This window comes from Nomascus leucogenys, chromosome 11 (genome assembly GCF_006542625.1).
Source record: "Nomascus leucogenys isolate Asia chromosome 11, Asia_NLE_v1, whole genome shotgun sequence".
Classification (NCBI taxonomy): Eukaryota; Metazoa; Chordata; class Mammalia; order Primates; family Hylobatidae; genus Nomascus; species Nomascus leucogenys.
The window spans coordinates 87,783,033-87,855,121 of record NC_044391.1 but is presented as its reverse complement, the minus strand read 5'-3'; the positions used below and the strand labels follow the sequence as shown (position 1 = coordinate 87,855,121).

General features: G+C 34.5%; 1 pseudogene; it reads right to left on the bottom strand.

The window, feature by feature from the left end:
• Positions 1-23,917: 23,917 nt before the first annotated feature.
• On the bottom strand, positions 23,918-46,114 carry LOC100607402 (annotated as a pseudogene).
• Between the last annotated feature and the right edge of the window lie 25,975 nt (positions 46,115-72,089).

Below are 72,089 nucleotides of genomic sequence, written 5' to 3'. Positions count from 1 at the left end.
TTATAACTTTGTGTGTGTTGCTAAACATCACCTCTCCACCTTTCCCCGTCACTCATCACTCACAAATTAAAAGACTTTATCAACTGTTTCTAGGAGCCTAAGGCCACATTTTTAGGACAACCCAGCCTCCTTTTTGAGTTATTGTCTGGGAAAGCTCAGGAATGTCAACATAATTTATTGCTTGTTCTTATGAACACCTGATAATAGGCCGCTGACCCCCTTTTCCAGAGCATTTACTAAAAAAGTTTTAGTAAATTGTGAATCCTTCTTCTGTCCCTCCGAAATGTATATACAACTCTTAAAACTCAAGAATGTCTTTCTCAAGGACCTGAAAAACCATTCATTTGATGTTTAATCATTAGGAAGGATAAGGCTGCCAGTTCCTGGTCTCTGTGGGAGAACAGAATCCTAACTTTGATAATTACCTGCTGGCAGACACAACTGGTCAAATTGCATTTAGATATGAACCAATACTTGTAATTTTTCACTTGACTACTGAGTTCCTGCTCACACTCCTCCCTACTCCCCTCATTTTCTCTTGGCAATGCCTAGTCACCACTGTAAACATTGAAGTTGAGTTCAGTTCATATTGGACCATCTTCTCTCGTGCAATAATGTATTCCTGAATGAAATCTCTTCTTACCACTTTAACTAGTGTTTGTTTTCATTTGTCTTTGACAATTGTCTTCTCTTTTCTATTTTATAAATGAGTAAATTAATTCAGATAATTTAAGCAAAGTCTTTTAAAAAGGTACTATTATTCCTTTTTTACAGATGAGAAAACTGAAGCAGAGTATAATTAGTAACTTGCCAAAGGTGATACAGTTAGTAGGTGATAAAATTATAGAAACTCATGTGTATCTAATTGCATAATGTGGGACTGGATGATGAGGTTATTGAAAAAGTATAACCTAACAAATTACATCCACAGGCACTGCAGCCAGACTGCCAGGGTCAGCTCTTCTAATTTTGCTTGTTAGCTGACTAATCTTGGGCAAGTTACTTAACTGTTTTGATTTGATTTCATCATCTTTAAAAGGTAATATTAACAATTCCTATCTCATAAGATTGTGTAAAACTCCAGGACTTATTTATATAAATCACTTAGAAAAATATTTACCATATGATATGATTTGGCTGTGTGTCCCCACTCAAATCTTATCTCAAATTGTAATCCCCACATGTCAAGGGAGGGGTCTGGTGGGAGGTGATTGGAACATGGGGGAGCTTTCCCCCATGCTGTTCTCATAATACTGAAGGAGTTCTCAAGAGGTCTGGTTGTTTGATAAGTGTCTGGTATTTCCCCTGTACATTTCCCTCTTCTGCTGCCATGTAAGACATGCCTTGATTCCCCTTTGCCTTCTGCCATGACTTTAAGTTTCCTGATGCCTCCCCAGCCATGCAGAACTATGAGTCAATTAAACCTCTTAGGTTATATATAGTTTCAATGAGTACATGCCATTTTGCCTAGTAAGAGGAAACTCTCATTTAGTGACCCACTATCTTAGGTAGTATCTTTACAGTAGTGTGAGAACGGACAAATAAACCATACAGCTGTACTCAATGTATTAACATTTTTGCACCATTGCCACTATTGTTATCCTACCATATTGTTATTTTATCATTATTTTTTCTCTCTTTCTAGTTTGTGGTTAAACAAATGAATCAGTTTAAAAATTACTTACAAAACAGTTTCATTATTATGTAGAGTAAGAGGGCAATTAATCTGGACATTTTCGAGATCCTGAACTTTGACCTAGGCAAAGGTAACTGGAACTTGTGTTATTGGAAGTTTTGACCGATGTAGGGATGCCACTAGATGAGAAGATGATTAATATTTCAGGAATAAGAGTAACAAAGTTTCCAAATAAACTCTAGAAGTTCAAGACCAAGGGAATAGAGAAAGCGATCTTATAGAAAAGGCTTTTTAGCATTCTTAAGGCAAAGTCCTAACATAATCAATAGGCATAGCAGAATACAGGTAAGCATAAAATGTTTATTTACTTGAGATTTTTCCTATATTGACCCTCATGGGGTATTCTTCATAGTAAATGAATGCTTACTCTCTGACTGTGTAGAGATAGTGAAAAGGAGAGACAAATAAGTAGAAATAAACAATAGACAAATAAATAGAAATCAGTAGTGTCTCAAAGACCTGGTGAAGATCCTCTTCCTAAATCACAGGGAAGGTCCTTAAGGTGGTGTCTAAAGGAGGCCCAGACAGTCCTTGTTGCTTTCTGTAAGTCTACGCACATTCCCCTGAACTGGAAGAGAAGCAATCACTATAGCTAAGCTCAGGGTCACCATGGTTCCTTGGCCTCCCAGTTTAGATATTGGCTGACAAGGAGATGTCACATGCTTTTAGACAGCCTTGTAGTTATGCTAGAGGGAAAATGGAGACAAGTTTGTCTAAGTGCACATGATAATAGGAACTTGAAGCTACCTCCAGTGATATCAGTAGTACTAGGAGATTAGATGATCAAAGGTTAACCCAAAGGACTGTCCACCTCAATGAGAGGTCTACAGTGAGAATAGTGAAGGGTCGTGCCCGTCGTTTTAGTTCACAATGCCATACAACTGAATCTATTCCAGGGAAAAGAAAAGAATGGGCAAAACGTATACATGACAGAGTTTAACTTTGAATTTATAGATAAATCATAAATTTTGGATAATTTACTTTTGTCATGATAGAATTCTGTCTTCATTAATTAAGCTCAAGATAAATAAAATTTAGTCATAGAAAATTTAAATAAATTGAATTGTTGTGAACCTTGGTCTGTGGTTAAAAATGCCTCCTTTGCTTACTTATAATCACAAATAAATCATGTCTTCACCGTTTTCATCCCAACTCCTCAACTGATGTGACTGGCCGTCTCTGCAGGGAAATATACTCTACTTGATCACAGAATGCCATAAGCTGCTCAGTTAAATCACTTTGAACTAACAGTATTTTCTCACAACATAATATATTCTTCCTGTGTTGTGACTTCCTGGTGCTGGTTTTCTACTTAATATCATGAAAGCATGGTCATGTTAGCCGACTTGGTGTTTAATCTTTAGAGATATTGTGGGTTATTATAACTAACAGTAGTCTAAACACATATTATTACATTAGGAACAGAAAATATGAATAACATTTATTATTTCTTACAAGTTCTTATTATAAACTTTTTACCTACTATGAAAGGTGAGTACTTTTATCTTATTCTACCAATGAAGAAGCTAAATTCAGCAACATTAGTCTTGCTAGCCTATGAAGTACAGTTAATTTCAAACCTATGTTTCCATAATCATGAGAGGCATTATTTACACTACAGAGTAACTTCATAAGTAGCTGGGGACTGACCTTGATCCACATTCTTCTCAGGGAGAATCTGTCCTTGTTTCCCTTATACGATATTGAAATCAAACATGGAGTAGATTCCTGGGCCCCAAATCAGACCTATTGAATCACATTAAGTGGCCACAAGGCCTGTGGATCTGCATTTTGTTCACATCTCAGGGAATTGTGGGTAAGTTTTTAACATTGCATATTGTTCTTTAACAGAGAATTTGAGATGAAAAATGGATGAGAGAAATTAAAATTTATGAAGTTTTTATATTTTCCAAAATAAGACCCTACTTATTCTTAAAATAATTACTAAAATGTTATTTCTGCCACTACAGAATTCACTATCAAGAACTAATATTTTAAGGTTGAAACAAACAAAAAAGAAAACTACCAGAAGTTCTTGAAGGAGGCCACAAACTGTAAAATTTTTGCCACTACTCCAGCTCTTTTGGTGTTATGGTACTTTGAGATGTATTACACCATTACTATTTAATCAGCCTTTAGAACTTTTGCAAGCCTAGTGTGGAATGATTAAAGGTGGTTTTTATCAGAGAAAAAAATGCAGCTTTAGCAAATGTGAAATATTCACATAAGAATTCATTAAACTTTTTTCATTATCTCAGCTATAGAAACTTGTACTTGATCAATAAATCTGTTACTTAAAATTTAATGATTATATTTTGACTTTTCTCTACAAAATATCATTCTGATTAATAATTAGTAACTCTTATCTCCCTCTCCAGCATCACTTGTTATTTGACTCTACCATTAGCAAATCCGGTATATAATTATTTTTAAAGCTACTTACTCTCAATGGATTCTCCTAAGCTATTTCTTTATATTAAGAATATTTCTTATATAGAAATAGAAGTGGATAATTAACATGTATTTACAGATTAAGTTAATTCTCTGAAATTTGATTATTATGTGAAAATAATTCTGCCTTTATTATAAGTTGATGACTATAACTGTTTATATATAATCAGAAAGCTTAGATATAATAAGTAAGTCATATATATACGTTGCTATTTATTTATTAATATCTTCTCTCTTTATCAAAGTTATATGAGATAGTTATAAATAATTTCACTAGCAGTCAGGAGAAGAAAAGCGCTGTTAGTTTGATTTAGGGAAAAAAGGGAGCCTCATGAAAAGTATAGTTTCGACTTGACAAGTACAGAGGGGGATAAATGTTGTTTTACAAAAAAAAAATAAACTGTATGATGAAAGCAAACAGATGAACAGTTACAAATGAGCAATCATTGGTTATTTATTTATCTGAAACACAGTGGCAGAAGAAAACAGTGAGAAATTATACAGGAAATATAGATTGAAGTCAGAGAATAACTTTCTAAGGAATTTGTATTTGACTCTTCAGATCAACATTACCACTAATTGAGCACCTATGGAGTCTGCCTTTGTGATAAGCACATTCTGTGTATGAAATAATGTCCTCAAATATCAGAGGTCATCTGCCTATTAATCCAGGAATTTGCCATTAATCCTTTTCTTTCAGAGTAAATGGAGAGTAAGAATATTTTTGAAAATAATTACACATCTATTTCTCATTGTTAATCGTTGCAACATTCTAATTTTATTGTATAATCAAAATCATTCAATAAGTATTTTTGTTATATATAAATGATATGAGATATGGGTATACATATTTTTATATATATAAAATACATATATATTTTATATATCTATTTAATATGGTTTGGCTCTGTGTCCCCACCCAAATCTCACCTCGAATGGTAATAATCCTCATATATCAAGAGCAGGGCCAGATGGAGATAATTCATTCATGAGACAGTTTCCCCCATACTGTTCTCATGATAGTGAATACATCTCATGAGATTTATTCTTGTGAGTAAAAGGGGTTCCCTGCACAAGCTCTCTTGCCCGCTGCCACCGTGTAAGATGTGACTTTGCTCCTCATTCACCTTCCATCATGACTGTGAGGCCTCCTCAGCCATGTGGAACTGTGAGTCAATTAAACTGCTGTTCTTTATAAATTACCCAGTCTTGGGTATGTCTTTATTAGCAGCCTGAGAACAGACTAATACACTACTATATATGTTTACATAATTACATATATATATTATATATGTGTGTGTGTGTGTGTGTGTGTGTATGTGTGTGTGTTATGAGATCAACTTTGTGTAGTCAAAATTAGTCACAGTACTGTTCAAATCTTGAGGGTCCAGAAAGATCAACTGGCTTATGAAAAATTAAGCAACTAGTTAGTATTAGTGCTGAGATTAGTTCTGAGATCTTCTGACACCTAATTCCAGGTTGTTATTTTTTTCTGTATTACTCTTTAGAGCATGCTCATTAATACTGCTAATTTAGAATAGCTGGATGAAGATCTATTTGCATTTTTAAAAGGCTGCACTATATTTTTGATGCAATTTATTATCATGAAGAATAACGCTAACCAGGTTAATGAAGTCTGCAATGTAGATTTAATTGCCAAAAGTAAATACTATAAGTGTTAAATTAATGGCTTACTTGAAAATACATCCTTGAAAGGTCTTTGATGTCAACTAAATCAGTGTTACTTAATCTTGTTTTTTTGCTCATTTAAATAAAAAAAGTATTAATACATAGAATAGGTTTTCATGGCTTTAGCTCATATTATCAATATTTTCAAATGTAATGAGCCATACTAAAAAAGAGAGTTTTTATTCTTTAGATACAGTGGAAAAACAACATTTTTCTACTAGAAAGCTGAACAAATATTTCAATCTAGGGAAATTTTACTCTTCCAACCATCACATTCCATGACATGAATTTATACTATTTGGAGCAGCTTAGAAATCTTCTTAATAGAGTTATACAGTGTTCTTGAGAATAATAAAGCAATGTAATAAGCACTCACTCATGACACAGGTTAAAGATACAATTGTATTCTCAAAAGTCAACCTGAAGCAGATAAATACAAGTTTTGATTTAAATAAAATCTGTCAAACCAGTTGGCCCCCTTCTCAGAAGAGTATATATTTTACATTTCAAAACATGTGGGTAATAGTATATCGATCTCATGGGCACCTAAATTAGTAATACTAGTAAATATGAATATGTATCTTCATATTCCTGGGAATATATTCATCGTATTCCTAGGAAAAGATGAATTATTCTGTATCATGACAACCCTCATTGCAGTTTTAACATGCCTAATCAGTAAGTATTTTTATGATAAGTAACCACTGGAACGATTTTTAATGCAGTTTAATCAATAAGTAACAATAACTCACCTCAATGAACACGCTTTTGCATTCCAGCCAATCAATGAGGTCTCCTCACCTCTAAAAGTCAAGCAATTAAAAACGGACTATCATGAATGCTAACCACTCAACAGCAGTCTCACTCTATACAAATGATGTCAAGTCACTCGCCTGTAAAATTCTACCAATCATTGGATTCCAGGCTTTTAAAAAATTCTACAAAAAAATTAACACTGCTCTATTTGGAGATACTGTGCTTGACCAGCAAAACTCTTTCTAATTGCTTTAAATAGCACATTTAGGTTAAGTTGTTATCTTAGATATCAAACAGGATTTCACTCTGACAGTTTTGAAGGTTACACTGAGATCATTTTGAAGACCTTTGCTTGGCAGCTTTTTAGGGAATCATTGAATCAACAGGCATGCACACTGGGTTCTTTTTGCCCAATTTCCATTTTGCTTCAAGATTTATTTTTTGAAGAGTAAGTCTGAACAACAATTTGAGCTCTGTCTTGTTGTTTTGGAATTTTTAGACCAATATGTCTTAGTATAATGTCCTTAGGCCCAGAATTTTACATAAAGTAATTATATCTTTTTATCTAAGATTTCACATGTCCCTGTTTTCTGCTGTATACCACTGCCTGTAAAATTCTCTGGTTAAAATTCAAATCTGTTAAATTTTTAGTTTTTGAAGCTCTCTGTGGCTTAGCCCCTCTATTTGTGACATGAGGATAATATTCTCTACTTCACAAGAGTGTTGGAAAACTTAAATGAGATACAAAAGAAACCACTTAAATTGTTACTTAGTAACTTTTTATGTAATTTGGGTAATAGTCTGATTTCATATAGCAATAAATTTTAGCCACATGTCCCTCTAAAATGCTGTTGTATTGGTGTCCTATCCTTCATCTGTAACTCTAGGCAAGGTTAAGGAAGACTACACTTCTTTCATTTTTAGATAACATGTTTACACATAAAAATTGAACATTTTAAAGTTTCTCATTCTTATTTTTTTGGATTTATTATCTTTTTTCCATATTCATTGCTCAGGCAATACACAATATATTGAGAATTAGAAGTTATATATATAATATAAATAGTTTTATATATTTATTTATACATTTATATATTTATTATATATATATTTATATAGCTTTATATATATATGTAGCCAAAAAAGGTGAACCTGTTAGTTAAAAATGTAGAATGCAGAAGAGGTGGTGGAAATTACATATCTAAGTTCTCAATAGATTTTTCTCAAAATGGAATGATGTTTATTTACTTAAAGAGAATAATCAAAATAAAGAACATATAGTCTTTTTTACATTTTTTTTTTTGAGATAGGGTCTCCCTCTGTTGCCCAGGCCATGGTGCAGTGGCATGATCACAGCTCACAGCAGCCTTGACCTCCTGGGCTCAAGAGATCCTTCCACCTCAGCCTCCCAAGTAGCTGGGATTGGAGGAATGAACCTCCATACCTGGCTGTTGTTTCTACTTTTGAAGAGTATTTTTGCTTTTGAATTCTATGATGGCTAAACAGGAGAATAAAAATAAATTAGTGTAATATAAGTCAAATCCATTTGTATTTACCTTGAACTATATCTCAGTTTGTAACAATTTCTTAACAATATTTATATGAGTATTTTTGCCAATAAAGCACAAAGGAATGAGCCTATAAAACTTTGGGGCATATTACTATATCTGAAGACTGAAGTCTGGCAATGTCCTTAAGCAAAACACTCAAATATCATAAAGAAAATTATAAATTCCAAACAATTTTCATTGTCAGAAGATTAGAATTGATATTAGATTTTCAACTGTTTATATCAGCACTAGAAATGCTGGATTCATGCAAATTTCAAGGGGAAAGAATCACTATAAAATACATATTTTATTATGTTACCATACTATTATATAATAGTTATGCTAATTGCACATAATTTTATGTAGTATGACTTTCAAGGTAAAGTTTTACCAAGTCACTTTCCAAAGTAGCAAGTAGATGGCATTATATTACTATTCTTAATACATACACCTAATAATAAAAGTCAAGAAAAAGTAGTTCTACTAAACCTTTTACTTTCAAACTCATAAGAAGAGTAAATATATCTGTTCTTATTCAATAATCTATTCACCTGAGTCCACCTGAATCTAAAGGTATTGCACTTTTAGTGATTTTTGTGAAATAATTGCTTTGTTAAGTAAAACTAATTACTTTGAGAAAACTACTTAGCATGTCAAGTAAACTCCTCAACATGAAATCAAGTTCTCTTTATTTTATGACATTTAAGACTCTTTAATGTTTTCCAGTTTATAATGAAATGTTAATCTATACTACAATGTTCTCCTCTCACCCAAAACCAAGATAAATGAACAAAGTAATTAAAACAAGAAAGGCAAATAATGGCAGTCCTTACTTCAAAGAAAGAATGTTCTTCAAACCATAACCACATTATTTCAAAAGCATTCACAAGGGAAAAAGACAATCAAGGATTCTAGGAATCCATGTGTAGCTCTTACCCAGATATAGACAGAAAAAGAAGCAACAACTACGTAAACCTAATTAATATTTACATGTTTTAAAAGCTCCATGTATTATGCATGCCCTCCCAAGAAAAGCTGCAGGATTTTCTGGAGTATATTTACCAAAGAAGGGGCAACATGCCAGGGTTTTGTATTTTGCTATTCATATTAGAAGAAATCTTAAGATGCCAAAAATATCCTGTCATGATTACCAAGAGGCATTTTCAACAATAACAAAATCTTAATAAAAAGGCAAAACAGGCAATTAAAAAATAAAAAAAAACAGACGTGTGTTTCACTGAGCCTGCTGATTACTGATGACCTAATGAGGAGAGCCACTCATTGGAAATTCAAATTTAAGTCCTCATTTTTTGTACCATTCAACATTTGAAAGTTATGCCTATTTTCTACTTTCTATTTCTAGAAGAAAAGTTAGTGGCAAAAGTTGTAAAGATTTGGGTAAATTGTGGAGAATAAATGTTTTTTATTTTTTCTTTCAAGCACAATGGATCCAAAGTATCATCTGAGTTAGGAAAATAATCCAAATTCTAATGGTATAGGCTATCAAAATGCTAACAAAATTTATATATGTGTGTATACGTGTATCTGTATCAATGTATCTATATATATAGAGAGAGAGATGTTATTCTATGTACATATCTCCATATGTTTAGACATATTATCTATATAAATGGATGTTATGGAATTCAGAGGAAAAATCCAAATGCATTAAAGCAAATAGACATAAAAAGGAAAAGAACACTAAAAAATGATTATGAAAATGTTTAAAGTTAGGGTGGAATACATTTCCTTGGATGAAGAAAAAAATTAATTTGTAAGGTTGAAGGTTAATTTTTATTCCTTGAAAATTTTATACCTAGTTATCAAGTTGTTAAATATTCTGGTAAGGTTTTATAAATTCAAAAAAGATAATTTTTCAGTCATTCAAGCATGAAAACTTAATTGCCCATGATAAGTGTGTGTTGTATGTGTGGGAAGGCATCACTCATAACTAGCTTGTGCTACCTTTGAATGTCTAGATGGTATAGCATCTGACCAGAGGATGGAAGTGTGGCAATGGCCTCGTGATTATGGAATTCACTGACTGTAACATCCAGATGCAGCTGGCCTCACAAACGCCTGGAAAACCTTTCAAAAGACACATCTAAAGCAGAAGCTTGGAAGAAACACTCCAGTAGGATGGGGGGCGGGGAGAGTTATCTTTCAGGATGTAGTACATATGTGGAGTAAGAAGCCCTGATGTGGTGTTGTGTACACAAAAGAAGAAATGGTTTTTCCCCCAGAAAAGAAATGTGTGGGTCCAGGATTCAAATGACAGAAGTAGCAGTAGGCCAAATTTCTATAATTCCCATGACCATTGGAAGCACTTTGTGCCTTCTATTCTCACGGTTTTGGATTCTGCAGGGTTGGAGGTTCTGTGAGTCTAAGGAGATGCTTTCTTGTCAGGGTCCTATTTAACTGCATGCTGCTGGTAGGTACCTTCTTTGAAATCCTTGTAACCAGGGACCAGGGACCTGCTAGGGAAAAAAGAGTCACCACACATACAGAGGTAATGGATGCTGATAAAAAGCAGGAGGAAAAGTTACTTTTACTAAAGTAGCTCAGGGAGAGATAAATTTGGAACAAAAGCGATCTGCTTGTGTGTTTCCTAGTATCACCTTAAATAAGTGTGAATGTACACGTGTAGCAATCTGAGCCTGAGGGATAAGTATCAAAAATTCAGACCCCTCAGGAATGAAGGTTTGATTCACACTGCCAGACGAACCACCAAGATCTGCCCCGACTGTAGTTGAGGGTGTGGAAATTTAAAAATCACGCTTTGGGAGGAAGATGATTAGTGCTAGTGTAGCACCAAAATCAAATGCAGTAGTTAAGACTATAGTTCACCCCACAGACTTCTCTTGTCTTAGGTACCCTCAAAAAGAAAAGTCCAATATAGAAGCTTCTCCTTAACATGGGTTGGAGAAGGGTAGGCTGGGGTGATCATGAAAATGTGTGTCTCTGATCTTATGCTTCAGGAACCATATGGACAGATGGCCTCAGTTTCTGCACTCAGAATCTACCATCATAATCAGAACCCTTGCCTTTCATGGAGTGCTTCCAAAGAATGATTAGGTGTGGCAGGGATAGGAAAACAGCCTCATTCCTGTGAGGTTGTGGAATTCTAGGGGTGAAATTGGCTTGAGAATGTCCCATACATAGGTCTGACCACAACTTTCTTTGAACTCCCTTTCAGTGTGAGATTCTTCCTACTTAACTTTCTTCCTTCCCTTTCTCCTTCACAAAATTCACATATTTACCCTGCATTCTCTGACTCCCTTCACCCTGCCTACTTGCATATATAATAGTATATATTATACTACACACTTTTTCCCTACCCCCCAACTACCCTTCTTAGTCTTTGGGTACAAAAAAAAAATAGCAAGAATGTATAAGATCTAGTACGTGACAGCACAACAATGTGCCTATAGTGAATCATAATTTAATTGCACATTTAAAAATAACTGAAAAACTGAAACAATAGAATTGGATTGTTTGTAACACAAACTATAAATGCTTGAGGTAATGGATACCCCATTTACCCTGATGTGATTATTATACATTGTGTGCTGGCATCAAGATAATCTGGTTTTTTGTTTGTTTGTTTGTTTTCTTTTGAGACGGAGTCTCTGTTGCCTGGGCTGGAGTTCAGTGGCACAATTTCGGTTCACTGCAAACTTCACTTCCCGGGTTCAAGCGATCCTGCTGCCTCAGCCTCTGGAATAGCTGGGACTACAGGCTAATTTTTGTATTTTTAGTAGAGATGAAATTTCACCATGTTGACCAGGCTGGTCTCAAACTCCTGATCTCAAGTAATCTGCCCGCCCCTGCCTCCCAAGGTGCTGGGATTACAGGCGTGAACCACTGTGCCTGTCCAGGTATCAAAATATCTTATGTACTCCAAGAATATAAACACCTACTATGTATCCACAGAAATTAAAAATTACAAAAAAAAACTAAATCTTTTTTTAAAAAAACGGGAGTAATTATGGTTATGATGCTATACAGCATACATCTATTTCAACATATATTACAAACGTACTGTAAAAATAATATACATAAAAAATATGCCTAGAAAAGTCACATTTTCATAGTGTCACTAAATGTTTAAAATTGCTACAGAAATTTTCAAAGAAGTGTTTTAATAACATTAGAGAATGACCCTAAAAATATAAGTTAGAGATTGAAAATCATTTATGTGTTCAGTAATATAATGATGATGACAATTTTGATATGATTATCATGATCACAGTTCTTGGAATGTGTGCTTAATGATTAATATTTTATATGCCTTTATAAATAAAGTATTGGCATAGTTCTGAAATTAATACTTATAAAAAAACTCAGAAAATAATTTCTAGTATTTCTCGAAGCCAGTCAATGACAAAGGTCCATTTTAGAATTTTTACAATGATTACCAGGACTAGCGAGACCTTGTCCATTGTCTTAACTTTTTCAACCTCATGAAAAACTCAGCAGATGTACAGTTTTCAGTATTTGTGATTATAACTGTGTATATAATAAAGGACACTGATTGTATTGGGTAATGATGAAAAGTTAAAATCTACCTTTCTGAAAACCCAGAATAAATTTTTGAGCATGCCCATAAAAAAGACTTAATTTCTAACATTTATTTATGATAGTGAAGAAATAGGAATTATTTAGTCTCAGGGAAACATATGGAGACACAGGGCTTGTTTTTGAAACAACAGACAGAACTGTGATTGTATTAAATTTAATTCTATTTATCCTTTCAATTAATAGATACATATATGAAAATGCCTAAACAAAGTTTTTCCCTCCAAAATACGTTGTTTTAGTATAAAGAATACTGGACAAATTGTACATTCTTTCTATCCAAACAGCAGTAATGATTATCCAGCCTAGTAAGGAAAGGGCCCACTTCATCTGAGATGAACAGTTACAAATCAGCTCTTTAAATGTATTCTAATGACACCAATACATGAGCCTGATATTCTAATTTATATTCTAGTTCTGTTGTTGTTGTATTCAAATAGTAAACTTATTCGGGCTTTTCATCATTTAAAAATTTATTTTTATTTTTAATTATTATGGGTACAAAGAATTGTACGTATTTTGGGGATACATGTGATGTTTTGATACAGGTATACAATCTATAATAATCGAATCAGGGTAATTGGAGTTATCCATCACATCAAGCATTTATTATTTCTTTGTATTAAGTTTATTGCAGCATTATTCATAAGAGCAAAGACATGGAATCAACCCAAATGCCTTTAATGATAAACTGAATAAAGAAAATGTGATACATATATACCATGGAATACTATGCAGCCATATAAAGGCATGAGATCATGTTCTTTGAAGGGATATGGATGAAGCTGGAAGCCATTGCCCTTAGCAAACTAATGCAGGAACAGAAAACCAAACACTTATGTTCTCACTTATAGGTGGGAGCTGAACAATGAGAACACATGGACATGGGGAGAGGAACAACACTCACTGGGGCGTGTCTGGGGAGGGCAGGTGCAGGGATAGCATCAGGAAAAATAGCTAATGCATGCTGGGCTTATTACCTAGGTGATGGGTTGATAGATGCAGCCTACCACCACGGCACATGTTTACCTATGTAACAAACCTGCACATTCTGCACATGTACCCCAAAACTTAAAATAAAAAAATAAAATTTAAATAGAATAAAAAAGAACATTCCAATTCATTTTTAATTATTTGAAAAAATACAGCAAATTATTTTAACTATAGTCACCCTATTGTGCTAGTGAATACTAGATATTATTCGTTCTACCTGTATTTTTGCAGTCATTAACCATCCTCACTTTATTCTCACTGCCCACTTCTCTGTTGCCCTTCCCAGCCTCATTCTACTCTACTCTTTATCTCCATGAGTTCAATTTTCTCTCTCACTGTCTTTTTAACTTTCAAATATGGGTAAAAATACGCAATATTTGTCTTTGTTTGCTTCCCTTATTTCACTTAAAATAAAGACCTCCAATTCTATTCACATTGTAGCAAATGCCAAGGTTTCATCTTTTTTGGCTGCATATTTCTTTGTGTATATATGCCACATTTTCTTTACACAATTTTCCTTTGATAGACACTTATGTTGATTCCATATCTAGGCTACTGTGAATAGTGCTGCAATAAACATGAGAGTGCAGATGTTTCTTTGATATACATATTTCTTTTCTTTTGGATATATATCCAACCAGCAAGAGATTAATGGCCAGAATGTATGAGGAGCTCACAGAACTCCATAGAGAAAAAAATAAATATGATTAAAAAATAGGGAAAAGATCTAAATAGAAGTTTCTTAAAAGATGTACAGATGACCAACAGATATATGAAAATAATGTTCAGCATCACTAATCATTAGAGAAATGCTAATCAAAACTACAATAAGATACCATCTCACCCCAGTTAAAATGGCTTCCGTCCCCAAAACAGATAGTAAGAAATGTTGCTGAGGATATAAAAAAAGACAACCCTTATGCTCAGTTCGTGGGAATGTAAATTCCCACATTCTTATTTACTCTTCACTATGAAGTACAGTATGGACATTCCTCAAAAAACTAAAAGAACTACCATATGATCTAGCAATCCCACTGCTAGGTATATATCCAGAATTTTTTTAAATCATTCTAATGAACAATAATATGCTTATGATATTTGTCATCTCATTTTAATTTTTACGGTCGATTATTGAAAATGGTAGATCCTTATAATATTGACCCTCTATAGTCTAAAGGTTGATTTAAAATATCAAAATAGAATTTGCTAGTAAATTCACTTGAGCTTAGTAAGATAATTTTGTTTTATTCTTCAATTCCTGCTCAACAGACTGAATACTCTGCAACATCAGGGAACTGTTAAAACTGGTCATTGTGGGTAAAAGCCATCTCACAGGAAACAATGAAGGGGGAAATCCAGAGGTGATTCTTCGGCAAGAATGCAGACAAGGAGCTTATCTGATGTTCATTTCATTGATTAAGGTTTTGTTTCACAAAGTTATAACGAATTACCACTTTTCCTATATAAAGGATCTAATAATTTATCACATAGAGGAAGACAAATGTAGATGAATGTGTTGATGATGTGGGAAGTGCAAGATGTACACTTTTGTATTATACAGATATGTGATCTCTTTTGAAATTCACTTATCTAATGGGATCTTCTGTGTCTGGAATCTGGGCAAGAAGCAAACAGAAAGTGAAGAAAGGAATTCTATGATTGAAAATAGCTATCATATTTTATTATTGTAAATTCTACCCACCCCCCCAAATATGTGGATAGCTATATTACAGGACAACTTTTTTTTATTGTTTTTTAAATAAATATTGAGTAGTAAATCATGGCATAAAAACTGTGCTAATACTTCTTAGAACTTCCCAGTTTATAAAGCTGCCATGCATAACAAAAATGTTTAAAGTGTCATGCTTTTAAAGATATTTTATTCGTTTATCTAAAACATAGTTTCCATAGACCAGAAAGAAAACTATGTTTTTAATAAATTAATAAAATATTGTCCACTGAGTACCGGAAATTGAGAAAGCACATTGACAACAAACAAGAAGCCAGCATGACATATACATTCTTACAAACAAATAAATAAGATAATTTCAGATAACCATTATGTTCCAAGGACAAAAATGATACTGTGAGACAGACTAACTTTATTAGGATGTTCTTTAATATAAAGGGATCAAGGAAAACCTCTTAGATTTTACGTGTTTTGACCTCTGAACTAAAACCTAAACAAGTGGTAGTAATCCATGAAAAAACTTGTGTATACTGAATTCTGAGATAGTGCTCTTTCCATTAGATCTGTTTGTTTAAAAATATAAATATGCATATATGTACTTATTTATTATAATCATGTACTTAATGACTACACATATTTTTAAAGTATTAGATTAAAATGAATCATTTTTTCAATAGCTTGTGGATGAGAGCTTAAAATATCATTTCTACAATTTAAGGCATCACAATACACATGTGATGTGAAATTCATTGTTAACAACAGTGGTGATAAATACATATTTAAAATTGTTTCCATGGAGATTTCTAAATTAATGACTGATATCAAATCTAAATATATTATTATTATGTATTTAGACATAAATGCATAAAAATACCTCGCTCTGTGCCTGAAGCACTTGTACAAGTGTTGTAGCTGGTGTCAGATCACCTTATTCTTCTTTCTCACCTCTGCTTGTTTTTTTCAGATGCATTCAATTTGCAGTTTCTTTGAGGAAATTTTTTCCTACCCGTATGCCTATTTTGTGAGAGCTAGTTTAGTGAAAACTTGATAGTATATTTTCCAAATCTACTTAGCCAGGCATAGGAAACCCTCAATACATTGTAATACAAGTCAAGGCCGAGAAACGGAGAGGCTGCTGCTGTCAAGCCACCAGTTCCCCAGAACTTCACCCCTACTTCTTGATACGTCACACAACCCACATGACATGTGAGATACCAGGCACAGACCAACTGAACGCCTCAAGGGCAACCTGTATATTAAGTATAGTAAAGGTTATTTTTATTTTTAAATTCTGGATTTAAAAATAGAAATACAAATTCTTTTTTCTTTTTTTTTGAGAAGGAGTCTCGCTCTTTCGCCCAGGCCAGAGTGCAGTGGCGCTATCGTGGCTCACTGCAAGCTCCGCCTCCCAGGTTCACGCCATTCTCCTGCCTCAGCCTCCCGAGTAGCTGGGACTACAGCAGCCTGCTACCACGCTCGGCTACTTTTTTGTATTTTTAGTAAAGACGGGGTTTCACCGTGTTAGCCAGGATGGTCTCAATCTCCTGACCTCGTGATCCACCCGCCTCGGCCTCCCAAAGTGCTGGGATTACAGGCGTGAGCCACCGCGCCCGGCCGAAATACAAATTATATTATCTATTTATCTCAATGGATCATTTTGAACACTCCCTGAGCTGCATGTGTGTACCTCGGAAAGCTCTGTTCACTTCATATTTGGACTGGAGCAGGGAGCTAAGGCAGCTCTCAGACTAATGGATATTTTCACTGAAGAAAATGCCTTGTCTCAAAGTAGCTACATTTTTTTTTTATTGCATCCTTTATGACAATACAGCTGAAAAACCCAGGTTAAAGATGCTGCGACATTCTTGGTCAGCCAGAATATATTTAATAATGATGGATTAAGGGACTGCTAAAAGAAAGAAGAGATAATTGAAGTGTCTGTTAGGTAGATAAAAGCATTAATTCTGATAAATATCAGTTACATTTTAGCTCCTATCCACATAACTTAATTGTAATTAGTATGATACATAAAGTAACTTTTTTCTAAAAGTAAACTTTTACCATCCAAGATTTAAATGCAGAGTATTTTACATTATTCTTGCAGTAAACAAGGGCTAACTAAAAAAAAAAAAAGTCCTTTAAAGGTTTAAATGATCAAAATGATCATAGCTGTTCACATTTCTATCGTATATTTCCCTAAGAGAAACTTCTTTCTTTAGGTAATATTACTATTATGATGGTGACATATCATTAAGTTCACATAGATGCTATGCCTTTCATCTGTGGAATCTCTCCTTATAATTAACATAGAGGAAAGAAAAGAGAAGAGGCCCCTTTAATCACAGCGTTAGTTCTGTAGTAACTACATTATTGTAACATCATGGAATTATTCAGAACACTGAGAGCCAAATAGCAAAGAATCATATTTTAATCCTCAGCTACTAATTCCCAAGTATTAGTAAATGCTGTCTGCCCTGTAGTTGTCTTTCCTTCTTTCTATCCCCAAAATGCTGAGTGGACATTTTTTCCTAATGCATTGACAGGTCTTATCACATCCTTTTATTTTGGTTGTTTTTTTTTTTTCATGGGAGTAGGGTGCCAAAATCTAGTTATATAAGAGTTTTGCATCACAAAATATACAATCTATCTATAAATCATGACATGGACTATAATCCCTTATTAATAGAATAGGATTAATTAATGTGAAATACAGAGAAATATAAAATATAAATATTAAAAATGCAGTCATGAGCAAAATATATGACTAAGACATTCAAGTGTATTCAACACAGTTTTTCATAATATATGACTGTGTAAGATATTCAAGTGTATTCAACACAGTTTTTCAAAAATTTCATCTAATACATGTAAAATGTAAATGGTGTGCTGAATTAGGTAATTACTAAGTTTAATACTATTGTTTTACTGGTTTTAGTGTAAATTATTAATTTGAACCCCTTCTTTCTCACCTGCATTTATTTAGAGCACAATGTAAGTCAAAGCTGTAATTCACTCTGATTAATACATAGCTCTATATTTTTATGCTGGGACTCTGTTATATTAATATTCTTCTTGCATTGCATAGAGACTTTCAGGCATTTCATCAATAACATATAGTTTTGACTTCCTATATAAAAAATAAGGTAAACTCAGGAGGACTATTTTCTTATTCCTATTCAGTTTGGATTGATATGGGCAAATTATCATTTTTAAAGTACTATTTGCTTGCCCTAGCAATGCTTTTCTTGATGTGAAATGTTAGCAATATTAGAATTTCATAAAAATTAGAATTTTATTAAAATGAAGTAGCCTATTAAATTAAATATATAATTGTGCATTTAAGTGCCATAGCAATACTCTTCCCACATGTACACAAAGAAACAGAAGGTTGATGAACTTTTAAAAAATTTTCATTCATGGTTAATTTAAATATAGTCTACGTTGCCTTGCATGATAATAGACACACTTGTTATGACACAGTACCAGGGTTCAATAATTTTAAATTGATTAATATTTCATACAGTCACATTTCTATTAAGACAGTTTTTAAAGGTAATTATACAGGACCTAATAATAATTTTTATATATATATATATATATATATATATATATATACACACACATACACACACACACACACTTATCTGTATTCAGTAAGAAATAAAGAATTTGGGGTTGATTTATTTCTTAGATTACTGAAACTTGTCTTCATTGAAGGCCAAATTTTAGTATTTATTAAAAAAGTGAGATTAATCACTTTAATTGCAACTAGGGTTTAAAAAAACAGCCTACCAGAAGTCCAAACACTGGGGCAGAATAAACTTTATAGTCAGAATAGATGTTATGTTTTTATAAAAGGAAATTTCTACCTCATGAAAAATCTCTTCCTAGCTCTACATATGAGAGCTTTACAGTTTTTTTAACTGAGTCAGCATTCTTACTAGGTAACATTGCTAGAGCCTTAAAGTGCAAACATTCTTGAGAAAAATATTGACCTATATTTATGAAAAGTATGAATAATCAACATTTGTGATCACAAGGTATTGATGCAAGTTTTTAAAGGCATAAATGCAGGAACTGGAAAGGCCCTTAAAAAAAAAAAAGACTGGATAAAACAAGACTGTGTAATGAATGTATTTGCGCTATCCCTAACCCTGACACAGTGGTGCTGAAGGGGTGAATGGAGCTAAGGGAAATGAACGGTACAGAAAACCAGAACAAGTTTAAGATAACAATACATATTACATCAAGAATTTAAGTAACTTGTAAGATAAAAAGAAATCATATGCCTCTGTTAGAGGTTGGAAAAAAGAAAATTATCAACTTAAATATTCTGCTTATTCTTTCAGTATCACACAGTTTCCTCGTGGATTTTATTTTCTCTTTGTTTCACAGATTTTATTAGTCGTTACTTGGGAAGTAACTCTTTATCTTATAATGATTATTAGCAAGATCAATGTAGTATTTATTTCTGTTTTACGCATTTGAGTTTTAGGAAATTGACAGATTTTGTGAATAACACTAGCTTATATTCTCCAGGGCTCTCTGTATGTTTCTGTATATTTATGTGTAATACATCTGTTGCAGTATGCAGCTCCTCTCAGAATCATTTTCTAGTTTCTGCTCAGCAAAATGGTGAAAGGAAAACAACTTAGAAGACAAAAATGAAATTGTTGCCAGGCTGCAGCTCTGAATGAGACTTGGAGGCTCCTTCAGTTTTTTGAAGCAGCATGTGTCAAACTCGCGATGAATCAGATTTTTATATTCAGAATCAGAATCCTCTCGGCTGACACAGCTGATGTCAAAGCTTTGAGGGTACAGTGCAAGATTCCTGTATGCACTGAAACACTGAGCATTTCCATTGGAAATTTATTTACCTAAAACTATTGCCTCACCTGCAATTGAATGCTAGGGTGCAGACATCCAGGAAACCTGCATTCTTTCTTAGAACAAAGGCAATGAAAAATATGATGTGACCTTTTTTCTTTCTACAAATTGCCTCTGAGAGCATATGTACCTATTAGTTTGCTGCCACCTTTCTATGTCATCAAGTCTAGTTGCTTAATTATTGAAAAAGGTGTAAAGCAAAGCCCCATGTACATCCATTTTATTAGATAAAATAATTCTTGAAATAGAGCACCATGTTAAACTATAACATTTTTCCTGAGGGGATTAGGTGAGGGATTTAAAAAAAATTTATTTGAAAGGGCTTACATTGAGGAGTGTGTATATCCTCTTCTATTTTGAAAGAAAATCGATCATATTCAAGGGTTTCTGTGGTAAAATTTATACAAGGCTGGGCACCGTGGCTCAGGCCTGTAATCCCAGCACTTAGGGAGGCCAAGGCAGACGGATTGCCTCAGCTCAGGATTTCGAGACAAGCCTAAGCAACAAGCCAAAGCCCCATCTCTACCAAAAATGCAAAAACTTGGATGGGCGTGGTGGTGCGTGCCTGTAGTTCCAGAACTACTTGGGGGGTTGAGGTGGGAGGATCACCTGAGCCTGGGAGGAGGAGGTTGTAGTGAGCCAAAATCTCACTAGTGCATTCCAACTTGGGTGACAAAGACCCCATCTCAAAAAAAAAAAGAAAAAAAAAAACATTATACAGCAATGTGTTAAGCAGGGCTATGCTATGGTCTAACCATCTTATTCTGAAGGTTTTTCTATGGAATTGTTCAAGTATATAATGAAATTGGAGTTTCTCATGTGTATTATAAACAGACATACCTATATGAATCATTTAAAAAAAACTTTATTATCGTGCTTCCATAGCACCCTAAATTGCCAAGGAAATTCTCATTTGTAGTTTGTGTTCGGCAGTTAAAAATCTCTGATTTAAAGAAATTCTGACTCTTGCCCACAGATTTAAAGAAATAACTTGAACTTAAAGTGATTTTTTATTTTAGATTGAAGTTATACTTAACTATAATACAGGTATACATGGTAAATACTATTGTTCAATAATAAATTATAATGTGTAAGTAAATAATAAAAAGCTGGCTGAATACATACACATGTGAATCTATATGCAAGGATCTTCATCTTCTAAGCCATTAGTTTTAAATAAATTAAGTGATAATAGTTTAAACTTACAGTTTTACAGTACTATACTTTTAAAAATAATTTAACCTTTTTAAACACACAAAGCACACAATAACTTTATATATTTAAAAATTGTTCATCTTTATTTCCTTTAGTTAGCAATTACCACTGTTTGTAATTCTTTAAGTAATAATATGTCAGTAATTTCCATTAACATTGAAAATGGAGTCAAAATGAACTTTAGAAATATGGCAATAACATAGTACCTATACTGGATATTTATTTCCTAAGAAAAGAGAAATAGAGCTGTTAATTTAGATTAGAATATTCTAAAATATTAACAGTTAATGTAAATCATATGCTATATTATTACTGTTTTAGTAACTATGATAAGAAGCTATGGTGTGGGGTTGTCCCCCAAGGAATTCTAAATCAAATGAAGAAAATGTTAAGAAATAAAGATCAAACTGGACAGTGGATCTCAAGGAACTTTTAATTTATTAAAAATTGAACAATAATTATTGATAACCTGACTAATATTAAATAATTCTTAGTTAAAATATGTTCCCAAGTTATTCTTTATCACATCGCCTGGTTCATTTACTACTTATTATAATAAAAATATTTCATATAATCTGAAATAATGGTATTTTGTTTTTTAGAGTTTTTATTTTATATCTTACTGTTTGGTTCCACATGGGAAATAAGTTGCATCATGCAGATTTCTGTTTTATTTATACATTTTTGAATCAATGGCACTTAATTCATGGTCAGACACAGAATAGGTAGTCAAATATTGTAATGAAATAATTAATGATTGCATTAATTATGCAAAGTTCCCTGAACATGATCTTGGAAAATAATGCAACTTTGTTTCTAGTGTAAGAAAATTTCAGTTGCCTGCCTTTAATATAATCTGGATTTGTAAAATATATGGCAGATATGTATACCTTAAATTTGGTATTCTACCTGTATTTATTTTATTTTCTTCTCATGTTCAAGCCAGGTTATTGTTTTCATTCGTTTTTCTTGTTCAGGCATTTTGTCATGCCTCTATTTTCTTACTTTGTGGTGATTTGTGTTTTTAGTATTTTTATTTCTAAATGCAAAATGCAATTGGGGTGGGGAAGAGCAGTTTTTAAGAGAAAGAGTTAGCAAGAGAAAGATCTACTATAAATTCATGGATGCTGTGATACTCACAGATACTCTTCAGAAATAAGATTTATTATTCAGTCCTCTACTCTCAGCACACTTTAGGAATTGTTTCAGTTGAAGAGAGTCATCTGGCCCAGGGCCATAGCCTCTCCATACTATTTGTGGAACTCTTCACATGGTTTTATGAGGTTTCCTTTCCCTCATTTGATTTGTCTCTTTGCCCATTCATTTTTTCTTCCTCTCCATTCTAGAGGAATTAATTCAAGCACACTCCAAAATATAACTACTGTATGCAAAACTTCGTTTTACACTCTGCTTGCAGGGGAAACCAACTTGGAAATGTTAACGCAGCATTTTTGTCAGAAAGAAAACACTTAGGTGAGATTTTGAACTGGATTAAATACCTCCCATCTGGAAATGAGGATTCCACAACCATGGTGTGGAGCAGAGAGAGCTCCTGACCCAAAGTGGCAGTGCTCACCTGTGATAAACTGGGATGATACAATTGGTGGGGATATGCAAGCTAGGTATTCCATCAGTCCTTGGAGAACTATAGGGGAGATAATAACATTGAGTACAGTAGAATTGATCAGTTTAATTACTTTGGGAAAAATAACAAAAAAACAGAGCAATTAATTGGCAACTAATGCTAACTGTAAAGGTAAAACCAAGTCTCATTATTGTGCAACGTAGATCTCATCTTCTACATTGGGTAGGAAGAGAAAGCTGAGGACCAGGCCCATGCTTAATTGTGAGAATACATGACCTCTAAAGAGAGTCCCATGGTTAAATATTCACACAGAAACTCTGGGAGATGGGGCAGAAACACTGGTAGAATGGCTTCTAGAAATATGAAAATGTAAAAACATATACAGACTGTAGTAAGCAGAATAATGTCCACTAAAGATATTCTAAGCTCCTAAACCTTTAGTATGTTTGGCTATATAGAAAAGGGGAATTAATGTTTCAGACAAGATTAAGATTGTTAATAAGTTGACCTCTAAATGAGAAGTTATCCTAAATTGCCTTGGTAGGCATAATGTAATCACAAGAGACCTTAAAAGTGAAAGAAGAAAAGCAACAGGAAGATTTCTTAAAATGCCTCCAGTTCAAGTCAGAATTAAGGTGAATATTAGGTCCCACCAGCTTTACAGAGCTGTAGATGTTTTGCTGTTGTTCCTTCAAAAAAGAAGAATCTACAATAAACATGTTCATTTGAGAAAAATACTGTGTTTGTTAACTTTTTCTAGCCATCCCCAAGTTACTTTAAACTTTGTATGTTGTTCAAGAACAGAGTATATGCTGGTTAGGATGTGCTCATAGCTGATGCATCTCCAAAAAATTTTTCATGAAGGCGGCTAGCTTCTGAACATCTTCAATCATGACAGCATTATACAGAGAGGCCCAGATGCCTCCCACAGACCTATGCCCTTTCAAGGACAACATATTGAATTCAAGAGCTTTATCAAGAAGTCTTTTTTCTAAATCATCATCTCCTTTGGCATTGCCAGTGCGGAATGGAATATTCATTTTGCTTCTATTTTGGGGCTCCACTGGACATACGTAGAATCCTTGAGAATTATCAATAATCTCATAAATCATTTGAGATTTGATGGAGCTAAGCTTCTCCATGGCCGCAACACCTCCATTGTTTTTAATCCACTCCAGGACCAAGCCCATGACGTAGATGCTGAAACACGGAGGCATGTTGTACAAGGAGCTGTTTCCAGCCTGCACCTTGTATTCCAGGACCGAGGGGCACTCTAGGAGAGCAAATCCCAGCCAGGTCATCATGGACAATCTCCACGGTGACCCCAGCAGAGTCAACATTCTTCTGGGCACCAGCAAAATGCCTTTGCTGCTACTTTATCTAGTTAGATTTCAAACTTCCCTGTGGACTTAATAATGTAATTTGCAATTAATTGTTTCTGGAGTCATGGGAACACACAGCATGGAGGGTACGGGGGACCTCTAGGTGCTGAATCTAGACATCTTTGGGGTCTCCTGGGTTCAGTGGCTGTTGATTCAAGGTCAACATTGCCCATTGGAGGAGTGGTTTAAGAGTACCAGGCAAAGGGCAAACTGTAGATCGATCTTTATACTGTTATTACAAGAGAAGTGACATACTTTATGTATGTTTATAGTAGCAAGGTTGGTTTTTAGTACCATATACTTTATATTTCTATACATTTATGTTTCTAATAATACGGTTAACACTGATACATGTAGACACTTTTAGAATTTATTAAATCCTTGACCTTGTGCGTTATTCCATTAGCAACAGTTGCACCCCCTCCCCGGTCTTCCCCTTCCTCTTTTTAAGCTGTTTTATGAAAAAGATCTAGAAGTTCTTGATTCATTTTTACCATTCTTTCCATAGGTAGAAGAGAAAGTTGATTGGTTGGTTGTTTTTCAATTATGACATTAAATTAAACATTTCTGTTAAATTGCCTTATCCTTTGTTCTCTTGACTGCTTTCTTTGTAACGTTTGACGACGAGAGTGAAACTTTGCTGAAAAGTTGTTCCCCTATTGTTTATCTATTGTCAGTATTTTATGTTGAATATGTAAAGAACATTAAAGTCCTAAAACATCTAAAAAAAAAAAAAGTGAAAGAAGAAAGAACCAGACAGAGGGCAACATGGGAATTTGGGCAATGATGCTGCTGAGTTATGAGCCAAGAAATGCAAGCTTGCTCTTGAAGTTGGAAAATGCAAGAAAACGTATTTTACTAGAGCTTGCAGAAGAACGCAATCTTGCCAACACCCTGATTGTAGCCCAGTGAGACCCTTTTCAGACTTCTGACCTCTAGAACTGTAAGATAAATTTGCGTTGTTTTAAGACTCCAAAATATGGGTAACTTGTTAAAGTAGCAGTAGGAAACTAATACACTTACTGAGATGCCAAGGTTGCTGCGGTAGATGTGGCAGAAGGAATTAAAAGGCCACAATTTGCTTGCAATGATATTCTGTGTAAGATATCAGGAGTTTGGTTTGAGACTATTGCAATAAAGTGAATATCAAAATAAGGCCAGTCACAAAGAGCATTTTGATTTTTATGTGCATATGAAAGTTATGTTGAGTAGATACACATGGACACAAAGATAGAAACAGCAGATACTTGGACTCCTATAGTTGGGAGGTTAGGGGAAAGAGAATGTTGAAAAACTATCTTTTGGGTACAATGATAACTATCTGGGTGATGGGTATACTGGAAGCATGAACTTCACCGCTATACCAGTATATTCATGTAACGAACTTGCACATGTATTCTCTGACCCTAAAATTAAAAAAAAAAAAGAAAAAAAAGGTTAGGTTTACACTACACTGTAGTCTAAGTGTGCAATGACATGTGTAAATTATGTATGTATCTTAAGTAAATTTCATTCCTAAAAGATGCTAACAACAATATTTTTGATGCTGACTGATCAGGGTGATGGTGCTGAAAGTTGAAGTGGTTGTGGCAATTTCTTAAAATAAAATAATGATGTTTGCAAAATTGATTTACTCTTTCGTTCTTGAAAGTTTTCTCTGTAACATATAATACTATTTGACAGCATTTTACCCATAGTAGAATTTTTCAAAAGTAAAGTCAATCCTCTCAAATCTGCTTTATCAACTAATTTGATGTAATAATGTTTTTAATTCTTTGTTGTTGTTTCAATAACGTTCACAGCATTTTTACCAGGAGTATATTCCATCTCAATAAACCACATTCTTTGCTCATCTATGAGAAGTAAATTCTCATGGGTTCAACTTTTCTCATGAAATAGAAAAAAATTTAGTCATATATTCAGGCTCTGCTTTTAGTCCTAATTCTCTTGCTATTTTCACCACATCTGCAGATATTTCCTCCACTTGAACTACTCAAAGCGATCCATGAGGATTGGAATCGGCTTCTTCCAAACTCATGTTAATGTGGATATTTTGATCTCCTCCTACGAATAAATCACCGAAGTGATTAATGGCACCTACAAAGGTGAATCCTTCCAGAAGGTTTTCAGTTTCCTTAGTCCATATTCATTGAAGGGATCATTTCTTAAATAATAAGATTTAAAAGTTGAAATTACTCCTCAATTCAAGTGCTGCACAATGGACATTGTGTTGGCAGGCATGAAACAACATTAATCTCCTTGTGCATCTCCATTACAGCTCTTGGGTGACAAGTCACATTGTCAATAAATAAGTACACTTTTAAAAAGAATCTAATCTAAAGGAGCAATAGGACTCAACAGTAGGCTTAAAATATTCAGTAAACTAAGCTGTAAATAAATTAAACATCATCCAGGCTTTGTTGTTCCATTTATAGAGCAGAGGCAGAGTAGATTTATCAGAATTCTCAAGCGCCCTAGACTTTTCAGAAAGGTAAATGAACATTGGTTTTAACTTCAGGTCACCAGCTGCATTACCCTGAAGCAAGAGTTAGCCCCGCTCTTTGATGCTTTGAAGATAGGTATTGACTTCTTAGCTATGAAAGCCCAAGATATCATCTTCTTCCAATAAAAGACTAATTCATTTACATTAAAAACCTGTTGCCTTTTGTAGCCACCTTTATTAATTATCTTAGCTAGATCTTCTGGATAACTTGCTGCAGCTTCCATATCAGGACTTGCTGCTTAACCTTGAATTTTATGTGATGGAGATTGCTTCTTCCTTTCTACCTTATGAGCCAACCTCTGTTTGCTTCAAAGGTTTCTTTTGGCAGCTTCCTTACATTTCTCTGCCTTCACAGAATTTAAGAGAGTTAAAGCCTTGCTCTGGATTAAGTTTTGGCTTAAGTGAATGTTGTAGCTGATTTGATCTTCCATTCATACCACTACATTTTCTTTCCATATCAGTAATAAGGTTGTTTTTCTTTCTTATCATTAATGTGTTCACTGGAGTAGCATATTTAATTTCCTTCAAGAATGTTTCCTTTGTATTCACAACTTAGCTAGCTGGCAAAAGAGGCCTATGGCCTATCTCAGTTTTCAACATACCTTCCTCACTAAGCTTAATCATTTGTGGTCTTTGATTTATTGGGAGAGAAATGCAACTCTTTCTTTCACTTGAACGCTTAGAGGTTATTGTGGAATCGCTAATTGGCCTAATTTCAATATTATTGTGTCTTAGAGAGTAGGGAGGCCCAAGGAAAGGAAAGAGACTGGGCTATGGCTCGTCTATGGAGCAGTCAGAACACATTCAATATTTATTGACTAAGTTTTCTATCTTACATAGGTGCGGTTCATGACATACCAAAACAATTACAATAATAGCATCAAATATCACTGACCACAGATCATCTTAACAGGTAATAATAATACAAACTTTGATATATTGCAAAATTACAAAAATGTGACACAGAGACACAAGTGAGCCTAGGCTGTTGAAAAAAATGGTGCTGATAGATGTGCTTGATGCAAGATTGTCATACACCTTCAATTTATAAAAAATGCAGTGTTTGTGAAGCACAGACAAGGTCTACCTATATGTTAATGAGAAAGTAGCATCCTTACTAACAAGTTCACTGATTGCTTTTTTTAGGATTTTCCTAATGTTAAAAAAAAAGTTGATTTTTTTTTAACATCAGGAAATAACTTGGCTCTCTGAGAGCAAAGATTAAGTGCCATCACTTGACCACAAAAATAAATAAATAAATAAATAAATAAATAAATAAGATATCTGGTGGCATTCAAACATCAGAAGTCAGGCTGACTCAATTATTGTTATTGGAAGCAACATCATATTGGCAGCCATAGGAGCCTAAGTTGCATAGAGTTATAATTTTTTTAATAAAAGACAATTTTCCTAATGGCAAGATAGATGAGCAGCCAGTGAGATTATGACTATTCACACTACAATCAAGAAAGAAAGAAGAACTTATGAATGAAAAAGGCAGACATTTCAAAAGATAGCCACAATTTCATCATACAGACTCCAGAACTCGGACAGTTTTGGGATCCAGAACACATTAACTGAAGGGTCAGGCAGAACCCCAGGAGGAAAGACTGACAATACCACAGCCATTGTGCACAGTGATGGTTCCTCAGTCCTTCCTGGAAGAGACCAGTGGTCATTTTACTTGCCTGGTTATCCACTGGGAAAACGGACAACATAAAATCTTTTCAAAACCATTAGACAAGGGCTTGCGTTAATATTGATAGCCAGCATTCAATCTGTCATTGTGACTTCTCGGTCAGAGTGGAGACAAATGTGAGTGAGGTGATGAGTAGAGTCTGGCCTAGGTCCTCACAGTGGCTCCAGAGCTTCTAAGGCCACAATCCAATGGTCATTTCCCTGGTTGCTAGATGTATAGTTGGAACTAACATACTTGATACTTCCACAATTCCTACATTTGCTATTTGGCCTATGTGGGGTGAGAGCTGTCTTAGCGTGAAAGGACAACTGAAAGTTTTTAAACTGTTCTTCTATTATATAAGATAGTAAATATAAAAATATCTCATCCTAAAATGGGTGGCAGAAATAAGTGCTGTTTCTAAAGAGTCTAAACTAAAGAATACAAGTGAAGTGTCCTCATTTTATCACGTTAATTCACCAGCCTGGCCTGTGCAAAGACCAGCTAAATTCAAGGATGACAGCAGACTCCTTTAATCTCAAGCAAGAAATAAACTCAACTCAGCTGTAGCTGTTCTGCCAGATGATAGATAATCTGTAGAACAGATTAACATAGGCTAATATACAGGATATGAGCCATTGACCTGGTAAATATGTTTGTATCACCTTTGTCCAAAAACAGTTTGCTTTGACTTAGATTAAAAGCAGTTTGCATTCACGTGAAAAGGTCAATGGTATACATTTATAGCCTTCACTCAGGGCCATGATAACTCTTCTTTCCTTTGTTATAATCTAAAGAGACCTAGAACTACTGGATGTTTTGCAGAATATTGTCCTGTGTCACTATATCAATTGCATTAAGCTAATAATCCCAGATGAGAAAGAAATGCTAGTACATTAGTGGCCTTTGTGGAAACATGCCCTTCAAGGCATGTGCATGCCTTATATCAGAGAGCATAAGAAAGCTGCACAATGCCTAGTAGGCCTATCTGGGTTCTGAAGGCAGCATACTCCACACTAGGAATAGTGTTCGGATCAATAGACAGGATGAATACCAGCTTTAAATGGAGTCTAGAGGTTGTATAGCATGAGCAGGTTATGGTACAAAATACCCAGCTACTTTGAGCAATATGATGCAATATGACCCTATGGTATTAGAGCATCAATAAAGGAATTCCAATGAATCCCACTAGAGTTCTGGAATGGAACTGTGTTATGTGTATCAGAGAATTACTAAACTTTCAGAAAACTACTGGCATTCTCCTGGACCTTGGTAAATACAGAGAGTCTAACCATGGTATAATAAATGACCATGTGGCCAGAGCTGCCCATAATGAGCTGGTTAATGTCAGCTCCACCAAGTCACAGGTCATGCAGACCAGCAACAGTTGAACAATCCATTGTAAGATAGCAGTAGTATACCCTGGATATCACCTGAGCAGTACCAGAGGGCATAAGAAAGCTATGTGTGCAGGTGGTGCAGGACAATCACATCAATCACCTCTGTAGTTAATCTCTGAGGGTGCTCACATTTATGCCACAGGGAGGCTCCCTATGACCAGTTAATAGAAGAGGAAGACTTCACTGCTTGGTTCATACATGTGTTGGTTTAGTGCATGGGGTGGCTTTGAAATACTATGGCAAGAAGAAATTTTCCCAAAGGGGAAAACCTTACATATTAACTAGTCATTCACTTTGAATAGAAAGAAAACTTGAATTTAGAATAGTCATTGAATCACAATGCTATTCCTATTAAACGACCATAGACATTCTTCACATAACTAGAAAAAAACTCTGTTTTGAAATTTGTTTATTTACTTTTTTTGAGATGGGGTCTCACTCTGTCACCCAGACTGGAGTGCAGTGGTGCAAATCTTGGTTCACTGCAACCTCCACCCCCCAGGTTCAAGCGATTCTCCTGTCTCAGCCTCCCGAGTAGCTGGTATTACAGGCCAAAAGAGAGCCCAAATACCTAAGGCAATCCTAAGCAAAAAGTACAAAGCTGGAGGCATCATGCTACCTGACTTCAAACTATACTACAGGGTTATAGTAACCAAAACAGAATGGAACTGGTACAAAAACAGACACATGGACCAACAGAACAGAATAGAGAACCCAGAAATAAGACCACACACCTACAACTATCTGATCTTTGACAAACTTGATGAAAACAAGCAGTGGGGAAAGGATTTCCTATTCAATAAATGGTGCTGGAATAACTGGCTTGCCATATGTATAAGATTAAAACTGGACCCCTTATTTTTAGTATATGCAAAAATTAACTTAAGATGAATTGAAGAGTTAAACATAAAACCAAAAACTATAAAAACTCTGGTAGGCAATCTGGGCAATATCATTCAGGGTATAGGCATGGGCCAAGATACCATGAAAAAGATGCCAAAAGCAATTGCAACAAAAGCAAAAGTTGACAAATGGGATCCAATTAAACTAAAGAGCTTCTATACAACAAAAGAATCAACAAAGTAAAGAGACAAGCTACAGAATGAGATAAATTTTTATTGTAATCTATTCCTCTGGCAAAGGTCTAATATCCAGCATCTGTAAGGAACTTAAACAAATTTAAAGAATAAACAAATAGCCCGATTAAAAAGTGGGCAAATGACATGAAAAGACACTTTTCAAAAGAAGACATATATGCGGCCAACAAACATATGAAAAAAGCTCAACATCACTGATTATTAGAGAAATGCACATCAAAACCACAATGAAGCTGGGTGCTGTGGCTCATGCTATAATCCCAGCAATCTGAGAGGCCGAGGTGGGCGGATTACCTGAGGTCAGGAGTTTGAGACCAGCCTGGCCAACGTAGTGAAAGCCCATCTCCACTAAAAATACAAAAATTATCCGGGCATGGTGGTGCATGCCTGTAGTTCCAGCTACTCAGGAGGCTGAGGCAGGAGAATCACTTGAACCCAGGAGGCAGAGGTTGCCGTGAGCCAAGATCATGCCACTGCACTCCAACCTGGGCAACAGAGCAAGACTCTGTTTCAAAAAAAAAAAAAAAAATCATCTCACACCAGTCAGAATGGCTATTATTGAAAAGTCAAAAGACAACAGATCAGATGCTGGTGAGGTTTTGGAGAAAAAGGAACCATTTTACACTGTTGGTTGCACTGTAAACCAGTTTAGCCATTGTGGAAGACAGTGTGTCAATTTCTCAAAGACCTAAAAATAGAAATACCATTTGATTCAGCAATCCCATTACTGGGTATACAACCAAAGGAGTATAACTCATTCTATTATAAAGACACATGCACATATATGTTCATTGCTGAACTATTCACAATAACAAAGACAAGGAATCAACCTAAATGCCCATCAATGATAGGCTGGATAAAAAATAATGTGGTACATATACACCATGAAATACTATGCAGCCATAAAAAAGGATGAGATCATGTCCTTTGCAGAGACATGGATGGACCTGGAAGCCATTATCCATAGCAAACTAATGTAGAAATAAAAACCAAATACCACATGTCATCACTTATAAGTGGGAGCTAAATGATGAGAACACCTGGACACATGGAGGGGAATAACACACACTGGAGCCTTTAAGAAGAGGGAGGGGCCGGGCGTGGTGGCTCACGCTTGTAATTCCAGCACTTTGGGAGGCCGAGGCGGGCGGATCACGAGGTCAGGAGATAGAGACCACGGTGAAACCCCATCTCTACTAAAAATACAAAAAATTAGCCGTGTGGTGGCGGGCGCCTGTAGTCCCAGCTACTCCGAGAGGCTGAGGCAGGAGAATGGCGTGAACCCGGGAGGCGGAGCTTGCAGTGAGCCGAGATTGCGCCACTGCACTCCAGCCTGGGCGACAGAGCGAGACTCCGTCTCAAAAAAAAAAAAGAAGATGGAGGGTCAGGGAGAGGATAAGGAAAAATAACTACAGGGTACTCGTCTTAATACCTGAGTGATGAAATAATCAGTACAGCAAACCCCCATGATGCAAGTTTACCTGTGTAACAAACCTGCACTTGTATCCCTGAACTTAAAATAAAAGTAAAAAAAAAAAAAAAAAAAAAAAAAAAAGAACATGCATTGAATCATGAGCAGTGGCGAATGTTTTGTCTGGTTGGTCAAGGCCTAGAAGGAGAGCTTGTAAGACTGAAGGAAGGTGATCTCTAGTAGTGACATATGGATGGACTTGTATTTCTTGTTTACAATAACTCAGAATTTAAGAGGGATGTGTAGTAGAAGATAATACCATAATGGGAAAAATATGTAGGGTTTAATGGAGGTAATTTATCAATAGGAGGGAGTATTTAGAAGAAGAATAGTTTTTTGGAGGAAAAGACTGAAGGTGGTGAAATCAGCATCCTTTTTTGTAGCTGTATCAGCTGCATCTAGAATATGCCTGGCATACAACAGGTACTTAGTAAATACTTGTTAAAATACTTGTTGAATAATATAAACATACAAAATATATCACCAAGAGGGAAGTATATGGAATAAAATTATGTACAATTTCAAAAAAATAGGTAACAATGTTCAATTGATGATTAAAATGATGGGTTACTGGCAGTTTGTAGTTGAGTCAACTTAAAGAAGTTAAGTTACTTAATGTCACCAAGATTCTATTTCTTCAGTTTATTTTATAAAATGTAATTATTGATCATATTCACCTCATATATTTTTTGATATAAATGTGCGATTGCATCTAAATGCATCTAAGCCTACTAGTGTTGATTTAGTAAATGTTTAAGAAAATTTAACCATTTAATAAAGTTATTCATGAAATTGTTGCAAATAAATTGTAATTTATACATAAGAAAAATATCAGTGTCTCAGTGTTTATTCTCTGTATTTGCCAGTACATAACAGTATGCTTTCACTCAGCAGGAAAAAGATACATCAAATGACTGTCTCTATTTAAAGATTAAGTGAAAACTGGGAGGGTGAAGAGCTAATTTCATAGTCAGTTGATTGTATTTTTTCACCTTAAAATATGCTTATTGCTTATTGCCTCTAGTACACTTGAGCATGTAAATCTGTTCATTATATTTACACACTGATTCAAGAGCTAAAAGACAGATGACAGAGATTTAAACAAAGTGAGTGAAAAACCAAATTCTCCTTGTGCTGATGTATGCTTTTTCTCACAGAAATGCCTAAATGCATTAGCTGAAGTGAGGCTGGGAGGATCTTTATTAATACTTACATCTGTTGTTGCAGATGTAGATAAAATGCCTTTCTTTTTTTAATTTTAGAAAAAGACTGGTAAATGATGTACTTAAAAAAATCTTCACTTTGAAATACTTTTCTGCATTTCTCTACATTTTTATATTCACTGTTAAATATATACATATTTAAATATACAAATTACTATATGCCACAGTTTTTAAAAGCATTTCAACAGTTAATATAAGAAAGAAAACAGCAAAGTTTTTGTTTAAAATATAAAAGAATCAATTCATATCAATCTGAGTAATTTCAAGTTTTTGAAGAATAATTTATCTACTTCTTTCCTTGACTAAGACAAATATTTATTCTCTTCATTCAGTTCTCCAACCTTTTCTTCATTAAAAAGTTTCAAAAAATTAAAAAAAGGAATGTCTATATGTCCATTTTATGATGAGTTGTCTTAAGCCAATGTGTGAAGATGTTACAACCATTATTATTTTTAAAAGGACTCTGATTGTGTACACTTGAATTTCCTGATTTCAAATCATTCCTACATTTTAGAATAATATGTAGGTCATTTAAGATTTCTTATTACATTATTAAGGCACATACAAGCTGAAAAATATTATGAATGTTAGTAATCAGATTCCTAAAATACACATTAATACAGCAATTTCTAGTTAGTAAATCATTTCTTTTTATAGAAAATATTTTTGCTGTGCATTTCAAATGCAGCCTATGAGGGGTAGAGAAGGAAAAATAATTTTCATTCCAGGTGATTCGGCAACTCTTAAAAGAGTCAGCATGTCTGAGAATTTCTTTCTACTGCAGCCAACCTCTACTGACAATCTTTTACTTGACAGCATTTCTAACAAGCCAATTCTTTCCAAATGCGTGTTCTGCTTAAATGTTAGTCATACTCTGCAGCCAGGATATTATGAAAGATGACTTTTTAGCATGTCTTTACTTACAATGAGAATTAGTTTTAATTCAGTTTTAAATTTGTGAAAGTTGAGTATGCGAATTGGGTCATTCTTGCCATACTCAATTAAATCAGAGTTGAGAGGCCAGGGAAAAAGCACTCAGGACATAAAGCACAGCTTCAGGAATTGAATCCTCTGCAAGCCCAGCATCTGAAACTACCTGCTGTAACCCTAAGGCCAGTTTGACCTAGTGACTGCTAACATGACCTGCCATGACTCTAAGATTAGTTTTACCTACCACTGTCACCAGACAATCAGAGCTTGCCAGCACCCAAATGCTTCTCTAGTGACAATAAGCTTTGTTTTAAAACAATACGTAACATTTCTCTGACTCCAAATTTTTATTTGTTCTTCAGACATACAAAAGACCACCAAGTCTGTGTGTGTGCCCTGAATTGTAATTCTTGAAGTCCTGAATAAAATGTTAAGTTTAGAGATGTATACTCTCATTTTATTTTGATATCAACAAATTATTCATTTGAGGAAAAGTTATTTACAATGCGTGAGAATTAGGTGGGGTTGAAAATCAGATGTTAAAGGATATCGATCATCACGTAGGTAAATGACTTTGTTCTGGAAGGCAGAACACAAAAAGAAGTTTTACTCTTTTTTTGACCTTAAAGAAATTGGGGGTAAAAGTTATTAGGTTGGTAACTGCGGTAATTGCATTAAAAGAATGGCAAAACCGCAATTGCTTTTGCACCGACCTAATAAATACCTAGAAATTCTCAGTAAGAGGCCTGAAACTGAAAGAGGTGAAGCTGTGCACAAGGATTTAGCTGAACTGCTTAGAGAGGAATCCTGGCTCTAAGTGGTAGATGCTCCTTCTCCTGAATTGGCCCAGAAGTGGCAAGGCCTTCAGAAATCAAGTTAGAATAGTAGTGAAGCAAAGTTTGACACCATAGGATACAGTCTGGTGTCTACTTCTAGGAAACAAAATGAAAAAAAGGTCTCCAAGAAATTGAAACTCTTACCAGTAGAATCCACATTTTCAGCCTGAAACCATCCTATATTAGCTACATAAGTAAGTTAATCTCCCTTAGAAAACAGAAGCATTTGTAGAGGAAAAAAATATAAAACTATATTTAGTAAGACAAGGCAAATAGTAAACAGCTCAAACTAAAATATCTTAGCATCATTAATACATAATTTCACTAAAAGAATATTTATATTATCTTTACTAGGTAAGGATATCCTTACTGATACCCTTATCAGATATTATGAAGAATGCTGAAGACCTGGCAGTAAACAAGAATATTCTGCCCTTTCCTTGGGTAGCTTATATTATAGTGACGGACAAAATTGAACAAGTGCATAAATAAGATGGTTCCAAAATGTGCTATATTTTGTAAACAGAGTAAAGAGGATGAGTTAATAGGGACCCTGGGAATAAAGCAACCAAGGGCAAAACTGAGAAAGAGCATCCAAAGAAGACGAAAACTAGTGCAAAATCACAAGATGTAAAAGCTACTGCAGGATTCTGGAGAAGGACGGTGTAGTTGGAATATAGTGAGTGAGTGGATACTTCTGTAACTTTAGCTGAAGGCATCAGCAGGAACCAAATGTAAGAGAATCTTATAGGTCCTGGTAATCAGTTTAGATTTAATTTGACAAGCAATGAAGAAACCTCTAAATACTTTTTAAAGGAAACTCATCTAATATTATATTTTAAAAATAAGTTCTCTAACTTCTGTGTGAATGAATTTTAGGGAATGGTGATAAGAAGATTATTCCACAGAAACCAATTGTGAGGATAATACAGTTATCCAGATGATATCTGGTTAAGGGTAGGGCCATGGAGGTAGAGAGAAGTGGAAGGAATTTGAGATTTAGGAGAAAGAGCTTGTGAACTTGTTAATGAATTATACACGGGCTCCAGAAATGGGAGAATCAAAGATCAAATATATAGATTCCTATATTTGTGACTTAAGAAATGGTAGATTGGCTTTGGAAATTAAGACTTCTGGTTTGGAAATTTTTGGTTTAAAGTTATGATTAGACAACCTAGGGGAATGGTTAAGTAGTTACATATACGATATGAAGTAACACTGGAGTCATTTACTTACATGTGTATGTGTATTTTTTTGTTTTATTCTTCCTTAGTTTCTAAGTAAATTTTATTTTGAAAATTACTGTTCATCATTTCATAACAGAATGGAATGAAAAAAAGACAATTAAAAGAAAGGTGGTTTTTTCCACACACCCATACCTGCAGAGCTAAGAATGTTAGAACACCTCTGGAGAGCGGTAATTACAATTTAAGCAACATTATCTTGAAATATGGTGGTGAAAACCTGATATCGTTTACAATGAGTTCCCTGAAGTCATATAGTTTTTGCATGATGATTATAGAGTGTATCTTATTATGGAGCTAGAATTTCCTCATTTACTTCTTTTCTAAGCCATTATTAAACTGTCATTGCTATTAATATTTACTCACATTTACCCCGTCTTCCACAAATAGAAATAGTTAATCTCCCTTGTACCCTCACTGTATGATAGTTTGGCTGTGTTCCCACCCAAATTTCATCTTGAATTGTAGCTCCCATAATCCCCATGTGTCATGGGAGAGACCCAGTGGGAGATAATGTAATTATGGGGGGAGCTGATTTTCCCATGCTGTTCTCGTGGTAGTGAGTAAGTCTCATGACATCTGGTATTTTTTTAGGGGCAGTGCCCCTGCACACACTCTTGTCAGCCACCATGTAAGATGTGCCTTTGCTCTTCCTTCACTTCCTCCATGATTGTGAGGCCTCCCCAGCCATATGTAACTGTGAGTTCATTCAATCTCCTTTCCTTTATAAATACCCAGTCTCAGGTGTGTCTTTATTAGCAGTGTGAGAACAGACTAATACAGTAAATTGGTTCTGAAAGGGTGGAGTGCTGCTGTAAAGATACCTGGAAATGTGGAAGTGACTTTGAAACTAGGTAACAGGCAGAGGTTGGAACAATCTGGAGGGTTCATAAAAATAAAACTGTGGAAAAGTTTGGAACTTCCTGGAGACTTGGAGGGCTCAGAAGAGAGGAATATGTGGGAAAGTTGGAACTTCTTAGAGATTTGTTGAATGGCTTTGACCAAAATGCTGATAGTGATATGGATGATAAAGTCTGGGATGAGGTGATCTCAGATGGATATGAGGAACTTGTTGGGAACTGGAGCAAAGGTGACTTTTGTTACATTTTAGCAAAGAGACTGCTGGTATTTTGCCCCTGCCCTAGAGATCTGTGGAACTTTGAACTTGAGAGAGATGATTTGGGGTATCTGGCAGAAAAATTTTCTAAATGACAAAGTGTTCAAGAGGAAGCAGAGCATAAAATTTGGAAAATTTGTGGCCTGCTAATGCAATAGAAAAAAAACAAAAACTTTTTGGGGAGAAATTCAAGCCTGTGGCAGAAATTTACATAAGTAATAAGGAGCTGAATGTTAATCAACAAGACAATAGGGGAAAATGTCTCCAGGGCATGTCAGACTTTCACAGCAGCCCTTCCCATCACAGGCTCAGAGGCCTAGGAGGGACAAATGGTCTCTTGGGCTGGGCCCAGGGCACTCCTATTTGTGCAGCCTTAGGACATGGTGCCCTGCACCCCAGCTGCTTCAGCCCCAGTGTGGCTAAAAGGGGTCAATGAACACCTCAGTCTCTTGCTTCAGAAAGTTCAAACCCCAAGCTTTTGTGGCTTACTTGTGGTATTAGGCTTACAGGTGCACAAAAGTAAAGTACTGAGGTTTGGAAATCTCCACTTAGATTTCAGAGGATGTATGGAAATGCCTGGAATTCCAGGCAGAAATTTGCTGCAGGGGTGGAGCCCTCATGGAGAACCTCTGCTAGGGCAGTGCAGCAGGGAAATGTGAGGTTGAAGCTCCCACACAGAGTACCCACTGGAGTATTGCCTAGTGGAGCTATAAGAAGAGGGCCACCATCCTCCAGATCCCACAATAGTAGATTCACTGACAGCTTGCATTGTGTGCCTGGAAAAGCTGGACCCTCAATGTCAGCCTGTGAAAGCAGTCAGGAGGAGGGCTGTACCCTGCAAAGCCACAGAGGTGGAGCTGCCCAAGGCTGTGGAAGCCCACCTCTTGCATCAGCATGACCTGGATGTGAGATATGAAGTCAAAGGAGATCATTTTTTAACTTTAAGGTTTAAAGACTGCGATATTGAATTTTGGACTTGCATGAAGCCTGTAGCCCCTTCATTTTGGCCAATTTCTATCATTTGGAATGGGCATATTTCCCCAATGCCTGTGTCCCTCACTGTTTCTAGGAAGTAACTAACTTGCTTTTGATTTTACAGGCTCATAGGTGGAAGGGACTTGCCTTGTCTCAGATAAGACTTTGGACTGTGGACTTTTGGGTTAATGCTTAAATGAGTTAAGACTTTGGTGGACTGTTAGGAAGGAAAGATTGGTTTTGAAATGTGAGAACATGAGATTTGGGAGGGTCCAGGGGTGGAATGATATGTTTTGGCTGTGTCCTCACCCAAATCTCATCTTGAATTGTATTGCCCATAATGCCCACGTGTCATGGGAGGGACCCAGGGGGAGGTAATTGAATCATGAAGATGGATTTTTCCCATGCTGTTCTCATGATACTGAATAAATCTCATGAGATCTGATGGTTTTATAAAGAGAAATTTCCCTGCACATGCTGTCTTGCGTGCAGCCATGTAAGATTTGCCTTTGCTCCTCCTTTATCTTTTGCCCTGATTTTGAGGCCTCCCCAGCCATGTGGAAAGATATACAGTTGTCATTTTAAAATGTGAAATATAAAACAGATTTTATTTTAGACATTTATAGGGAAAAAGCATTTTTTCATTACTAGTTTTATAAGTTGTTTGCTCTTAGACTCCTAATGAGTCCTCCTTCATTATCTGTAGCTGTTCTGAAACATAAGCTCTCTACTGAATGCCATCCATGTCCACTAACACATGTTATGCTGGGTCTAAATTCTGAAGAATATTTGAAGTGAGTCGGAAGATTGTAAATAATATGGAATTTTCTTCAAGTCTTATGTCTACGGTGACCTCTTCTTCATAACGATTCCTGAGGGCAAGTAGTATTGGGTTTTCCAATTCTGTGAACCCATATTAAATTTATGTATCTGTTTTAGAACCCATTGTATAAAATTGCAATTATTTATTTACACATCAATCTATTTTTTATAACCTGGAAAGCCTTAGAGGCCGCAGGATATTTAAGTACTTTTGATATCCCTGCACCTAAAGAAATACATGATAGTAGTCAGGGTAAATTTATTTAGTGTCTGATGGATTAAATTGAATTAAAATGGGTGGAAAGAAAGGACGTTATCTCAGATTGCAAAGTTCGTGGTGATGCATTGAGGAATAACTTGCAAAATATATTTTAGGAGCCTTTTAAATGTTATATAACAGTACATATTTTAATACTTAACTCAAAGGTTACTCTTTCACTAAGCAGTCAGCATAAACACCTTAAATCACATGTTAGCTACAGCATTGCTCCCTAGACTACAAAAAGATGTGACGTAATTCTGAAGAGGCAGGAATGAAAAATAAAAATTAATTGGAAAAGAATCACTCCACTCTCCCCCTGAAAGATTGCCATTGTTCAAAATTTCAGTTACTTTGAACAAGTAACTATTTTAAAAAATGAAAATATTAATGAGAATTAAAATTAAAATGCAAATAGCTTAATCTTTCTTTGCTACTTTAAATTAAGCTTAGAATTTGACCAGGGAAAAAAAAAACAGAAGGAAATGAAGGTGTTAGCTTCAAAGCAGAGTTCATAAAGCAGACAGTCCTTGGGGGTTGAAGGTGAAATGATAGCATGAGTTCATTATAATGGATTGTTCCGCAAAGAGATGGAACTAATAGGCATCACCAAAAAGGATGACCCTGTAATGTGCATGTTTAAGATGACATAATAGGATAAAATTTGAAGGCCACAGATCAATTGCTCAGAAGCTCAATAAGAGTAACTTTGCAATTTGAAATAAGAAAGTTTAGAAAGCATTTAAATTATTCTATTAAAATAATAAATTACATGTCCTTTTGTCTCAGAAATTTTTATTTCTATTTCATGCATTTTTTTATTTCCCAAAGTAGTTTGATTAATAAAACATCATGCTTTTATTTATGAGCAACTATGACAGTGTAGTATGGGATGAACAGATACAATCAAGTAAATTTTTTCTTGCTTTAAGTTGCTGTTAAGAATGAAAATAATCCATGAATTAATAGAGGTTTTCAGAGTTTTTATAGTGTATGGTTGGCATATGAATAGCTAGGAATCTTAAATAAACTGATGCTTTGTATTGAAAAGCAAAAAAACACAAAAAGTATTTTAAACTTCTATTTTGATTATATTGTCCCTGATCTAGTCTTAGGGAGGCAAGAGCTTGCCATTAAGAAATCTCTGTATACCAATGTGGTTTTCCTGCTCATTTTGACATCTGCTGGGCAGCAGCAGGGTGAGACTTGCAAAGAAATGAAAAGGATGGAAGAGTTGAATGTGTGAGGTTTTTTTAGCTGATCACACTACTCTTCTATAGTCTTCATTATTCCATTGTCTGTTCCAAATTTTTCTTTCCCCTAAATTAAGCCTCTCAATTTACTAGTGAATGCAGTATTTCTTAGAATTTGTTCTATAGAATCATAGTTTTATGAGCTATTATTTAGAAAACAAAAAAATGCTAGGGTAAAATAACTTTGAGAAAGAGAGAGAGTGCAAAACAAAGTTAAGCAGATTTCTTTACCACAGGTTTGTTTAGAGGATTTCTGATTCTAATGTATGTTATAAAACTCCATAAAAGGAATATTATATGTGGGATGTTTTCCATATTTATTTGATGACTAGTAGGTTTGTATGAATACCTAAGCACATTAGACTAGGGATTTGGCAAAGGAAGATCACCAGCGATGTGAGAGTCAGCATTTTTTTTTTTTGAGATGGAGTCTCGCTCTGTTGCCCAGGCTGGAGTGCAGTGGCACAATCTCAGCTCACTGCAACCTCTGCCTCCTGGGTTCAAATGATTCTCCTGCCTCCACCTCCATGGTGGCTCACAACTGTAATCCCAGCACTTTGGGAGGCCGAAGTGGGCAGACCACCTGAGATCAGGAGTTTGAGACCAGCCTGGCCAACATGGTTAAACCCTGTCTCCATTAAAAATACACAAATTGGCCGGGTATGGTGGCTCCTGCCTGTAATTCCAGCTACTCAGGAGAATCAGCATTCTGAACAGTCGCCCGAGAGCAACTGAAAGTGTATTAAAGTATATTTAAGATATAAAGAATGACTATGAGGATACAAAAGGGGCATCCCTAATTTCAGTTGGTGTATCATTCAGATTAGAGATGGGCAGTGACTGATTTAAGGGCAATATTGACTCCAATCTTGCCCTAGAAGAACTAAATACTCTCCTTACCCCATTGCCATAGTCTTCCAGTTATTAAATTGGGAAAAAATAGAACAAGATGAAATAGCTACTCACTTCCAAAAATAAGGAAAACATAATGTTGAAGAGCTAATATCCTTGCAATATAGGGCAAAAGGAGACATATAAAGGTATTTAATTCACTGTTTTCTATTTACAGACTTCCAGGATGTTTGATAGCATACTCATCCTCAGGATACCTACAAGGGAACTGCCGAGGCAAGAGTAATCCAATATCCCATCTTATTCTGCCATTGGAAAGATAAGGCATCTACTGAAAATGTGTGAAGATGGGGAGGGAGTTGAGACTCATAATAAAAATTGGATGCACATTGCTCTGCTGGGGAGGATGGAACAATTCATAAGACATAACAGAGACAAAAACCAAGTTACCATCCCCTCCCATTAGATGGAATAATTTTTAAAATAAGTATTTCTAGCAGATATTTTTAAGAAAAATCCCTAAAGTATTTTTCAAAATCTTAGGCTTGCAAATTGAATTTTGGAAAGAGTTCATACATCAGAGAAACTAATGCTGCGAATGATTGTACTTACCCATACCTATTTGCCCTGGCAATACGTAAGTGGGACAGAGGAAGATGGAGAAAAGGAGTCTAAAAAAAGTAACAAAATAATGATTACCGGAAATAAGTAGGAACATTTAGGTCCATAATAAAACACCACTATAATCTGCCACCTAACATGGGAGCATTGCCAAACTCTAAGACCATGGATTCCTTTGAAGAGATGCAGAGAAAGTAAGTAAATAGATCCTTGATAGGTGAAAACATAAGCAAAGAGCCACATGCCAGTCTGTGAGCCCACTTGTGAGCTTGATAGGCCAGAAGCTTGAGGTGACCAGAAGACCTAGGGAAGACTCCAGAGTGTCAGTGAGCATTAGAAGAAGCAAAAGCAATGATGGTAATACCCAGGGATCAAAGGCTAGCACACTATTATTTTTTCCTGTACTAGTTAAGTCTCAATATTCTTGTCAATCTCAAATAGGGAAGGTCTATATCTTAAGAGGATAAAGAATAAGATATTTGTAATACAATGGAGGCAGAACTTCTATTATTTTGAAAATGAAAGAAAAATAAAGAAGATATGATTGTTAATGAGAATATAAAGGCATACAATTTTTAAAAAGTACTCATTTTAACCCATTTTACTTAAAAGATGTTTATATATTGAAGGCTTGTCTGCTAAAATGAAATATAATATCTTATCAATAATATTCGATAGTAATTTGTAGTAAAATAAAGGTGAATGATTTTTAAGTCTATAACATTCTAAAGGGGATTTTGTGAACCTTGTGTTCCGTAAAATGCATACTTTGAAACTAAGTCACTTTAGTCTAATACATTGATCTTTCTTGTTTTAAATCACGGTAAAATTTTAAGCTATCCTAAGAATCTATAGCCATATCTTTCAAAAAGTATCTACTATTTGCATATATTAACCATTGATATTTAAACACTGCTATTGGATTCCTTCGCAATTATAACATACGAAATTAATTAGCTTCTGTGTTTATATTTCAACAACATTTACATAGCCTTAATAGAGAGTACCATTAACTTACATTTTTAATATTAAAAAAGTATTATGACTATATCTTGTTCCAAAATAAGAGAGCAATTAGGTTACAACATCTGTCACTTCATTGATTATTATTTAAGTTGTCTGACTTTCTAGGCAGATGTTCTTGTCCTCCCTCACAATTCCATGTGACTGTTTCCTGAATTGTCCAAGATTATATTTACTCTAACCAAATCATATAATTAGATCTAAGGCTTTTCTAATTTTATATCGCTTCATTAAACATTTTCTGAATGTTTATATTCAAGCATTGCATAGTTTATTGATGAAAGGGGTGGAATAAAACTACCTGATTTTGTGGTCTGGTAGAAGACAGTCACAAATAATTAAATAACTTATCATGTAAGTTGAAAACATATACAAAAAAAGAGTTAAAGCAACAATATGCCTGTTGACTATTTTAAAAAATAGCAACTAATCTTAACAGAGTATTTTATAAAAGCATAACAATTTCCTGAGTGACTTCTAAGGCCAATTTGTATTGTAATGGCTGGAAAAAGAAAGGGAAGGACAATCAGGTTGTGGTAAAAATATGAGAAAGGTAATGGAAGTTAAAACAAAAAGAGTAAATGGATTAGTTGAGGAATGGAAACAATTTCTATGTTACTGGGACGTAGGATGCCTGGGTAAAATTTTGACATGAGACTAATAAAATCAGACCGTAGAAGCCACTTGATGTCTCACTGAAGAATTTTACTTGGAAAACTCTAAAGGGTTTTGAGGAGAGTAGCTGGAATCAGAGAGACCAGTTCAAAGCTGAGAAATTTCAAGAATTCATGAAATTTGGCCTGGCATGGTGGCTCATGCCTGTAATTCCAGTACTTTGGGAGGCCGAGAAGGGTGAGTCACTTGAGGCCAGGAGTTTGAGACCAGCCTGGCCAATAAGGTGAAGTCCAATCACCACTAAAAACACAAAAATTAGCCAGTCGTGGTGGCATATGCCTGTGGTCCTAACTACTTGGGAAAACTTATGAAGTCTCTATTGAGGAAAAAAAATCATTAAAATTATTGAAGATCTCTACTTAAAGTAATTCAAAGGATGATGAAGCCATTAAATACAAAGAAGGACCCAAGGGAAGGATCAATTTTTGAGAGCCAATAAAATTTGATTTTGAATACACTGTATATATAAAGTTGTCTAAAGACCCATGGCTCATGTTCAGCCAAACCTGATATATAGGTCTGAAACCTATTGAGTCAGAGGTAGCATTTACAACTAACGCATACTAACGTTTTCCAAAACTGTGGGAAAAGATTAATCCAAGAAAAATGCTCAGAGAGAAACTCGGAAAAGATCTAGTGCATATTGTTAAGCAATGAGTTCCTTAGGGTTAGAAGAATGTGAGCCTAGTATGGGGACTGAAAATGTGCAGTTAGACCCGTAGAGAATCAAAAGAAAATAGACTTAGGGAAGCCAAAGACAGAGAGACTTTGAGGAGGAAGGGAGTAGTATAAGAACAAAAAGTGGATAAATAGGCATGACAATAGACCTCCAGCAGATTTTGCAAGATGAGAGCAAGCTACAGATTTCAAAGGATAAGGAGAAGATGGTAAGGAGGAAGACTAATCTTATGAGGATCTTAGTAATGAAAGTTATAAAAGAAATAAGATAACTCATAGGGAGATCACAGACTAGGGAAAACGTCTTCAGCATGAAAAAAAGCACAAACATGCTTAAAAATCAAACTGAAGAAGCTAGTTGGGAGGAAAAGATAATTCAAATAGTTATAATTGTTTCAGCCCTCTACTCCCTCTTTGCCAGGTAATCTTACATGTTTTACACATGTAAGTCAATCCTCACAATAATCTGTAATGTGGGTAAGATCATTCCTATGGTAAAGCACAGGGAACAGAGTCTTAGAAAGTTTAAGAAGGTTTCATAGTATGAGTAACAGAACCAGAAATCACATCAGTGCTATCAGAATCCAGAACCCATGTTCTTTTTATTACTCCATGTTGATTCATCAAGATTGATTCTGTAAAGCAATAGGCAAAGAATATTTGAAGACAGGTACAAGGTCCCCAGCTAAGTGAAATGTTGTTCTTTCCTTCAGTAACTAGTTGAAATCTATTTTTTACCATAATTATTTCATATTTTTTCAGCCTCCTTCTTTAGCAAATATTCTATATCCTCATTCTGCAAGTTTAAATGTAATTATCAGCCAGTTTAGCCTGAATTGTATTAGGTAGCGAAGGTCTTTCTAAGAAAGTTCCTTAGTGCCTAACTCTGCATCTGAGGCAGCTCTTGCAGAAAAAACCTATCCTCTCTAAGTGCTACAGCCATAGAACTCACTTCCTGTTTTTCTTTACCTGATCCCTTTGACATCGTCTTCCAGCACACCATCAGATAAAGTAAGATTTACAGTTCATAATATACTACAATATTTATAATATAATATTTCACATACAAAAACATATGATATAGTAATCCTACTTTATTAGTTATTGTTCTGTCTGATGTGTGTTCATCACATTGTATTTTACTCATTACGCAGTTGTGTCAATCATACCAAGTGATTCATGACAAAAAGGTAGCAACGAGATAATCTACTTTTTAATATAAAATGAATTAAAATATAAGCTGGCTGTTAAATGGTCAACTGTGTTTTAAAGTGAGTCCTGCAAGGAAATGATAAGTAGTAAGTACCTATCCATTACCAAAGCGATTCCTTCAAAGTAGAACAGGAGGATGATTAAAATTCTGTTGATAGAATATTTATTCATAGTCATTATTCAACAACAGACACTTTGTGACCTCATAAAAATGCTATCACCCATTTTCTCATTCATATGTAACACCAGAAAAAATTAAACTGGCCCCAATCATAATTTATATGGGCAATACAATCCCTTACTTACACTTTAATGCCATTTCATCAAAGAACTCTCATATTTGTCACTAAAGGACATACTAAAATTCACAACAAGCTCATATCTAAGTTTTACTCTTCATTTAAGGGTGCAATTATTTGATATAACTGACCCACGAAATACAAATAGCATAGACAAATAGAAATCTCTAAATAATATATTATGTTAGTTTTCACCAAGGATAATGTGTTACCTAGAATTTATTCGTAAAGTATTCTAAGTTAAATTTGAAGCCAAGTTGTATTTTTTTCTTTTTCTTTCTTTTCGTTAAAGCAAATAATGCACACACCACATTCGGATAACTTTGCTTTGCAGTAATTTTCAGGGTCCCACATTGTCTAATGAATAATTACATAATTCGGTTTGGTTTGATAGGAAGAATAATGCCCTCACTCCTCCCAAATATGTGCATAATTTAATTTCCAGAACCTGTGAATAGCTGCTTTATAAGACAAAGGTGACTTTAAAAATGTGATTAAAGATCTTAAGATAGGTAGATTATCCTGGATTATGTAATCACAGGGGTCCTTAAATACAGAATCAAAGTTAGATTCTGACCTCCAGGGTTAGAAGATAATAAATTAATGTTGTCTTAAGCCCTCATTGTTATAATAATTTGTCACACTTCCATACAGAAGCCCCACTTCTCAAACCACTTAAATATCTTTTAAATGAATGCCTTAAAAAGTGCCCTACCTAAAGCCAGGAAACCTGCAGACAAATGGAGCTTACATTGCTCCCAAAGGCTTTCTTTGTATGTGGAGGTACAAGGCATATTGGGAGTGAATATATTGAGTGTGTGCTATTTTGTGACACATTTAATAGACCATATTAGTCCAAGGTTACCCATATCATTATTATATGTGCATATATGGCAAAAACACATTATCACTGACAAAAATATGTACCCTTCTTGTAAATAAATAAATAACTCATCTGTAGCTTTTATATTTGTAAATCAGAAAACTTTGTTGTTAAAACTGTTGTATTTAGGAAACAATTGCATAAATATTTATTATGTCCTTTTATAGTCTCAAGAAGTGTAGGGATAAAAAAGTTTGTACTTTATATATGAGGGTAAATTTTTCCTGAGCATTCGGTGGACCAAAATCAGGGACTCCCACAGGCAGTTCTAAAAGTGCATATTTCTGATCCCCACCTAAAAATACTAAATCAGAAAGTATTGTTGCTGTGATTCCTTTTGTCTGGTATTTTGCCTCAGGGATTTTTGTACATAATACAATTTGAGAGCATTTTGAGAGCATTGGTAGAGGATGGGGGAGGGGTATGCTATAAAGACATCATATTTTATATTCATTTTGTATTATTACTAACAGAAAGAAACAAAGCACTCAGAAGAAATTCAGCATTGAAGAGGCCCTGTTTGCCTAGGGCTCAGGAAGGCAAATGACTTTATTGAACAAATGACCCTGTGTTAAGTTTTTGAGGGTTAAGTAGATTATAGGTAGAGGGAATAAATACAGAGACATATTCTTATGAAAGTTTGGAAATGCTGACATAATGATGAATTTAGATTTTATCAAGATTCCACAGGCTATATTTTCTATATGTATGTATATGTACATATGTATTTTCTATATGTATGTAATAGTAAAAAAAAAAAAAAAAAAAATGTACATATGTATTTTTTTTTTATTTTTTATGTATGTATATGTACATATGTATTTTCTATATGTATGTATATATAGGTAGAGGAAATAAATACAGAGACATATTCTTATGAAAGTTTGGAAATGCTGACATAATGATGAATTTAGATTTTATCAAGATTCCACAGGCTATATTTTCTATATGTATGTATATGTACATATGTATTTTCTATATGTATGTATATATAAAAAAAAAAAAAATCTATAAAAATGTGACATAATGATATTTTTTTTTCATATATTTTCTGTATGTATGTATATGTACATATGTATTTTCTATATGTATGTATATATGTACATACATATTTTCTATATATGTATATCTATATGTATATATGTACATACATATTTTCTATATATATACATATATACATATATAGAAAATATGTATGTATATATGATCTATATATATACATATATAGAAAATTTGTATGTATATACATATAGATACATATAGAAAATATATGCATGTATACACACATGCACATATACATACATGTAAATACAAATATATGAATCAACATACGTAAATTTTTGACAGCATGAGTCTTCACCTATACCTCCAAATCTAATCTAGCTCACAATGTTTCCTTTTTTTATCTTTACCCTTCTTTCTGCTATGCTTTTGTAGTGAGAACCCTGGTTCATAACATCATCAACATATTCATTCGTTTAATTCTATAATGCATATAAAATAGTTTAAAAATTGCTTCACCTATAACACCAAGGTAAGCAAACCACTTAAGAGAATATACATTGCTTGCAATTATTTGCCCCTGCTGCCCCTACCCAAGCTCAATGTTATAGAGTCATAGATTGAATGCATGTGTTATTTCCCATTAACTGTCTCATTCTCTTCAGTATAAATATAATATCCATTGGTGATACGGGTTGGCTCTGTGTCCCCACCCAAATCTCATCTTTTAGATCCCATAATTACTACATGCTGTGGGAGGGACCCGGTGAGAGAAGATTGAATCATGGGGGCAGGTCTTTGCCCATGCTCTTCTCATAATAGTAAATAAGTTTCTCAAGATCTAATGGTTTTAAAAAAAGGAAATTTCCCTGCACAAGCCCTCTCTTTGCCTGCTGCCATTCAGATAACATGTGACTTGTTCCTTCTTGCCTTCCACCATGATCGTGAGGCTTCTTCAGCCACGTCGAGCTGTAAGTCCAATTAAACCTCTTTCTTTTGTAAATTGCCCAGTCTCCAGTATGTCTTTATCAACAGCATAAAAATGGAATAATAGAATTGGAAATACTATTAGATTCACTGTTTTTAGTTTCTTTTCTGTACTACTAGTTTTCTCCACTTTTTATTCTTATTGCTTTAATTTTATTTTTAAATATATGGCACAAAAACATGCCTTGAAAAGTCAAATGTATGCACAAAGATACTTGAATCTGCCTCCCGACACTTTTTTTCCATATAAACTTTAAGATCAATTTATCTAGCTCAATGTGAAAACTCACTGGAATTGGATTAAAATCACAAGTTAATTTTAGAGATCATACACATAAGTGCATATTTATGTGGATATATGCCATCCATTCCTATTTTCCCAGGAGTTATTAGAGTGAATATGTGTTGAATCTGATAAAAAGTCTTTGTCAGCATCTAAAAATCTATGAAGATCATTTTATAAATTTTCCTATTTAGAGCTGTTATTTCGGTGAATCCTATCAGTAGATTTTCTAATTCTGAAACATCCATACATTTCTTGTATAAACACGTTGCATAATGAGGAAGATAACTGGTAAATATTTCAGGTTCTTAGTAAGGAAACCCTAAATCTTTAGAATTTCCTGAGTGATAGAAGTTCTTTGTTATAAGTGGTCGGTCCTGATAATTTATGCTAATGAGGTGATCCAGGGTGGTCCTCAGGTAGTTTATGCTAACAAAATGTCTCAGGATAATGGCAGGACACCCCAGCAAGACCAAGCACATGTTTAGAGAGATGGCTATTTTACTTGCCACCCTCTAAGGAAAGGGAAAGGGGATTAGAGATTAAGTTTAATTATATGACCAATGATTTAATTAAACATGCTTATGTAATAATATCCTAGTAAATGAGGGTGTAGCAAGGTGGAGGAATGAAAGGCTACTATATTCATACTTTACTTAGGAATACCAAATTTTAACAACTGTTATAAATAAATTTTCAGTGCCGCAAAAGAAATAGCACTCGAGTATAAATTTAATTTTCTCAGCAAGGTAATTTTTACTTCTATAGAAGGGTGCAACTCACAGATGGAGCAATGGTGAGAGCACACCTGAACAAGAGAGAGAAAGGTGTTTTTATTCCTGACACAGGTAGCCTCTACTGCTGTGTTGTTCCCCTATTGGCTAGGGTTGGACCACACAGTCTAAGCTAATTCTGACTGGCTATTTTAAATAGATCAGGGGTACAAGTCAGAGTGGTGGGGTGTGTAGTCCGGCAGGAAGGGCACTTGCAGAACAGGTGACTCAGGATGATTCAGGTCAGAGCAAGTGACCAGGGTTGACTCAGGATGGAGCAGGTGACCAGGGGTAACTCAGGACAGAGCAAGTGATAGAGGATAGGAGGATTTTTTTTCTGAAACTGGGGGCAAGGAGATGAAGAGAATGAGGAAGTTAAACCTTAAAATGAAGAACAAAGAACAGGGAAGGTGAACATACTGATACATTGGTTCCTTGGAGAGGATCTCCGAACTGATTGTATTTAAGAATTTACAGGCTAAAACCTTTGAAGAGGAATTTATTATATCCTACAGAACTATCTGCACATGGAAAGCACCATCATGAGAATAAAAAATCAGGTGAGTAATCACAGTACCTGATTTTAATTTCATATTGTTGAAACAGGCATTGAGGAGGGTCAGAAAGATAGTTTTGAATTTTTAATGCCACCATTCCCTCGTCTCCCACCAGGGGCCATGCAGCATGAAGAGTCTGCACTGGGAGGAAGGAGAGTACAGCAACTGGAAAGCATTACATTGATGTCAGTGCTGCCCTGTCAATAGTAGAGAAGAAAGCCATGCTGGGCTTAGCCAGTGCCTGTGCGTGGAGGGAACATTTGGACCAGAGCTAGCCATAAAAGAATCACCCATCCTACTGGTCAGAACTCGAGATTCTTGGCAAGCCACACTGAGAGGACTTTTGGAAACTATACAAACACATGACAACTTAAAAATATGCTCCTGAATGACCACTGGATCAGTGAAGAAATTAAAAAGGAAATTGAAAAATGTCTGGAAACAAATGAGAATGATATTTGGAACAACCAGTATAGTCAAAGTTATCCTGAGCAAAACAAGCAAAACTGAAAGAATTACATTGCTTGACTTCAAATTATACTACAGAGCTATAATAAGCAAAACAGCATGGTCCTGGCATAAAGGCAGACACATAAACCAATGGAATAGAATAGAAAACACGGAAACAAATCCATATACCTAAAGTGAGTTCATTTTCAAAAAAGAGGACAAGAACATACACTAAAGAAAGGAGAGTCTCTTCAATAAATAGTGTTAGGAAAACTGGATATTCATATCTGGAATAATGAAACTTGACCTCTATCTCTCGCCATATACAAAAGTCAAATCGAAATGTCTTAGAGTCTTAAATCTAAGATATCAAACTACGAAATCACTACAAGAAAACACTGAAGAAACTCTTAAGGACATCGGGCTAGACAAAAATTTATTGAGCAATATCCCAAAAGCACAGGCAACCAAAGCAAAAATAGACAAATGAAATCACATCAAGTTAAAAAGCTTCTGTACAACAAAGGAAACAATCAACAAAGTGGAGAGGCAAGCCACAGAATAGATGAAAATATTTGCAAACTACATAACTGACATTGGGTTAATAACCAGAACATATAAGGAGCTCAAACAACTCTACAGGAAAACATTTAATAATCTGATCAAAAATAGACAAAAGATTTTAAAGGATATTTCTCAAAAGAAGACACAAATTACATACAAAAAGGCAAAAAGGCACTCAAAATCATTGCTCATTAGAGAAATGCAGGTGCAGACTCTCCATGCTGCATGGCCTCTGGTGGGAAATGCAAATCAAAACTACAATAGATATTATCTCACTACATTTAAGATGACTTTTGTTCAGAAGACAAGCAATACCAAATGCTGGAGAGGATGTGGAGAGAAGAGAACCCTTATACACTGTTGGTTGGAATATAAATTAGTAAAATCACTATGAAGAATAGTTTGGAAGTTCCTCAAAAACTAAAAATAGAACTACCATATGATACAGCAATCCCACTACTGGGTATATCCACAAAAGAAGGGAAATTAGTACATCAAAGAGATATCCCTACTTCCATGTTTATTTCAGCACTGTTCACAATAGCTAAGATATGGAAGCAACCTAAATGACCATCAATAGATAACTAGATTAAAAAAATGTGGTACTTAACATACAATGGGGTAATATTCTACCATAAAAAAGAATGAGATCTAGTTATTTGCAACAACATGGATGAAAATGGAGGTCATTATGTTATGTAAAATAAGACAGGCACAGAAAAACAAACAGCGTATGTTATCACTTATTTGTGAGATCTAAAAATCAAAACAATTGAAATGAAGAAGATAGAGAGTAGAAGCATGGCTACCAGAGGTTGGAAAGTGTAGTTAGGGGTGGGGAGGAAATAGGGATGTGTAAGAGGTACAATAAAAAGTAGAAATAATGAATTTACTATTTGATAGCACAAAAGGGTGACTATATTCACTAATAATTTAATTGTATATTTCAAAGTAACTAAAAGAATATAATTGGATTATTGTTTGTAGCAGAAAGGTTAAATGATTAAGTGTATGGATGCTCAATTTTCTATGATGTAATTATTATGCATTGCATGACTGTATCAAAATATCTCATGTACCTCATAAATATATATGTATCTACTATGTCCCCACAAAAAATACAAAATTTTTTTATAAAGGAAATTCTAATAAAAACCTTGGATTCAAAGCTCATTCGAGCTCCATGGTTGATAAATATATTGATAGCTGAAGGGTGATACACTCTAATTCCTTAGGGAGAGGATAAAAATGTCTGTGTCGAGGACTCTTTCAGACCTCTCTCTATGTGTGTCCTTTATAATAAAGCTGTCATCATAATTGTAGCACTTTCCCTGAGTTCTGTGAGTCAATTGAGTAAATTATTGAACCTATGAGCATAATGGGAAATCTCTAAATTTATAGCTAGCTGGTCAAAAGTGCAGGTGGCCTGGGAACCAGTGAAGTGTGGCTGGCATCTTAACACTGTAGAGGACTTTGCCCTTAAACCTGTAGAGTCTGATGCTAACTACAGTTTTGTATCAAAATCGAGTTGCATATTGCTGTGTAGAAACTTTTTTGTTGTATGTAGTGTCACTTGTTTATTTTTGCTTTTGTTGCTTGTGCCTTTAATGTCATATTCAAGAAATCACTGCTAAAGCCAATGTCAAGAAGCTTTTTCTACTGTGTTTTCTTCTTTAAATTGTGGTGTTTCTGGCCTTAGGCTTATGTCTTTAAAACATGTTGAGGCCGTTTTTATTTATGGTGTAAGATAAGGGCCCAATTGTATTCTTTTGCATGTTGATATCCAATTTTTCCAACACTATTTGTTGAAAAGACTATCTTTTCTCCATTGTGTATTCTTAGCTACCTTGTCGAAGACCAGTTGACCATGTATGCCTTGGTGTATTTCTGGTCTCTCTATACTGTTCCATTGGTCTATGTGTCTATTCTTATGCAAGTGTCATACTGTCTTGATTATTGTCACTTTGTAATATATTTTAAACTCAGGTAGTATTATGCCTCCAGCTTTGTTCTTTTTGCTCAGAAATGTGTTGTTGGCTATTGAGGGTCTTTTGCAGTTTCACATGGATTTTCAATTTTTTTTCTATTTCTGTATAAATTGCAATTGGGATTTTGATAAAGATTGCATTAAATTTGCAGATCACATTGGGTAGTATAGACTTTTTTATTCTTAATTTTGTGGGTACATAGTAGGTATATATGTTTACGTACATGAGATGTTTTGATACAGCCTGCAATGTGAAATAAGCACATCACGGGGAACTGGATATTCATTTCCTCAAGCATTTATCCTTTAAGTTACAAACAATACAATTACACTCTTTAAGTTATTTTAAAATGTACAGTAAAATTATTATTGATTATAGACACCTTGTTGTGCTATTAAATAGTAGGTCTTATTCATTCTTTCTAACTATATTTTGTACTCATTATCCATCCCTACCTCCCCCACCCAGACCCCTAGTACACTTCCAAGCCTCTGGTAACCACCCTACTACTCTTTATGACCATCAGTTCAATTGTTTTAATTTTCATATTCCACAAATAAGTGAAAACATGCAATGTTTTTCTTTCTGTGCCAGGCGTATTTAACTCAACATAATGATCCCCAGTTTCATTCATGCTGTTGCAAATAACTAGTATTTTTTTAAATGGCTGAATAGAACTCCACGTGTATATGTGACACATTTTCTTTGTCCATTCATCAGTTGATGATGGGCACTTAGGTTTCCAAATCTTAGCTGTTGTAAACAGTGCTGCAAACAAATATAGACATACAGATATCACTTTGATACACTGATTACCTTTCTTTTGGATATATAAATTATTATACTGATTTTTTTAAATATTTTGAGCAGTGGGTTTGCTAAATCATATAGTAGCACAATTTTTAGTTTTTTGAGGAACCTCTAAACTATTCTCCATAGTGGCTGTGCTAATTTATATTATGACCAACAGTGTATGATGGTTCTCTTTTCTCCACATCCTCTCTACCATTTGTTATTGCCTGTCTTTTGAATAAAAGTTATCTTAACTGAAGTGAAATAATATCTCATTGTGGTTTTGATTTACATTTCTCTGATCAGTGATTTTGAGCACCTTTTTGTATGCCTGTTTGCCATTTGTGTCTTCTTTTGAGACATATCCTTTAAGATCTTTTGCCCGTTTTTGATCAGATTATTAGATTTTTTTTCTATAGAATTTTTTGAGCTCCTTATATATTCTGGTTATTAATTCATTGTCAGATAGGTAGTTTGCAAATATCTTCTTCCATTCCGTGGCTTGCCTTGCCACTTTGTTGATTGTTTCCTTTGTTGTACAGAAGCTTTTTTAACTTGATGTGACCCCATTTGTCCACTTTTGTTTCGGTTGGCTAATTTGCAGAGTATTGCTTGAAAAAGGTTTGCCTAGACCAATGTCCTGGAGGTTTTTCCCAAATTTTCTTGTAAAAGTTTCAAGATTTGAGGCCTTAGATTTACGTCTTTCAGACATTTTGATTTGATTTTTATATATGGTGAGAGATACAGGTCTAGTTTCATTCTTGGGCATATGGCTATTCAGTTTTCCTGGCACCATTTACTGAAGAAACCTTTTCTCAGTGTATGTTCTTTGCACCTTTTTTGGAAAATGAGTTCACTGTAGGTGTATGGGTTTGTTTCTGGGTTCATTACTCTGTTCCATTGGTATATGTGTCTGTTTTTATGCCAATACCATGCTATTTTGGTTATTACAGCTCTGTAATATAATTTGAAATCAGGTCATGTGATTACTACAGTTTTTTGTTTGTTTTTGCTTAGTATATTGTTGGCTACTCTGGGCCTTTTGTGGGTCCATATAAATTTTAGAATTTTTTTTCTATGTCTATGTAGGATGCTATTGGTATACGGATAGGTATTGCATTGAATTTGTTAATTGCTTTGGGTAACATGTACATTTTAACGACATTGATTCTTCCAGTCCATGAACTTGGAATATTTTTCTATTTTTTGGTGCCCACTTCAATTTCATTCATTAGTGTCTTCTAGTTTTTACTATACAGATCTTTTACTTCCTTGGTGAAATTAATTCCTAGGTATCTAATTTTACGAGTGGCTATTATAACTGGGGTTACTTTTTTTGTTTGTTTTTTTTGAGATGAAGTCCCACTCTGTCACCCAGGCTGATGTGCAGTGCCATGATCTCTGCTCACCGCAACCTCTGCTTCCTTGGTTCAAGTTAATCTCCTGCCTCAGCCTCCCCAGTAGCTGGGATTAAAGGTGTGTGCCACAACACCTGGCTAATTTTTTTTTTTTTTTTTTTGGTATTTTTAGTACAGACAGGGGTTTTCCATGTTGGCCAGACTGGTGTTAAACTCCTGACCTCAAGTGATCCACCCGCCTCAGCCTCCCAAAGTGCTGGGATTATAGACGTGAGCCACCATGCCCACCTATAAATGGGATTACATTTTGGAGATAAGCATATCTTGGAGGAAAGCTTTTCAGTTTCTTCCAATTCAGTATGATACTCGATGTGGGAATGTCATATATGTCTTTTATTGTGCTTAGTTGTGTTCATTCTATCCCCAGGTTTTTGAGAGTTTTATCATGAACAAATGTTGAATTTTATCAAATGCTTATTCAGCATCAGTTGCAATAATCATATGGTTGTTATCCTTCACTCTGTTGATATGATATATCACATTGTTTATTTGCACATGTTGAATCATCCATGCATCTCAGGGATAAATCTCACTTAGTCATGATAAATAATCTTTCTAATACATTGTTGAATTTTCTTGAGAATTTTTGATTCACTATTCATCAGAGATATTGACCTGTGGTTTCCTTTTCTTGATGTATCTTTGTCTGGTTTTGGTATTGGCATAATACTGGCCTCATAAATTAAGTTTGGAAGTGTTTCCTCCACTCATATTTTTTGGAATAGTTTGAGTAGGATTAGTATTAGTTTTTCATTAGATGTTTGGTAGAATTCAGCAGTGAAGTCATTGGGTTCCAGGCTTTTCTTTAGGGGAGACACTTTATTATGATGTCAATCACATTACTTGATATTGATCTGTTCAGGTTTTAGATTTCTTCCTGGTCCTGGTTTAATCTTGGTAGTTTGTGTGTGTCTAGAAATTTGTATATTTTTTCTAGATTTTACAACTAAGTAACATATAGTTGCTCATAGTGACCACTAATGATCCTTTGAATTTCTGCAGTGTCAGTTGTAATCCCTCCTTTTTCACTTCTCATTTTATTTATTTGTGTCTTTTCTCTTTTTTTTCCTTTCAGTTTCTTATAGTGATTTGGGGTTTGGTTTGCTCTTGCTTTTCTGTTTTATTGAAAGCCTCATTAGATGGTTTATTTAAACTTTTTTTGTTTGTTTCGATGGAGGGACTTATAGCTATAAAGTTCCAATGAGTACTGTTGTTGCTGTATCCCACAGGTTTGGGTATGTTGTGTTTCCATTATCATTTGGTTCAATAAATTTTTCAATTTTCTTCTTAATTTCTTCATTGAACAACTGTTCATTGAGGAGCACATTGTTTAATATCTATGTTTTTGTATAGTTTTCAAAATTTTTCTTCTTATTAATTTCTAGTTTTATTCCACTGTGTTTGAGAAGTTGTTTGATATTTCAATGTTTCTGAATGTTTTTAGATTTGTTTTGGGACCAAACATATGGTCTATCCTTGAGGATTATCCATGTGCTGGGTAAAAGAATGTGTGTTCTGCAGTTCTTGAATAAAATGTTTTGTAAATATCTAACAGATCTATTTGGTCCATAGAGCCAATTAAGGCTAATATTTGGACGATCTGTCCAATGCTGAAAATGGGGTGCTGAACTCTTCAGCTATTATTATATCAGAGCCTGTATTTCTCTTTAGCTTTAATAATATTTGCTTTACATATCTGTGTGCACCAGTTTTGGGTGCATATATATTTAAAATTGTTATACCCTCTTACTGTATTGACCCCTTTATCCTTATATAGTAACCTTCTGTGTCTCTTCTTATAGTTTTTGTCTTGAACTCTATTTTGTCTGATAGAAGAATACTGAGTCCTTCTCTTTTTAAATTTCCATTGGCATGGGATATATTTTTTCTAGCTCTTTATTTTCATTCTGTGTGTGCCTTTACAGGTGAATAATGTTTCTTGTAAGCAACAGACTAATGGGTGCTGGTTTTTATTCATTCAGCCACTCTATGTCTTTTGATTGGAGAGTTTAGTCCATTTAAATTTAATGTTATTATTAATAAGTAAAATCTTACTCCTGCTATTTTGTCATTTATATAATGTTTACTTTGTTATCTTCTCTTCCTTCTTTCTTCCCCTCCTGTCTTCCTTTAGTGAAGGTACATTTCTCAGGTGATATTATTTAGTTTCTTTCTTTTTATTCTTTGCATATCCATTTATGTGTTTTGGTTTGATGTTACTATGAGGCTTGGAAATACTACCTTATGGCCCATTATCGTAACTTGATAACAACTTAACACTGTTTGCATAAACAACCAAAAAGTAAGCCAATAAAAACTCCATGCTTTATCTTTGTCCCTATGCTTTTAAACTTTTGGTTCTATTTATATCTCATTGTGCTAACCCTGTCTTGAAAAGTTGTTGTACTTATTACTCTTTATTGCTTCATCATGTATTCTTTCTACTCAGAATAAGAGCAGTTTACACATGACAGTTACAGTGTTATAATATTCTGTGTTTTTTGTGTACTTACTATTACCAGTGAGATTTATATCTTCAGATGATTTTTTATTGCTCATTAATATATTTTTCTTTCTGATTGAAGTATTCCCTATAACATTTCTTGTAGGAAAAGTCTGGTGTTGATGAAATCCCTCATATTTTGTTTGCCTGGGAAAGTCTTATTTTCCTTTATGTATGAAGGATATTTTTTCAAGATACACTATCCTAAGGTATTTTTTCCTTCAACACTTTAAATATGTAATGCAACTCTCTCCTGGTCTGTAAGGTTTCCACTGAAAAGTTTGCAGCCAGACACATTGGAGCTCCGTTGTATCTTTGTTTCTTTTCTGTTACTGCTTTTAGGATTCTTTCTTTATCCTTGAATTTTGGGAGTTTGATTATTAAGTGCCTTCAGGTATTCTTTATTGGCTTAAATCTGCTTGGTGTTCTATAACTTTCTTGTATTTGAGTATTTATATATTTCACTAGGTTTGTGAAGTTATCCCTCTGAATAAAATTTTTTAATCCTATGTCTTTCTCTACCTCCTCTTTAAGGCCAGTAAGTCTTAGATTTCTCCTGTTGAGCTTATTTCTTAGTTTAGCAGGTGATGAATGCTTCCCACTCTGGGTCTTTTCCCTCAAGACATTTGGTTCCTTTCTGTTGGGTAATGGGGCCATATTCTTCATAAATGGCTTGGTGGTCTCCTCTCCATAATGAGTTCTGGCTCTGAGTTCACAGTGAGATTTGGTTATTTAAAAAATGGTGGCATCTCCCTTTTTTCTCTCTCTGGTTCCCCCTCTTGCCATGTGAGGCACCTGCTCCCCCTTCCCCTTCCACCATGACTGGAAGCTTCCTGAGGCCCTCACCAGGAGCAAATTCTGGTGCTATGTTTTCTGTTTGGCCTGTAGAACCATAAGCCAAAATAAACCTATTTTCTTTAAAAATTACTCAGCCTCAGATATTTCTTTATGGGAATGCAAAGGGATTAACACATTCACAATTATTGATCACCCTTGCATCCTAAGGATAAACCCTGCTTGCATATGCTGTATGATTGTTTCAATGTGTTGTTGAATTCAGTTTGTCTAACATTTTATTTAGATTATTTCTTAGAGTTTTCATATGTCAGCTTACATTGTATGTCCTTGAATTTTGTCTACTATTTTCATTAGATGCCTGAATATACTAATTATAGTTTGGTATTATTGTGTGTCTAATATAAAACTAATGCTTGCTTGTCTTTTCATTCTATTTTTTTTTTCTGTTTTTTGTTTGTTTGTTTTGTTTTGTTTTGCTTTGCCTTTTATCCTCCTTTGTAAATTTTTGCATTTTTTTTTTACATTTTTGTCTTGTTGATAGCCAGGCATGATTTACTATATAATAGGCCCTGAGTATATATGGCTATAGTTTTTCTATAATTTAGAAATAAATTTGTCATAATTCATTTTTAAATTTTTCTGACACCTTTAGTCTTTCCTCCTCTGGTGCTCCAAATATATGTCAGAAAAATTGACATTGTCTCAGATTTTATGCTGGTTTGTTTCTCTCTGAATTTCAGTTTGCATATTTTTATTGCTTTGTCTTCAAGTTCACTTCTCTTTTCTTCTACAGTATATACTCTGCTTCACTTCTATTTAATATTTTTACTTTTTATCATTAAAATTTATATTTTTCATTGCTGTATGTATCTATTTATTTATTTATATTTATTTATATGCATACTTCCTTTAAGTGTTTTGGCATATTAAGCACATACACAATAGCTTTTTTAATGTCATTGTCTACTAATTTTATCACTTGATAGATGTGAATCTGTTTCTATTGACTTATTTTCTTCTGGTTTTAGGTGACTTCATTTTTTTTTGGTAGTGCTAGTAATATTTTGAACTCTAGACATAATTACCACATATTGGGTGTCTGTATTTTGTTTTCTTCTCTGTCTTTAAGAAAAATATTTTTAAAAGCTTAATAAAAATGGGATTCACATACCTTAGGAGATGTGTGTGTGTGTGTATACACATATACATATGTCATATATATGCTCAATAACATTTGACATACTGACATTGTCAAGTAAGTAAAATTAGCTTCACAAAAGATATTCTTATTAATTTAGGTTATATTGAGTCTCCTGCTTTTCATTGATTCTTTTTATTTCATAGAAAAATATCACGCTTTAATGAAAATGTTGAATTGCATTTTTTATTCCTATAATAGGTTTACTTATGGTTTATTATCTATTTTGAAAATATGCTCTTCTTTCTCTTTTTTTAGCCCCATTTTAAATGAATTATTAGATTCTTATAAGTTCCTAGAATATAAATTTTGAGTTGATTTAGATTAAAAAAACTGTAGCTATGTTAATACAATTTTGAACTTCAAAGAGTAAAGCTTGCAAAATATTAAAATAGAAGGCATAGTGAAAATTTATACACAAATTATTTTGCTGGACACTACAACAACATTAAAAACAACAACAACAAAATACTCATTGTGTGATATTTCTAGTCATGAAAAAAACCACTTTGAAAGATCCAAAAAAATAAATGTATGTAAACATTTGAAAATAATTTTATCTGTTATGACTCACTAGGGTCTCCTGTATCTACATTTGATTTGTTCCATTCTGATTGTGGCACTTATAATATTCTGTATCTCTCTAAAAATTTTTACAGTGCACTTGTGTTTATGCCTTATTTTCTCCACAACATTGTAAGCCCTTGAGGTCAGGGACTGTGTGTTATTGAGCTATATGTTTCCATTATCACCCAACACAATGTTTTGAACACTGCAAGACATAGTTTAACATATTTAATTCAATAAAGGTTCAAAGTCTCACGACGAATATTTAAAAATTTACATTAAAGTACATTTAAAATAATGTTATAAAATAAAGACAGAGTATTTAAAAAAACAATTGTGAATATTGACGGCTTTCTTAAAAATGTTAATCAGTGTAAAAATACATAGATTTTTCAAAATACAGAACGAAAGTAGTTGCCATAGCAAGAAATCTAGATCTAGTAAATTTTTTGACAAAAAATTATTGAGAGCCTGCATTAACAATAGACTTGCATCAAAAATTGCTAACGTATGGTTTTCAAGGATAAGGAAAATGATCAAAAGATGTATTGTTGAGGGTGTAGGAAAGAATAAAGAGCACTAAATATGTGGGAAAATCACAGAATAGACTGTATAGGTAATATAAAATGTCTTCTGGAACTTAAAACACATAATTGCATGCCATTTGAGAGATGAACAAAGGAAGTTAAAGTGTTTTAAGAAATCCAGTGTTCTAAGATTACCCAGAAATCGTGAAACATGTATCAATTTACATTACATTTTGATAAATCAAGGAGGCAGTTTGTAAATTCTATGTGTTCACAAAAAGGACTTTATTTATTTATTTATTTACTTATTTATGACAGAGTCATGCTCTGTCGCTCAGGCTAGACTGCAGTGGCACGATCTCGGCTCACTGAAACCTCTGCCTACCGGGTTCACATGATTCTCCTGCCTCAGCCTCCCGAGTAGCTGGGATTACAGGTGCCCGCCACCGCGCCGGGCTAATTTTTGTATTTTTGGTACAAATGGGGTTTCACCATGTTGGCCAGGCTGGTCTCAAACTCCTGACCTTGTGATCCACACACCTTGGCCTCCCAAAGTGCTAGGATTACGGTCGTGAGCCACCATGCCTGGCCAAGGAGATTATAACTTCTAAACACCAAAGGAGCAACAACAACAACAAAAATAGTAAAAAGTAACCATTTCTTTCTTCCTCTCTTCTGTCTTGCATAATTCTATCAAAGAGTATTAAGTGGGGCCAAGTAAAGTGAGTTTCTGATTTTGTTTTTTGGGAGGATTGGGACAGGTGGCCACTAGGATGAGATACAGGAAAGAGCAGAGAGAAGACACAGAGGTTCCACATAACTTGGTGTAGATTACTGATGTCCATACAGGAGTGAAGAGGGCATAGTGCAGAGTAACAGTGGTGATAACAGTGGCTGGCTAGGGCAGGATATTAAAACCTGAACTAAGTCAGGAAAGGATGCAACAGTGGCAATAGAAGTTTGGCTTATAAAGGAATAATTGATTCAATAAGTATTGAGATAACTTATTGAATACTGTTAGAGGAGTTACAAATGTGGAAAGAAAGAAAACTTGAATTAATGCTGTGTGTTAGATTGGATTTGGAAATATACTATTGATCTCATGACTTTTATTACAGGTATCTGTATATACATATGTGTTTGTGAGTGTGTGTGCGTTTGTGTTCACCAGCACTGTTGTCAACCAAGAGGACCAAGGAGCATCAACAATCCAATAGTTACGACCACTCTTATGGACCAGATATTTTTTTCTACAAATAAGAGTCTTTAGAAAAGTGGAAAATGTCAAGGCTAGGAAAAAAAATTAAAACATAATACTGGAGTATCTCTTATTCCACAAAGTGCAGAAGTAAGCAAAGAAAAATGAGGACATGTTGAAAGCGTACAGAAAAAAGTTTAACAGGTAACCCAGAGTCCAAATCTGGGGCAATTTAAACATCAGCTTAAATAATCATATTGTAGTATGTTATCCCATTAATTAAAATAGGAAATCATAAATTCATATTGACATAAATGAATAAGTTATTTCTCACATCACAGTGGCTACTAATATATGTAGAAGGAATAATTGAATTAAAAATTCATCCATAGTATTGATGCTAATTCAACCAAGTAACAGCAATAGATGCCACAACTACTCAGTGAAAGCTTGATGATGAGTGGGAAATTAACATAGTCTCAATTTACCTTCCCAAATAACACTAATTAATTACAAGAAAAAATTAGTAACTATATGGTAGAGAAACAGGAATGATTTAATCAGGTGATCAAATTAATGTTTAAAGTAATGAGACACATTCAAAATAATGGGACAAACGGAAATTGTGGGCCATCTGATAAAGTGCAATTCCTGCCAAATATGCTTCACCATAATGAGAAAACATTCAATAAACATAACTTAAGAATCATTTAGAAAATAATTGGCTTATATGCTTTGAATATTTTATAGTCATGAAAGACAAAGAAATCTCAAGAACTCTTCCCAATTGATGTAGACTAAAGAAATATGAAAACAAAATGCAATGTATAATCTTTCATTGATTCATGTTTTCCTAAAGTTGAAACATGAGTAGCGTCTATGAATCAGATGGTAGTATTGTACCACTGTTAACTTTTATTTTTTATTTTTGTTTTATTCTGATTACATGAGAGAATATCCTTCTTTTTTTTTTTCTTTTTTTAAGACGGAGTCTTGCTCTGTAGCCCAGGCTGGAGTGCAGTGGTGTGATCTAGGCTCACTGCAAGCTCTGCGTCCCGGGTTCATGCCATTCTCCTGCCTCAGCCTCCCCAGTAGCTGGGAATACAGGCACCTGCCACCATGCCCGGCTAATTTGGGTTTTTTTTTTTTTTTTTTAGTAGAGACAGGGTTTCACCATGTTAGCCAGGATGGTCTCAATCTCCTGACCTCATGATCCACCCACCAATACCCTTTTTAAGAGAAATTATACACTAAAGTGCTTGAGGTAATGAGATACCTTGTTGTCACATTTCACATAACTTGGAAACAAAAATAAAACACTGTCTAGATTTCAGTGAATATCAGGGAACAAAGGGAGACTTCAGGGAAGAGAATGAAATATGGAGTCTGTGTTAACTATGAAATAAGTTTGCAAGAGTAAGCTAGAAAGATTGTGGAGAAAGGCAAAATGCTAATACAAGGTCAAAAAACAGGACGCTATGAGAATGAGAGCTAAGGTAGAAAAGATAATCAGAAGAAAGTATATCACGCAATACAGAGAACATCTGAGGCATCTAATATAGCATGGTGAATTTAGTCAGCCATAAGGTAGCAAGAAAATTAATCTTATCAGACTTTTAGTAAGTATATGGCATCTCAAACTTTTCAGAATTTAACTGTATTTAGGAAATGCTATATTTTCATGAGTGTTTAACCAATAAAGATTCAGGAGAGTACTTTCCTTGCACCACAAGTTACTACCTGGCTCATATTTGAGAGCTGAAGGAGAGGATAAAGCATTGCCTAAACTATGGCAAATAGACAAAAGAGATTTTGTAATTATAGTAGATATGTTGCTTACCAATAAGCATAATAAAAACTCTGACTTAGGTCTAGCTAATGGATAGACAAGTAACAAAATTATGAATTTTAGCCTTCTCCAGTTTCATGTAAAGCTCCTTGCTATGGTGAAATGAATCCTTGATATTTTGACATCTATAGTCCAATTGTTCATTCTTCTCATTGTTTATGCTGTCACAAATTATCAGTAGATACATCTTTTTGAGATCCTACAACTGATGGTTTATCTATAACATTTAAAGCCATCTTCCCTCATCTTTCATGTCAGAAATAGATTTAACTATTTATTTGTATTCCTACTATGATTTGCATATAATTTGACTATACAGTTAGTGTTTTAGTCATTTAACTCCAAGTAGGCTTCTTCAGACAGGGGCAATATGGTTTTATATTTACCCTTTTCAAATCTTTCACAGTACCAGAACAGTCTCAATTATTATTTTTATTGGTAGCTAATGTTTGCCTGCCTTTATTGCTGCTCTCTCAATCAAAATATACTCCTGGCAAGAGCAATAGGATAGTGCATATTTCAAATCTACCTTTATTATTATTATTATTAAATCAGAGTAGCTCTCCTTTTCATCTCTAAATTGCATTTCTTCCTACTCCATCCAATAATTTCTGTATGGCACTGTCGAGTTCTTATTTTGCTCTGCCCTCCTAAACAACTCAGTTGCCCTGGGAATAAGTGAAACGTAAGACTAGACCATTGAGTCCCTTCTCAGAGATTTTTCCATGTAGAAAATGAAATCTTCCATTAAAGATTATCAACTTTGCCTTGTAGAAAAGTTCTGAAAGTTCAAATAATAATAAGATTTAAATTCTACAGATATCGTCTCTTGCAATGTGGAGAATGATGGTTTTCTTTGAGAAAAAATGACATTGAAAAGCATGAAGAAATACTAAAACTAAATTCAGGAAAAGTCAGAAACTTTCTGTACTCTTCCCCGATTTCAGATTTCCCTGAGCTTCTTCCAGCTATAGTTCTGTAAACCAAAAATAAAACTCTAAGTCCCCCTTACCAACCTTCTGAATGCACCTCTCCTCTTGTCAAGGGAATTCCATTGCTAACCCGAAAAACTAATTCAGGATATGATGGGAAGGAGGGGGTTGGACATGCCTCATTACACCCTCCACCCTTTTGTAATTAAGGATAGAACAGAGTCTTCAAGTCTGAAATGATACATTGACAATCCATTCTCTCCAAAGTCTGCTACCTGGAGGTTTCACCTGCAAAGTAAAACCTTGGTCTCCACAACTCCTTATCTTAACCCAGACGGTCTTAAGTCTTTAGAGAGTAACTTAATTCTTTCAACAAATTACAAATCAGAAAATCTTTGAGTCTACCTATGACCTGGAAGCAGATGCTTTCACTTGTCTTTCATTTCTGGACCAAACCAATGTACATTTTACATGTATTTGATTGAAGTCTCATGTGTCCCTTAAATGTATCAAACTAAGCTGTACCCCGACCACCTTGGAAACATGTTCTCAGGATCTCTGACAACTGTGTCACAGGCCATTGCTCACTCATATTTGGTTCAGAATAAATCTCCAAATACTTTACAGAGTTTGACATTTTTCATTAACAGTCTCATTTTTGGCTTTAGGAAATCACCAATATTCTTAGAATAAATTCTCCTTGGATACTATTTTTTTATTGAATAGTAAATGGAGCCCAAAGAATCCTAATTTTATGCTATCTAGCTTTGATACTTGGGAAATATTTGGCTCATTCTTGAGTCTAAAGCTACATTCTTTCCAGGTCCACCTATTTTCTTGCTTGGAAACCAATTTTATGTTATCTGTTGGTAAGTTAATTTTCTGTTGCTAAAAAAAATCATAAGAGTAGTTGCTCTTTGAATTTTATGAGTCTATTTCATGCAATATGATTCTCCTAGGTATTATAAATGTAGTTATAAGTATATATATTTTTACTTCATTTGTACTATAAGAAGAACCTAAACTGGATCTTAAAAACAGGGCCAGTGTGAGATAGAAGATATGTCACTTTCTTGTTACAAATTTTTCAGGCACATTTTATTATTTTAGAATAAGTGCAGCATTGGCACTAAATGCAATGTATTTTATATAATTATTGTTAGAAACGCACTCTTAAAAGCAAGGGAAATAGATTATCTTAGTAGAAAATTAGAAAGGTAATCATATGTGAATATAAACAAATAGGAGAAAAGTGAACAAACTATTATTCAGAATCAACAAGCAAGGAATGCATATTATTTTATCGTTATTATTGAATAAATTTTTAAAGTCCTTAATCTGTAGTATACTATAACTTTATAAAGATATTATTTTATATATTCCATATTCTACATGTGACGTTGAAGCCTGCAAGGCACTAAAAAAAACCCATGATGTAAAGAGGGAAACCAATCGGATCAAGATGCTGTGACCCAAAACGACTCAGCAGCTAAAGAACTGACCTTGGTACTTTACTATAGTCACTACAGATAGCATCCTCCCACTTCCAATCCATTGTAGGAAAAATTCCAGGAAATGTAAAGTAAAAGGGTGTGCATTTGAGCCTTTTGAATAATTAAGAGAAAGGCTCCTGAATGAATTAAGAGTTCTTTCTTTTCATTCTAGAGGAGAAAAGAGATTTATTTTTCTCCATTTTCCAAAGAGGGAAGTCAAGTTGAAGAAATGCTCTTTAAGAGAAATTGTTGTAAAATTTGTGTATGCTTGATAGGAAGCCTGGTTATATAGAATTACTGAATCTCTAGCTCCCCCAACCCGACCTCACACGTATCATGTGTTGCCACCAGAACAATAAGTGCTGAGTGAATTCTTAATATATGATTTCTGAATTTGTTTTTCTGTATCCATGTGGGAGAGGGAGGGGAGCATTTGGAAACGTCAATCATCAGCTGAATATTCTGAAAGTAGGATGCTAATAGAGTAGCTCATTCTATGACATAAATCTGGTGAAACATGTAGAGTGGTCATCTACAGTTCAATTTCCAGTGAGCTTAACCAATGAACAGGAGCTGACTGTGACTCAGGCCTTAGAGACAAGTGAAGAGAGAGAGAAAGATATAGTCATTGTAGAGTCTCATGTGAAATGTAGACTCTCTCCCGCGTTTTAAAGGAAAGTAGAAGATGCTGAATACCAACCAAATAAACCATGCACAACATCCACATGGAGACTACTATGCAAGCCAAAGTCACTAACAAAAGTTGAAACAGTCTGAGGTACAGTAAGGCTGGGACATATATCTCCTACTGAATTATTGCTGGGAATGTAATTCAACATCTAAACCACTGGATCATGAAAATGAAAACCATCTACAGTCAAACAACTTAGTGTCCACATTAGCATGGATTTACGAATTGATTCTTGATATTAACATGATTATTGTAATCAACACTTTGCTTTAACATGGATACTATTTCAGAAAAGTATTGCACAAAAAATAAAGTTGCAATAACTTCATTTCAATTTCCTGAAAATTTATTTATATTAGCAACATCCTACTCAACTTTCTGTCATATGGGTAAATGGGCACTTCTCAAAATAACAGCTTTCACTTAACTATTGACTTGACTGGTGTGTTCATCAATTCTAAACAATTACATCATAAATTTTGCCTAATCTCAATTAGGCTTCACATTGAGTGGTCTGCCTTAAATTAAACCTTATCAATGTTCTCTACTTTTGCTGTTGGTCTTCTAGTATATTACAAAGTGGAATACAGTGAGCATAAACTTGGCTTAACATGATTATTTTATTTTGATGATTTCTTCCAGGGAGTCTTCATTTGACAGCTATAATAGCTGAATCTACTTTTTAATTGTTTTGGCTAAGATTTAGTATACTGAAATTCCAAATAGTTACCTATTTTATGGGATTTATATATTATAGTAGTCATGAGATTACATGCAGCCAATGTAGTCATATAAAAAGAGGAATTTTAAGTGAAAAAAAGGAAGATACACAACAATAGGTACAGAATGCTTTGAGGAAAAGAAATCTATGCGTGTATATGGGTGCACGTGATAAAAATATTTACAAGCATGTATAAGAAACAAGTGACAGTGTATATACTTAGAACATATATAATAAACTTAGGGGTATTTAGGATAACTTTTTATATTATTCCCCTTTCTATTTTAGTGGATTTTAAAAATGAATTTTTGTATTATTTGTAGCTGAAAATATTGTGTATGTTTTTGCAAGTGATACAATAAAAAGACCTTTGAAATAAGAACTAAGAAACATTGTTTAAAGTTTGACATTGACTAAGTAATAACTAAGAAGTTCTTTAACTTCACTGGGCCCAGTTTCCTCATTCGTATAAGGAAGATGATCATTTTTCATCGTTTTCCACTATTTTCTATTATGAAATCATATTTGAAACTATGTAACTGAGTATAAATATAACTACTTTTATATTTTAATCTCAACTGAGTAGATGTGTAATCTGAATTCAAATGTAGCTTATTCTCCTAGTCATTCTGTAATAATTTTTTAATAAATGTATGCATCCTTGCATAACTAGAAAAATTCAGATAATCTATAAACTTAAAATAGGATGGTGTCTATAATTGATTTGTTTATTTCTGTAAAATACATTGAATATTTTGGATTCAGAATTCCTCTTGGTCAAAATAATTGAAAAATATCTTAGAATGAAAATCTATTACTGTGAAAATGCCAAAAGTACTTCATTATAGTAGGATAAGTTGTTTAGAATAAGTTGTGTTAGTTTTATGTTGCTGCTATAACAAAAAAAAAAAAAACTAGTACAAACTTATTGGCTTAAAAGGACAAGTCAATAAATCAGAAATCCATTACAAATCGTACAAGGCTAAAACAAAGATGTCTGGAGAACTGTGTTCCTTACTGGAAGTTCTAGGGAAGAATCTGTTTTCATGCTTTAAAAGGACATACATATTCCTTGGTTCATGGGCCTATTCCTCCGTCTTCAAAGTCTGAAACAGAAGTTAAGTACTTATCATGTCTCATTACTCACCTCTCCTTTTTTCTCCCTCTTCTACTTCTAAGTTCACTTGTAATTACTTTGTGCCCACTTGGATAATTCAGGCGTAGCTACCCACTTTAAAGTCAGCTGGTTAGTAACCTTAATTTCATCTGCGACCTCAATTTCCTTCTTCAATGTACCCTAATGTATCTACAAGTTTTGAAAATTAGGATGTGTGCATCTTTGAGGGGGTCATTATTCTGCCTATCACAAGTATGTTTTCATCTTTTTCTGAAGTTTTCTTTTTTAAAAAATAGATTAAACACTAAAGTGTTTGCTACCTATTTCAGTATTTATTACTCTAAATGTCAAGACAGTTATAAATGCCTAACTCAGTAATGTCCCTTTTCACTAAAAAATAATTCATCTTATTTGACTCTCCTTGAATATGTTGATGTGAATGTCAGCAATTCTTATGGAAATCCCAGTCACATAAACTTAAAAAGGCAATCAAATCAGCCATTAGGCAGGAGACTCAATTTTTAGAAATCTTAGTTCACATGTTCTCTTGTCTATTGATCTTTCTTTCTCCTTGCTTATTGCACCTACCTTCTGTACCATGGATCATGTTGCCTGTTGTTTTCTATACACAATCCCAATATTTTCACATTTTTTTTTAAAGTTTTAAAAGAAAAGCATTTTTATAGCAATATGAAATATGTAGTTAGACTAATACGACTTTAGCTCTTTGAATGGAAAGCTCAATTTTATAGCATACTCATGAAGAAATTTGCTTTTCATTAAAATAGAATCTTTTACAAATCTTGGCCCTGTTTTTACTAGCTCTGTAACCTCTTAAAAACTACTAGGGTGGGCTCGGGGGCTCACGCCTCTAATCCCAACACTTTGGGCCGAGGCGAGCAGATCACCAGGTCAGGAGATAGAGACCATCCTGGCTAACACGGTGAAACCCCGTCTCTACTAAAAATACAAAAAAAATTGGCCGGGCATGGTGGCATGCTCCTATAGTCCCAGCTACTTGGGAGGCTGAGGCAGGATAAATGCTTGAACCCGGCAGGCAGAGGCTGAAGTAAGCTGAGATGGCGCCACTGCACTCCAGCCTGGGCGACAGAGCGAGACCCCATCTCGAAAAAAAGAAAAAAATGCTAATTTATTTTAAACTTTAGACTCCTTTTCTGAGATGCAAGAATAATAATCTTTCTTTAATGAGGTGTTTATAAGGACAAAATGACACAGTGTCTGTAAAACGCTTAGCATATTACACCACCTTGAGTAAAGTTTGAATAAGTATGTTTTATTTTGAATATTACGTTTATTTAGGATAATAGAAGAATGACACTATGAAACAGTGATTCTCAGCTGTCATTACACTACACCACACAGCATGTGCAATCTCCTGAATGAACAATTGCCCTTTATTTTATGTTGTGGGATTATGTAAAACTTCACATTATAATGATAATTGTAACTCTTTGCAACAGACATCTTAGAAACAAAACAGTGTGCCATGGGTCATGGTTTAGAAATACAGGATAGAGAATATCTAAAGTTGGTTGAAGAATAAGTTCTAATTACCACAGAGTACTATATACATAAAAAGAGTACTGGGGAATAAGATGGCAAATAAAAGTTGAGATGTAACTGAGAGTGCATTGTGTAGCATTCATTATAGAGCATTATGTAGACAAAAATAGAAGCTGTCATATTCTTTCTTGTAACTTATTATTAGAAAAGAAAAGCGGTATAAATACATATAAAATGGTAAGAGCCTACATAATTTAACTCAAAATTTAAAGGTAAAAAATACTAATAAAGGGCCGGGCGCGGTGGCTCACGCTTGGAATCCCAGCACTGTGGGAGGCCGAGGAGGGCGGATCACGAGGTCAGGAGATCGAGACCACGGTGAAAACTCTACTAAAAATACAAAAAAAATTAGCCAGGCCTGGTGGCGGGCGCCTGTAGTCCCAGCTACTCGGAGAGGCTGAGGCAGGAGAATGGCGTGAACCCAGGAGGCGGAGCTTGCAGTGAGCCGAGATTGCGTCACTGCACTACAGCCTGTGCGACAGAGCAAGACTCTGTCTCAAAAAAAAAAAAAAAAAAAAAAAATACTAATAAAGGGTATACTTGAGTGGAGATTAATTTTTGTGTAGATTTTTAT